Source organism: Rutidosis leptorrhynchoides, chromosome 10 (genome assembly GCF_046630445.1).
Source record: "Rutidosis leptorrhynchoides isolate AG116_Rl617_1_P2 chromosome 10, CSIRO_AGI_Rlap_v1, whole genome shotgun sequence".
NCBI classification, from domain to species: domain Eukaryota; kingdom Viridiplantae; phylum Streptophyta; class Magnoliopsida; order Asterales; family Asteraceae; genus Rutidosis; species Rutidosis leptorrhynchoides.
In genome coordinates this window covers 324,162,466-324,234,554 of record NC_092342.1, presented here as the reverse complement: position 1 = coordinate 324,234,554, position 72,089 = coordinate 324,162,466, and the positions used below count along the sequence as shown (strand labels likewise).

The 72,089-nt window shown below is 36.3% G+C and overlaps 1 protein-coding gene and 1 pseudogene across 1 annotated transcript; both read left to right on the top strand.

The window, feature by feature from the left end:
• The first annotated feature begins 35,579 nt into the window (after positions 1 to 35,579).
• Positions 35,580 to 38,359, top strand: LOC139871639 (pectinesterase-like). The gene is made up of 3 exons (XM_071859358.1): positions 35,580 to 36,154; positions 36,278 to 36,887; positions 37,635 to 38,359. Exons 1-3 carry the CDS (start codon positions 35,639 to 35,641, stop codon positions 38,324 to 38,326), a joined length of 1,818 nt encoding a protein of 605 aa, XP_071715459.1. The 5' UTR covers positions 35,580 to 35,638; the 3' UTR covers positions 38,327 to 38,359.
• Positions 38,360 to 39,714: 1,355 nt separating this feature from the next.
• Positions 39,715 to 59,783, top strand: LOC139872995 (pectinesterase-like; annotated as a pseudogene).
• Positions 59,784 to 72,089: the final 12,306 nt, after the last annotated feature.

The following is a 72,089-nucleotide window of genomic DNA, read 5'->3' as shown; positions in this document are numbered from 1 at the left end:
ACCGTTAACCACATCATTGAAACATCGACCATCATGGAAGCTATCATTGTTAGGATTTACCCTAGGGTTTGAGTTCACCGGTGTAGTGACCCGAACTTTTCCATGTTTATATATATTAAATGAAATTGATATTTACATGATTAAGTGTTTCCAACATGTTAAGCAATCAAACTTGTTAAGACTTGATGAAATAAAATAGGTTTCATATAGACAATTGACCACCCAAGTTGACCGGTGATTCACGAACGTTAAAACATGTAAAAACTATATGATGACATATATATGATTATATATATATAGTTAACATGATATTATGATAAGTAAGTATCTCATTAGGTATTTTAACAATGAGTTATATACATAAAATTTTGTTTATTGAATTAAGAAACTCGAAACGATATATATAACGATTATCGTTATAACAACGTCTTACTAATTACATATGAATTATATTAAGATATTGTTACACTATTTTTAATCATGATAAATGATAAGTAAATATATCATTAAGTGTATTAACAATGAACTACATATGTAAAAATATGACTACTAACTTAATGATTTCGAAACGAGACATATATGCAACGATTATCGTTGTAACGACATTTAACTGTATATATATCATACTAAGATATATTATATATCATAATATCATGATAATGTAACAATTTAACATCTCTTTAGATATAATAAACAATGGGTTAACAACATTTAACAAGATCGTTAACTTAAAGGTTTCAAATCAACATTTACATGTAACGACTAACGATGACTTAACGACTCAGTTAAAATGTATATACATGTAGTGTTTTAATATGTATTAATACACTTTTTAAAGACTTCAAGACACTTATCAAAATACTTCTACTTAACAAAAATGCTTACAATTACATCCTCGTTCAGTTTCATCAACAATTCTACTCGTATGCACCCGTATTCGTACTCGTACAATACACAGCTTTTAGATGTATGCACTATTGGTATATACACTCCAATGATCAGCTCTTAGCAGCCCCTGTGAGTCACCTAACATATGTTGGAACCATCATTTGGCAACTAGCATGAAATATCTCATAAAATTACAAAAATATTAGTAATCATTCATGACTTATTTACATGTAAACAAAATTACACATCCTTTATATCTAATCCATATACCAACGACCAAAAACACCTACAAACACTTTCATTATTCAATTTTATTCATCTAATTGATCTCTCTCAAGTTCTATCTTCAAGTTCTAAGTGTTCTTCATAAATTCTATAAGTTCTAGTTTCATAAAATCAAGAATACTTCCAAGTTTGCTAGCTTACTTTCAATCTTGTAAAGTGATCATCCAACCTCAAGAAATCTTTTTTATTTACAGTAAGATATCTTTCTAATACAAGGTAATACTCATATTCAAACTTTGATTCAATTTCTATAACTATAACAATCTTATTTCGAGTGGAAATCTTACTTGAACTTGTTTTCGTGTCATGATTCTGCTTCAAGAACTTTCAAGCCATCCAAGGATCCTTTGAAGCTAGATCTACTTTTCTCATTTCTAGTAGGTTTATCCACAAAACCTGAGGTAGTAATGATGTTCATAACATCATTCGATTCATATATATAAAACTACCTTATTCGAAGGTTTAAACTTGAAATCACTAGAACATAGTTTAGTTAATTCTAAACTTGTTCGCAAACAAAAGTTAATCCTTCTAACTTGACTTTTAAAATCAACTAAACACATGTTATATATCTATATGATATGCTAACTTAATGATTTAAAACCAGAAAACACGAAAAACACCGTAAAACCGGATATACGCCGTCGTAGTAACACCGCGGGCTGTTTTGGGTTAGTTAATTAAAAACTATGATAAACTTTGATTTAAAAGTTGTTCTTCTGGTAAAATTATTTTTCTTATGAACATGAAACTATATCCAAAAATCATGATTAAACTCAAAGTGGAAGTATGTTTTCCAAAATGGTCATCTAGACGTCGTTCTTTCGACTAAAATGACTACCTTTACAAAAATGACTTGTAACCTGTATTTCCGACTATAAACTTATACTTTTTCTGTTTAGATTCATAAACTTAAGTTCAATATGAAACCATAGCAACTTGAAACACTCAAAACGGATTTAAAACGAAGAAGTTATGGGTAAAACAAGATTGGATATTTTTGCTTGTTGTAGCTACGTGAAAATTGGTAACAAATTTATATTAATCATATCCTAGCTAACTTATATTGTATTATATATGTATTCTAATATATTATGTAATCTTGGGATACCATAGACACGTATGCAAATGTTTTGACATATCATATCGACCCATCTATATATATTATTTGGAACAACCATAGACACTCTATATGCAGTAATGTTGGAGTTAGCTATACAGGGTTGAGTCCAAAAATATATATACTTTGAGTTGTGATCTAGCCTGAGACATGTATACACCGTGTCGTGGATTGATTCAAGATAATATATATCGATTTATTTCTATACATCTAATTGTGGACAACTAGTTGTAGGTTACTAACGAGGACAGCTGACTTAATAAACTTAAAACATTAAAATGTATTAAAAATGTTGTAAATATATTTTGAACATACTTTGATATATATGTACATATTTGTTATAGGTTCGTGAATCGACCAGTGGCCAAGTCTTACTTCCCGACGAAGTAAAAATCTGTGAAAGTGAGTTATAGTCCCACTTTTAAAATCTAATATTTTGGGATGAGAATACATGCAGTTTTATAAATGTTTTACGAAATAGACACAAGTAAATGAAACTACATTATATGGGTGAATGATCGAAGTCGAATATGCCCCTTTTGCTTGGTAGCCTAAGAATTAGTAAATCGATCTACTAATTGACGCGAATCCTAAAGATAGATCTATTGGGCCTAACGAACCCCATCCAAAGTACCGGATGCATTAGTACTTCGAATTCATTTTTATCATGTCTGAAGGATTTCCCGGAATGATAGGGGATATTCTTATATGCATCTTGTTAATGTCGGTTACTAGGTGTTCACCATATGAATGAATTTTATCTCTATGTATGGGATGTATATTGAAATATGAAATATTGTGGTCTATTAATATGATTTGATAATATATAGGTTAAACCTATAACTCACAAACATTTTTTTGACGTTTTAAGCATGTTTATTCTCAGGTGATTATTAAGAGCTTCCGCTGTTGTATACTAAAATAAGGACAAGATTTGGAGTCCATGCTTGTATGATATTATGTAAAAACTGCATTCAAGAAACTTATTTTTGATGTAATATATTCTTATTGTAAACCATTATGTAATGGTCGTGTGTAAATGGTATATTTTAGATTATCATTATTTGATAATCTACGTAATGCTTTTTAAACCTTTATCGATAAAATAAAGGTTATGGTTGTTTTAAAAATGAATGCAGTCTTTGAAAAACGTCTCATATAGAGGTCAAAACCTCGCGACGGAATCAATTAATATGGAACGTTTATAATCAATATGAACGGGATATTTCAGTTGGTATCCGAGCGTTGGTCTTAGATAACCAGAAAATTGCATTAGTGTGTCTTACCGAGTTTGTTAGGATGCATTAATGAGTCTGGACTTCGACCGTGTTTTTCTTCAAAAATGATTGCTTAACATTTTTTTGTTGGAAACTATATATTATTAACATGTAAATATTATGTGATGTATTAATCTCTTAACGTGTTTGATATAGTGTGATAGATGTCTACCTCTAGTACAAATATCATTGATTCACCTAATAATAATGAAGAGTCGAATATATTTTGGGAAGATTCACAAATTCACGAAGAGGAACCGGAAGAGGAGGAACCGGAAGAGGAGGAACCGGAAGAAGAGGAACCAGAAGAGGAGGAATCGGAAGAGGAGGAACCAGAAGAAGAAGAGGTTCCGGAGGAAGAAATATTGATACCTTTAGTAAATCGATTAAATAAAAGAAAATCCTCAATCAACGGACCAAAGTTAATAATGGTCAATGGTGTTTCCGTCGAGGAAGCAAAATATTGGGAAGATTACCAATTTTCTGATGAATCGGATCCCGATGAGGATTCCGATGATGTTATAGAAATTACCTCGACCCAATTTAATAAAGCAAAAGAAAATAATAAGGGAAAAGGTATAAAAATAGAGAAACCCGATTCCAACTCCGATGAACTTTATATGTATCGACAACATTCGTACTTCCTAAAATGTAACAATGACCCGGGAACCTCTAAACCACCAGGTTTTTCTAAACCATTATGAAAAACGACGGCTCGTATTAGAGGAACACCATATATTCCTAGAAAATTAGGAAAACGAACCAAGTCCAAAGAAGAAGAAACCAGTGATTCAGATTAGAGGGTTGTAATCATGTTGTGTATTATATGTATTGTAGTGTGCTTGTACTTTTATGTTCTATGTAAAAATTGCTTGTATTGTTTGTTAATTATCTTTTACGAATCTAATCCTTGTCTATTTTACAGTATAAAAACAAAATGGACGTTAAGGGTAGACAACCGAATATTTTAGAAGACCTACCAGAGGATATGATTGAGGAAATCTTGTCTAGAGTCGGTCAGAATTCATCAGCACATTTAGTTATGGCGAAATTAACTTGTCAAACATTTGAAAGACTTTCCAGAAATGCCTTAGTTTATAAAAGGCTTTCCTTTGATAGGTGGGGTATATCACATTGGAGAGACCGTAAGTTACGCCGTGTTTTCTTTAAAGCATTAAATGCGGGGAACCCAAATGCAATTTTACGCTACGGGTTAAGAACCTATTTTGACTCAACATATCCCAACATAGGATTTCATGAATTAGAAAGAGCTTCTAACATGCGACATAAAGAAGCATGTTATGCTTACGGGTTAGTGATGTTCGCTTCTTACCAAAGTGAGAAAAAGAACATCAGATTGCAACTTTTAAATAAAACCTTCCCACAAGTGACGGATTCAGTAGTTGGAGTGAGAAACAAGGTTTTTAGATTATTACGGGGTTGTTGGACATTACGAAACCCTCGTCCTTTTGACGACATTACAACATGCTGCCTAGCCAATGGTCATAACGGTTATTTTCCACAAGACCAAGTATGGGAAGTCGTCTTAGTAAAACCAGAATGCATGACTTATTTCTGGACTTATGAATTACATGTCTTTATTTCCTTTGCTGAAAAACTTGCGTATTAACTAGGTTTATCTTCAAAAACTTATAAAACGTTAATATGAAGAAAAAGCTTTTATAAATGAGTTCATATTATGCTACGAAATACTATTGACTACTCTTAATATTCTGTATGATTAACTCGATTCAGTTGGTTATTTTGAAGGAAATGGCATCGACTACTCGACACACCATGAATATGAGCGAAGAGGAATTTCGTACCTTTCTTGCTGCAAACATAGCCGCAGTATAGGCTGCGCTACATACCAACAATAACTTTGAATCTAGCAATGCAGCTAACGGCACAAGAAATTGTGTAGGATGCTCCTACAAAGAATTCACTGCCTGCAAACCTTTGGAATTTGATGGAACCGAAGGACCAATTGGATTGAAACGGTGGATCGAGAAAGTCGAATCAGTGTTTGCCATAAGTAAGTGTATTGAAGAGGACAAAGTTAAGTATGCTACGCATACCTTCACAGGTACTGCGTTAACATGGTGGAACACCTATCTTGAACATGTAGGATAAAATGCTGCTTACGCACTACCGTGGTCGGCATTCAAGCAATTGATGAACGAGCAGTACCGTCCTAGAAATGAAGTAAATAAACTCAAGGCAGAACTTAGAGAGTTACGAACACAGGGGTTCGACGTTACCACATATGAACGACGATTCACAGAGTTGTGCCTATTGTGTCCGGGAGCATTCGAAGATGAAGAAGAGAAGATCAACGCATTTGTAAAAGGGCTACCAGTAAGGATTCAAGAAGATGTGAGTTCACACGAGCCCGCTTCTATACAGAAGGCAAGTCGAATGGCTCATAAACTCATAAATCAGATTGAGGGAAGAATTAAAGAGCAGGCGGCCGAAGAAGCCAACACGAAACAACTCAAGAGGAAGTGGGAGGAAAACGGTGACAAGAGTCACCAGTACAACAACAACAACAATTACAACCACAATCGCAACAACTATCCCAACAATCGCAACAACAATCGCAACAATAACCGCAATCCTAACAATAACTACAACAAACATCCCAACAACAACAACAACAACAACAACTACAACAACCGTTTCAACAACAATAACAATCCCAACAACAACCTCAATAACAACAATGGCACAAAAACCAAAAATAGCCATGTCATAGGTGTGAAGAAAATCATCAGGGGTTTTGCACGACATTTTGCAACAGGTGTAAAAGAAATGGTCATAGCGCGACAAAGTGTGAGGTCTACGGACCAAAGTTTAACAGAACTAAAGGAACAAATAATGTCGGAACAAGTAATGCCGAAACAAATAGTGTCGGAGCAAGTAATACCAACGCTGTTTGTTATAAATGTGGAAAACCGGGCCACATTATTAGAAATTGCCCGAATCAGGGGAATACTAATGGGCAGGGCCGTGGAAGAGTTTTCAATATTAATGCGGCAGAAGCACAGGAAGACCCGGAGCTTGTTACGGGTACGTTTCTTATTGACGATAAATCTGCTTATGTTTTATTTGATTCAGGTGCGGATAGAAGCTATATGAGTAGAGAATTTTGTGCTAAATTAAGTTGCCCATTGACACCTTTGGATAATAAATTTTTACTCGAATTAGCAAATGGCAAATTAATTTCAGCAGATAATATATGTCGGGATAGAGAAATTAAACTGGGTGATGAAATGTTTAAGATTGATTTAATACCAGTCGAGTTAGGGAGTTTTGATGTAATAATTGACATGGAACGGTTGAAGAAGGTAAGAGCAGAGGTCGTTTTTTTACCAAAATGCGATACGCATTATGCGTGAAAAAGGAAAACCTTTAATGGTGTACGGAGAAAAGAACAACGCGAAATTAAATCTTATTAGTAGTTTGAAGGTGCAAATACTAATAAGAAAAGGTTGTTACGTCATTCTAGCACACATCGAGGAAGTTAAACCTAAATAAAAGAACATCAGTGATGTTCCCGTCGCAAAAGAATTTCCCGATGTATTTCCGAAAGAATTACCGGGATTACCCCCACATCGATCCGATGAATTTCAAATAGACCTTGTACCAGGAGCTACACCAATAGCTCGTGCTCTATACAGACTCGAACCCAGCGAAATGAAAGAATTACAAAGTCAATTACAGGAACTTTTAGAGCGTGGTTTCATTCGACCAAGCACATCACCATGGGGAGCTCCTGTTTTGTTTGTCAAGAAGAAAGATGGTACATTCAGGTTGTGTATCGACTACCGAGAGTTGAACAAACTTACCATCAAGAACCGCTACCCACTACCGAGAATCGACGACTTATTTGATCAACTACAAGGCTCGTCTGTTTATTCGAAGATCGATTTACGTTCTGGATATCATCAAATGCGGGTGAAGGAGGATGATATTCTAAAGACTGCTTTTAGGATGCGTTACGGTCATTACGAGTTTATGGTTATACCGTTTGGATTGACTAACGCACCAGCTGTGTTCATAGACCTCATGAACCGAGTGTGTGGGCCATATCTTGACAAGTTTGTCATTGTTTTCATCGATGACATACTTATTTACTCGAAGAATGATCAAGAGCACGAAGAATATTTGAGAAAAGTGCTAGAGTTGCTGAGAAAAGAAAAATTGTACGCTAAGTTTTCAAAGTGTGCATTTTGGTTGGAAGAAGTTCAATTCCTCGGTCACATAGTGAACAAAGAAGGTATTCAGGTGGATCCAGCAAAGATTGAAACCGTTGAAAAGTGGGAAACCCCGAAAACTCCGAAACACATACGCCAGTTTTTAGGACTTGCTGGTTACTACAGAAGGTTCATCCAAGACTTTTCCAGAATAGCAAAACTCTTGACTGCATTAACGCATAAAGGGAAGAAATTTGAATGGAATGATGAACAAGAGAAAGCGTTTCAATTGTTAAAGAAAAAGTTAACTACGGCACCTATATTATCATTACCTGAAGGGAATGATGATTTTGTGATATATTGTGACGCCTCAAAGCAAGGTCTCAGTTGTGTATTAATGCAACGAACGAAAGAAATTGCTTTTGCGTCTAGACAATTGAAGATTCACGAACAGAATTATACTACGCATGATTTGGAATTAGGCGCGGTTGTTTTTGCATTAAAGACTTGGAGGCACTACTTATATGGGGTCAAAAGTATTATATATACCGACCACAAAAGTCTTCAACACATATTTAATCAGAAACAACTGAATATGAGGCAGCATAGGTGGATTGAATTGTTGAATGATTATGACTTTGAGATTCGTTACCACCCAGGGAAGGCAAATGTGGTAGCTGACGCCTTGAGCAGAAAGGACAGAGAACCCATTCGAGTAAAAGCTATGAATATAATGATTCACACTAACTTTACTACTCAAATAATGGAGGCGCAACAAGGAGTTTTAAAAGAGAGAAATTTAAAGGATGAAATACCCAAAGGATCTGAGAAGTATCTTAATATTCGGGAAGACAGAACCCGGTATAGGGCTGAAAGAATTTGGGTAATAAAATTTGGAGATATGAGAGAAATGGTACTTAGAGAAGCTTATAAAACCAGATACTCAATACATCCTGGAACGGGGAAGATGTACAAGGATCTCAAGAAACATTTTTGGTGGCCAGGTATGAAAGCCGATGTTGCTAAATACGTAGGGGAATGTTTGACGTGCTCTAAGGTCAAAGCGGAGCATCGGAAACCATCAGGTCTACTTCAACAACCCGGAATGGAAATGGGAAAACATTACCATGGATTTCATCACTAAATTGCCAAGGACTGCAAGTGGTTTTGATACTATTTGGGTAATAGTTGATCGTCTCACCAAATCAGCACACTTCCTGCCAATAAGAGAAGATGACAAGATGGAGAAGTTAGCACGACTGTATTTGAAGGAAGTCGTCTCCAGACATGGAATACCAATCTCTATTATCTCTGATAGGGATGACAGATTTATTTCAAGATTCTGGCAGACATTACAGCAAGCATTAGGAACTCGTCTAGACATGAGTACTGCCTATCATCCACAAACCGATGGGCAGAGCGAAAGGACGATACAAACACTTGAAGACATGCTACGAGCATGTGTTATTGATTTCGGAAACAGTTGGGATCGACATCTACCGTTAGCAGAATTTTCCTATAACAACAGCTACCATTCAAGCATTGAGATGGCGCCGTTTGAAGCACTTTATGGTAGAAAGTGCAGGTCTCCGATTTGTTGGAGTGAAGTGGGGGATAGACAGATTACGGGTCCGGAGATAATACAACAAACTACCGAGAAGATCATCCAAATTCAACAACGGTTGAAAACCGCCCAAAGTCGACAAAAGAGCTACGCCGACATTAAAAGAAAAGATATAGAATTTGATATTGGAGAGATGGTCATGCTTAAGGTTGTACCTTAGAAAGGCGTTGTTCGATTTGGTAAATGAGGGAAATTAAATCCAAGGTATATTGGACCATTCAAGATTATTGATCGTGTCGAACCAGTAGCTTACCGACTTGAGTTACCTCAACAACTCACGGCTGTACATAACACTTTCCACGTCTCGAATTTGAAGAAATGTTTTGCTAAAGAAGATCTCACTATTCCGTTAGACGAAATCCAAATCAACGAAAAACTTCAATTTATCGAAGAACCCGTCGAAATAATGGATCGTGAGGTTAAAAGACTTAAACAAAACAAGATACCAATTGTTAATGTAACACCCCGTACAAAACCATCGTGTACGGATCATCAATCAACAGGATCATTACATGTTCAAACACTATATGCTGTTTGAAAACCGATTTGCATTCATAAAAGATAACGTTTTTACAAAAGATAGCGTGCATCCTATGAATAGGAGCATAAACATAATTATTTGACCCTAAGGTCGTTACAAAGCCATTGTTTGAAATTAACATAAACTACGAGTGCAACAGAAAAGTTCCATGAATGAGACATCTCTAGTAATGCAGCGGATAACTAATACAGCAGGTCCTTAACAGCAATTCAATAACAGCATGACATCAAGTCTAACAGCGGAAGCAATAAACCTCTAGGCACCTGAGAAATACACGCTTAAAAAGTCAACACGAATGTTGGTGAGCTATATTTTAAGTTGTAATAGTAACGTAAGATAGGCCACGAGATTTCAGTGCTGCAAACAGCGTATCAAACAGTATGAAAAGTATATGTATAACCGTGGGCACCCGGTAACTAGACTTAACGTTTATAACCCCCTGAAAGTACACCTGGCGAGTGCGTATGTTCACGAAGTATTAAACACCCGTTAAATACTAGCGCGACTAGCCCGAGTGGGGATGTCAAACCCTATGGATCCATATCTAAGATTCGCGTTCACCGGTTCAAAAACCAATGACTAAACGTTACCGTGCTAAGGGGAATGTTTATGCCGTTGTATAACCCACACACATATAAAGTTTAAGTACTCGTGCCTAACATGTAAAACGTAAAAAGCGCATGTATTGTCAGTCCCAAAATTGTTAAAGTAAAAAGGGATGCTATAACTCACAGTGATAAAAGCGGTAAAGTCGGTAATGAAAGTACGCAAGTAGTAAGTCGGTCCAAAAGGTCGTCAACCTAAATCAAAAGTTACTAGGTTAGTAGGTTGTCTTTATAAATTCTAATAGTGCATAAAATAATTTTAAGTGTCATCATCATCATCGTTCATCATCATAAAAGCTACGTAAGTTTGACAAGAATAGAGATCGAAACAATAGGCTGACTTCGGTCAGCTGCTACGACCTCTACGTAAATCGAAAAGATTCATAGTCAGTGGCTATGGCTCCGTATATGAGTCCCCTAACCACCAAACAATTTCCAGAACCTAACTCGTCTTCCTTTGACCGTGGCGACAGTTTAAGTGCGAGTAGGTCAGAAATTTCAGCACAACGTTAATAGGGTGTAGTGACTATCGGAGGGCCATAAATCCTAAACCGTAACTCGGATTAAGACAAGACCTAAACAGAAAATCATATACTCGAACCGAACTAGCTGAAAATCAGCTTTCCAGTAGCCCAAGTGGTCTGATCAGATACAAAAATCAGTGGACAAGTGCTCCGGTGGGGTTCTTGGTGCTTGATGCTCATCACGGTTCTCTTCCTTGATGCTTGTAGCTTCAAGTGTACAACTCGTTGATGGTTTAGCATCACTTTTGACCAAGATTCACCATAAATACACAATATGTTAAGACCAAGTAAGAACACAACTCATTCATGAGTCTTAGATGGATGATGAACCAAGGTTACATCATATCCTTAGTCTTAACACAATTTCAATTCACAATAACAACTAAAGCTACAAACTTTACATCAATTCAACAAGTATAAGCACAATCCAAGTAAAAAGAGGTGATGGAACCCTAAGCTAGAGAGCTTGGATCCATTTCACACAAGTTACAAGGTAGCAAAGCTAGAAAGCTTGAACCTTTAAGTGTTCTTGAAGATCTTGAAGCATAAAGCTTGGATCTTGAAGAAACATGAAGATTACAAACAAAAGTTTGAATCTTTTTCACAAAACAACATGATCAAAGCAAAAAGAACTTAGATCTAACAAAAAGATATGAAGATTCAAGCTAGAAAGCTTGCATCTTAATTGTTCTTGAAGATCTTGAAGCATAAAGCTTGGATCTTTAAGATATATGAAGATTACAAACAAAAGTTTGAATCTTTATCACAAAATAACAAGATTAAAGTGAAAGAAAGATGAATCTACAAAGTTGGTGAAGATTCAAAGCTAGAAAGCTTGAATCTTCAATGTTCTTGAAGGATTCATGCTTGAATCAACAAGATGTAACCAAGATCAAAGCTAAATGGAACTTTGATCTCCATAAAAAGATGATGATGATCACGAATTTGAAAAGAAAAAGGAAGAAGAAAGAAAACTTACAAGTATTACTAGAAAGGAAAGAAAGAAAGAACAAGTGTGTGTGAAAATCAAATGAACAAGTGAGAGGTAAATGGCTAGTATTTATAAGCAAGAATTTCACTTGGATTGATGAGGTGGCTATGGCCTTGTGGCCGTGATTTTGAGGGAGGGGAGGGGGAGACAAAACTTTGCTTTATGGATAATGGTTGTCTAAAGTGTGTACTAATGCTAGAATCCCATGTGACAAATAGATAATTCTTATCCATTATGCTAGTATGACTCATTAATTAATTAATTAATTTATTTATTTATTATTATGGGTCACTAGTAATAATACTTGGGCTAATTAATTGGGTCACTAGCTTGAGTAGGGTAGGCTTGAGCCCAACAAGGTAGAAAGTCCAACAAGACTAACTATTAGGCTTTAGCAAATAAATAAATAAAATTAAGCATCCAAAAGCCCAGGTAATTATTATTATAAAATAATAATCAATATTTCGCAGTCATAATATTCCGGTTACGACAAAAGTCAAACGTGCGCGCAGTCGCGGTTTATTCGAAACGTTAAATAACACTAACGGTTATAAAAGCATCCGGTGAACAAGTTAAGTATCCTACGTACTCTAAGGCACGTTTTAACATATAATTGGAAGTAAACCACGTATATCAAGTTTCCAGAGTATAAAGTAACACAGTATGCACAAATATGCAGTGACGCTAAAATACAAGGCACAAAAGCAAGTCGAAAAAGTCGGGTCGTTACATTACCCACCTGTTATTGGAAATTTCGTCCTGAAATTTAAGCTGAGGTAGGTGTTGGAGTCGGGAAAAAGTGAGGATACTTCTGCATCATTTGATCCTCTCGTTCCCAGGTAAACTCAGGTCCACGCTTGGCATTCCATCGAACTCGGACGATCGGAATCCTATTGTGTTTCAAAACTTTGACCTCACGGTCCATAATTTCGACAGGTTCTTCCACGAAGTGGAGTTTGTCATCAATCGTAAGTTCTTCCAATGGTATGATAAGTTCCGGTGGAGCAAGGCACTTTTTCAAATTTGATACATGGAAGGTAGGATGAACAGCACTCAACTGAGCCGGAAGATCCAAACAGTAAGTAACCGGTCCGACACATTCCACAATTTTAAAGGGTCTGATGTATCACGGGTTTAACTTTTCGCATTTTCCAAAGCGAATTACACCTTTCCAAGGTGTGACCTTCAACATGACACGGTCACCCACATTGAATTCAAAGTCTTTACGTTTTCAGTCAGCATAACTCTTTTGGCGATCACGAGCAGTCTTAAGTCTCGCTTGAATCAGGGCAATCTTCTCTGAGGTTTCATGGACTATCTCGGGTCCGGTGATTTGTACTTCACCTAACTCAGCCCAACAAATAGGAGAACGGCACTTGCGGCCATACAACGCTTCAAAAGGCGCGGCTTTAATACTCGAATGATAACTGTTATTGTAAGAGAATTCAGCTAACGGCAGATGCCTTTCCCAAGACTTTCTGAAGCTAATAACACAGGCACGCAACATGCCCTCCAAAGTCTGAATCGTTCGTTCGCTCTGACCGTCGGTCTGGGGGTGATACGTGGTGCTCATATCGAGACGGGTTTCCAAGGCTTCTTGCAAGGAACGCCAGAATCTGGAAGCAAAACGGGGATTGCGATCTGAGATGATTGATAAGGGCACACCATGTCGAGATACAATCTCTTTGATGTACAGTTGAGCAAGTCTCTCCATTGTATCTGTTTCTTTCATCGCTAGAAAATGAGCAGATTTGGTAAGACGATCAACGATAACCCAGATTGTATCGTATCCGCCCACCGTCTTTGGTAGCTTCGTGACGAAATCCATTATAATTGCTTCCCATTTCTATTGCGGGATTTCTGGTTGTTGAAGTAATCCAGATGGCCTCTGATGTTCAGCCCTAACCTTCGAACAAGTCAAACACCTTCCAACATAAGTTGCAACATCCTTCTTAAGATTTGGCCACCAATACTGTTCCTTAAGATCGTGGTACATTTTTCTGGCTCCTAGATGAATCGAATATCTCGACTTGTGGGCTTCATCAAGTATAAGGTTCCGTAGATCTCCATAATGAGGTACCCAAATTCTTCCGGCATAGCATCGGAGTCCAGATTCCCTAACCTCGAATTTAGAGAAGAGAATGTTCAAGTATTCATAAAGTAAGTTCTTCTCGATGAGAGCCTCTTCTTGGGCCACTCGGATCTGGCTGTGAAGATTCGAATGGATGGTGATGTTCAGAGCTCGAACGCGAAGAGGTACCGTCCTCTCCTTTCGACTTAATGCGTCAGCTACAACATTTGCCTTGTCCGGATGGTAGCGAAGTTCACAATCGTAGTCGTTTAGCGTCTCAATCCATCGACGCTGTCTCATGTTCAGTTGCTTCTGATCGAAGATGTGTTGGAGACTCTTGTGATCGGTAAAGATAGTACTTTTAGTTCCATACAAATAATGTCTCCATAATTTGAGTGCAAAGACAACGACTCCAACTTCGAGATCGTGAGTAGTGTAGTTTCGCTCGTGGACCTTCAGTTGACGGGATGCATAAGCAATAACCTTCGTTCTTTGCATCAACACACAACCGAAACCATTCCTCGAAGCATCGCAGTACACAACAAAGTCGTCACTGCCTTCGGGAAGAGATAAGATAGGTGCGGTGGTTAACTTCTGCTTCAGGGTTTGAAATGCTGCTTCTTGTTCTTTTTCCCAAACAAACTTCTTCCCTTTATGAGTTAACGCCGTCAAAGGACGCGAAATCAAAGAGAAACCTTCAATGAACCTTCGGTAATAACCGGCAAGACCTAGAAACTGGCGGATGTGAGTCAGAGTAGTGGGGGTTTCCCACATGCTGATAGCCTTGATCTTGGCGGGATCAACTTTTATACCTTGATTACTCACAATATGACCCAGAAATTGGACTTCCTTCAGCCAAAATTCACACTTGGAGAATTTGGCATAAATCTGCTCTTGTCTCAAGAGTTCGAGCACTAACCGAAGATGTTGTTCATGTTCTTCTTCACTTCAGGAATAGATGAGGATATCATCTATGAAAATGATAACGAACTTATCCATGTATGGCTTGCAGACACGATTCATGAGGTCCATGAACACGGTTGGTGTGTTGGTTAATCCAAACGGCATCACGAGAAACTCATAATGACCATAGCGGGTTCTAAATGCAGTCTTCATCACATTACTCTCCTTCACCCTCAACTGGTGATAACCGGATCGCAAATCGATCTTAGAGTAAACACTTGATCCTTGCAGCTGATCAAAAAGATCGTCAATTCGGGGAAGAGGATATCGATTCTTGATCGTCAATTTATTGAGTTCGCGGTAGTCGATACACATGCGGAAAGATCCGTCCTTCTTCTTCACGAATAAAACAGGTGTGCCCCAAGGCGATGAGCTCGGTTGGATAAACCCTCGGTCGAGCAATTCCTGTAGTTGACTCTGCAATTCTTGTAGTTCTGAAGGTGCCAGAAGATAAGGCGCACGAGCTACGGGTGCAGCTCCCGGCACTAGATCGATCTGGAACTCCACGGCTCTCGGTGGTGGTAATCCAGGCAGTTCTTCCGGAAAGACGTCGGGGAATTCATTCACGATTCGCACATCATTCACACTCTTCTCTTCTGTTTCTAAAACCTTCACGTGTGCTAAAACAGCAAGACGTCCTTTTTTCATGATCTTCTGCGCTTTCATACAACTAATGAGGTTCAGTTTCGAACTACATCTCTCTCCGTATATAACCAGTGGCTCACCATCTCCTTGTGGTATACGAAGATCTTTATCTCCACAGATAACATCGGCCCTTACTTTAGTCAACCAGTCCATGCCGACAATCACGTCAAAGCTTCCCAATTTGATGGGTATCAAGTCAATTTCGAAATCCACGCCAGCTATGTTAATAATAACTCCTCGGCCAATTTGGTCAACTTTCTCAAGTTTTCCATTGGCTACCTCAACTAGCATACTTTCTTTTAAAGGAACTAATGACCAATTTATCTTATCGCAAAAGTGTCTACATACATAACTTCTATCGGCACCAGTATCAAATAGGACAGAAGCTAAAAGGTTGTTGATAGTGAATATACCTGTCACCAAGTCGGGGTTCTCGCATGCATCCCTTGCATTAACATTAAAAGCTCTACCTCGCGATGGTCCGCCATCTTTTCACTTGTCGGGACACTCATTCCTGAAGTGGCCCGTCTTTCTGCGTCCGTAGCACTTCTTCGACCCGGTGGGGTTTTCCCTTGCATTCAAAGTAGTGACCTTGCAATCCTTACCTATATGCCCATACCATTGGCACTTCTCACAAACAACATTACAATACCCAGTGTGGTGTTTGTAACACCTCTTGCATTGCGGTAGGGTACCTTTGTAGTTCGGGTTGGAGCTTGTGCCGGGGTTGGGGTTTCCACCGTTGTTGTGTCTCTTAGTGGGGGTTTGGTCATAGGTCCTCCCCTTACTGTTATCCCACTTTCGCTTGTCACTACTACCCGCTTCAGACTTGGACTTCTCCGGTTCATCGATGAGAATCTGATTCATGAGTGTATGCGCCATGCGCATTGCTTCGGGAACATTCGGTGGCTTGGACAAGGTGATGTTACCCTTGATGGACTTAGGGAGTCCCCAAAAGTATCTCTCCATACGCTTGAATTCTGGGGTGACCATGGTAGGATACATAAGAGCTAACTCAAGAAACCTCCGATTGTAACCATCGAGATCGTTGCCAACAGCCTTCAATTGCATAAACTCCATTTCCATCTTTTGTATCTCGGTTCTCGGACAATACTCATCAATCATAGCCGCTTTGAACTCCTCCCATGGCTTAGCATACGCCTCATCAATACCTTGTGCCTGTGCCATGGTGTTCCACCACGTGAGGGCGCCATCAGATAGCGTGCAGGAAGCAAATTTGGTTTTGTTGGACTCAGAACAGTTGCTGACTCGGAATACTGATTCAAGCTTTTCAAACCATCTTGTGAGACCAACAGGCCCCTCAGTTCCGCTGAAGTTATGTGGTTTACAGCTCTGAAATTCCTTGTAGGTGCACCCGTTTCGAACGGGTTGGATAACCGGCGGTGGTTCAGCTTGAGGGTTCATTTCCGCCAAGGCTGCGGTGACTCATTCATTAATCATCTCTTCGATTTGAGCTGTTTTGGGTGTTGTTCGTGTGTTTGGCATTGCCCTTGAAACAAAAGTTTTGACTTAAGTCAAAATCCAGCATACAACATACAATAATACAGTATATAGTAAACAGGGAAACAACACAACGCATGCCAATATAGTAACGCAACTAGGTACAAATACAACAAAACCAACATACAGTAACGTAAATAGAACACTATGCAAGGATTAAACAATGCAAAGTTCCACTAATTAATAAAGAGTTGCATACATTCGCATAAGTTCGCACATTACATAAGGAAAACATGGAACTACAAATGAGATTACAAAATGAAACCTACTACAAAGCTCTATGGTGACGGTGGGTAAAGGATGTCCAGCACATGGGACATCTGCTCCTCGAGCTCAGTTACCTGAGTACGGAGGATCTCCACCTCCCTCGTCAGTTCCTCGACAGAGGGAGGGGCTGGCAGAGCAGGCGGAGCTGCTGGTGCAGGTGGTGCTGGTGGTCCGGTTCCAGAGGTAGATGCTGCACGGCGGTAAGGCTTACGCACGAACGGATCAGCCGGGTAAGGCACGAGCCGCTTACGGGCGGTAACCCTACAATGCTGGCCATGTGCGTCAGTGAATGCTCGTCCTCCGTTGATCCCCGAAATGACGGTGCCATCGAAACGGTACCACTTCTTCGGTGAGGTGGAGGGTGGCTGCACAGGTGCATCATCAAGGTCCTCCTCGTCGGAGTTATCGTCACTAGCGTCGTCTGTGGATGAGCCGTCGGATGATGAATCAGCTGGGAGTGGCTGAACGGGTGGCTGTACTGGCTGTCCTCGGGCGGCCATCATCTGTCGGTATCTGCCGGGCGGAATCGGCACAAGACGTCCATCAGGAGTGCGTCGGCACCACATGTCTAAATGACTACGGAATGGACCTTCCCCGAATTCTGCGGGAATCACAACACCACCGGGGCGGGGCTGTGGCTCCTGAGGTACCGGGGCAACTGGAGCTGGAATCTCCGGAGGGTCCTGGGCTCCGACTGCGGTAACCACTGGTACAGGTGTATGGCTGCTGGTTCCGGAGGATGAAGTGCCAAGGTCACTGGAGGGTGTCGTCGATGGAATCGGAGGGTCAGCAACAGTGGCAGGTGAAGTGTCTGAAGAGTCTGAATCGCTGCCCAAAATGATGGCAGGTGGAATATCCGACATCTGAACAAGGAAAATAACTTTTCCATATCAGTAAGCTATAAGCAAGCATGTATTAGGCACTATAGCAACCTAGCATGGCAATAACAATAGTGCTAAATAGAAATAACATGCGGAAGCAGATTGTAATCATGCAATAGCGGAAATAAGCATACAGCAAGTTCGCACGGCAGTAAAGATAAGCAATAGCATGCAGTAAGATCATACAGCTGAGAAAGTAGACAAAAGCATGCAGTAAGTTTTGCAGAAACAAGTAAACTAGCAAGTTGTAGATTAGTCCTATTAGTGAATCCTACTCGGGTCGGTCTAGACTCACTAATGCAACCTAATTCCCTACAACCAATGCTCTGATACCAAATGTGACGCCCCGTACAAAACCATCGTGTACGGATCATCAATCAACAGGATCATTACATGGTCAAACACTATATGCTGTTTGAAAACTGATTTGCATTCATAAAAGATAACGTTTTTACAAAAGATAGCATGCATCCTATGAATAGGAGCATAAACATAATTATTTGACCCTAAGGTCGTTACAAAGCCATTGTTTGAAATTAACATAAACTACGAGTGCAACAGAAAAGTTCCATGAATGAGACATCTCTAGTAATGCAGCGGATAACTAATACAGCAGGTCCTTAACAGCAATTCAATAACAGCATGACATCAAGTCTAACAGCGGAAGCAATAAACCTCTAGGCACCTGAGAAATACACGCTTAAAAAGTCAACACGAATGTTGGTGAGCTATAGTTTAAGTTGTAATAGTAACGTAAGATAGGCCACGAGATTTCAGTGCTGCAAACAGCGTATCAAACAGTATGAAAAGTATATGTATAACCATGGGCACCCGGTAACTAGACTTAACGTTTATAACCCCCTGAAAGTACACCTGGCGAGTGTGTATATTCACGAAGTATTAAACACCCGTTAAATGCTAGCGCGACTAGCCCGAGTGGGGATGTCAAACCCTATGGATCCATATCTAAGATTCGCGTTCACTGGTTCAAAAACCAATGACTAAACGTTACCGTGCTAAGGGGAATGTTTATCCCTTTGTATAACCCACACACATATAAAGTTTAAGTACTCGTGCCTAACATGTAAAACGTAAAAATCACATGTATTCTCAGTCCCAAAATAGTTAAAGTAAAAAGGGATGCTATAACTCACAGTGATAAAAGCGGTAAAGTTGGTAATGAAAGTACGCAAGTAGTAAGTCGGTCCGAAAGGTCGTCAACCTAAATCAAAAGTTACTAGGTCAGTAGGTTGTCTTTATAAATTCTAATAGTGCATAGTCAGTGGCTATGGCTCCGTATATGAGTCCCCTAACCACCGACCAATTTACAGAACCTAACTCGTCTTCGTTTGACCGTGGCGACGGTTTAAGTGTGAGTAGGTCAGAAATTTCAGCACAACGTTAATAGGGTGTAGTGACTATCGGAGGGCCATAAATCCTAAACCGTAACTCGGATTAAGACAAGGCCTAAACGGAAAATCATATACTCGAACCGAACTAACTGAAAATCAGCTTTCCAGTAGCCCAAGTGGTTTGATCAGATACGAAAATCAGTGGACAAGTGCTCCGGTGGGGTTCTTGGTGCTTGATGCTCATCACGGTTCTCTTCCTTGATGCTTGTAGCTTCAAGTGTACAACTCGTTGATGGTTTAGCATCATTTTTGACCAAGATTCACCATAAATACACAATATGTTAAGACCAAGTAAGAACACAACTCATTCATGAGTCTTAGATGGATGATGAACCAAGGTTACATCATATCCTTAGTCTTAACACAATTTCAATTCACAATAACAACTAAAGCTACAAACTTTACATCAATTCAACAAGTATAAGCACAATCCAAGTCAAAAGAGGTGATGGAACCCTAAGCTAGAGAGCTTGGATCTATTTCACACAAGTTACAAGGTTGCAAAGCTAGAAAGCTTGAACCTTTAAGTGTTCTTGAAGATCTTGAAGCATAAAGCTTGGATCTTGAAGATACATGAAGATTACAAACAAAAGTTTGAATCTTTTTCATAAAACAACATGATCAAAGCAAAAAGAACTTAGATCTAACAAAAAGATATGAAGATTCAAGCTAGAAAGCTTGCATCTTAATTGTTCTTGAAGATCTTGAAGCATAAAGCTTGGATCTTTAAGATATATGAAGATTACAAACAAAAGTTTGAATCTTTATCACAAAATAACAAGATTAAAGTGAAAGAAAGATGAATCTACAAAGTTGGTGAAGATTCAAAGCTAGAAAGCTTGAATCTTCAATGTTCTTGAAGGATTCATGCTTGAATCAACAAGATGTAACCAAGATCAAAGCTAAATGGAACTTTGATCTCCATAAAAAGATGATGATGATCACGAATTTGAAAAGAAAAAGGAAGAAGAAAGAAAACTTACAAGTATTACTAGAAAGGAAAGAAAGAAAGAACAAGTGTGTGTGAAAATCAAATGAACAAGTGAGAGGTAAATGGCTAGTATTTATAAGCAAGAATTTCACTTGGATTGATGAGGTGGCTATGGCCTTGTGGCCATGATTTTGAGGGAGGGGAGGGGGAGACAAAACTTTGCTTTATGGATAATGGTTGTCTAAAGTGTGTACTAATGCTAGAATCCCATGTGACAAATAGATAATACTTATCCATTATACTAGTATGACTCATTAATTAATTAATTAATTAATTTATTTATTATTATGGGTCACTAGTAATAATACTTGGGCTAATTAATTGGGTCACTAGCTAGAGTAGGGTGGGCTTGAGCCCAACAAGGTAGAAAGTTCAACAAGACTAACTATTGGGCTTTAGCAATTAAATAAATAAAATTAAGCATCCAAAAGCCCAGGTAATTATTATTATAAAATAATAATCAATATTTCGCAGTCATAATATTCCGGTTACGACAAAAGTCAAACGTGCGCGCAGTTCGCGGTTTATTCGAAACGTTAAATAACACTAACGGTTATAAAAGCATCCGATGAACAAGTTAAGTATCCTACGTACTCTAAGGCACGTTTTAACATATAATTGGAAGTAAACCATGTATATCAAGTTTCCAGAGTATAAAGTAACACAGTACGCACAAATACGCAGTTACGCTAAAATACAAGGCACAAAAGCAAGTCGAAAAAGTCGGGTCGTTACAGTTAAGGTTCGATGGAATGCTCGTAGAGGACCCGAGTTCACCTGGGAACGAGAAGATCAGATTTAGAAGAAATACCCGCACTTATTTCCAGAAGATACGTCAACACCTCCAACTGCTTAAAATTTCGGGACGAAATTTATTTAACGGGTAGGTACTGTAGTGACCCGAACTTTTCCATGTTTATATATATTAAATAAAATTGATATTTACATGATTAAGTGTTTCCAACATGTTAAGCAATCAAACTTGTTAAGACTTGATGAATTGAAATAGGTTTCATATAGACAATTGACCACCCAAGTTGACCGGTGATTCACGAACGTTAAAACATGTAAAAACTATATGATGACATATATATGATTATATATATATTTAACATGATATTATGATATGTAAGTATCTCATTAGGTATTTTAACAATGAGTTATATACATAAAATTTTGTTTATTGAATAAAGAAACTCGAAACGATATATATAACGATTATCGTTATAACAACGTCTTACTAATTACATATGAATCATATTAAGATATTGTTACACTATGTTTAATCATGATAAATGATAATTAAATATATCATTAAGTGTATTAACAATGAACTACATATGTAAAAATAAGACTACTAACCTAATGATTTCGAAACGAGACATATATGCAACGATTATCGTTGTAACAAAATTTAACTGTATATATATCATACTAAGATATATTATATATCATAATATCATGATAATGTAACAATTTAACATCTCTTTAGATATAATAAACAATGGGTTAACAACATTTAACAAGATTGTTAACTTAAAGGTTTCAAATCAACATTTACATGTAACGACTAACGATGACTTAACGACTCAGTTAAAATGTATATACATGTAGTGTTTTAATATGTATTCATACACTTTTGAAAGACTTCAAGACACTTATCAAAATACTTCTACTTAACAAAAATGCTTACAATTACATCCTCGTTCAGTTTCATCAACAATTCTACTCGTATGCACCCGTATTCGTACTCGTACAATACACAGCTTTTAGATGTATGTACTATTGGTATATACACTCCAATGATCAACTCTTAGCAGCCCATGTGAGTCACCTAACACATGTGGGAACCATCATTTGGCAACTAGCATGAAATATCTCATAAAATTACAAAAATATTAGTAATCATTCATGACTTATTTACATGTAAGCAAAATTACACATCCTTTATATCTAATCCATATACCAACGACCAAAAACACCTACAAACACATTCATTCTTCAATTTTCTTCATCTAATTGATCTCTCTCAAGTTCTATCTTCAAGTTCTAAGTGTTCTTCATAAATTCTATAAGTTCTAGTTTCATAAAATCAAGAATACTTCCAAGTTTGCTAGCTTACTTCCAATCTTGTAAAGTGATCATCTGAAAGGATCCGAAACTAATCATCCGGACGATGTCCATATTGATTACAAACGAATTACAACAGTTGATAACATCGCGAGGTACTTGACCTCTATATGATACATTTTACAAACGTTGCATTTATTCTTAAAAGGCAATCTATCTTTACATAAAAAAATTAATAAACTCGTCAAACATTTCTCGATATCCAAATGACCTAAACTGTCATTTACTTAATAAATGTCTTTAATGATCTTCAATGACTCGAATGCAACGTTCTTGTATCATGGCTTAAATGGTCCCAACTAGTATCCTTAATATGAGCTAACGCACAGCGGAAGTCTTAATTCATACCTGAGAATAACATGCTTTAAAACGTCAACATAAAGTTGGTGAGATATATAGGTTTGATGCTAGCAGCGTTATAACTATGGACCACAAGATTTCATATTTATAAACATAATACACTCGCAAGTGTATGAAAAGCATTCCAAGCAGTGGGCACCCGGTAACTAGCCTTAACAAGAGTGTGTACCCCTGAGTTATAATAATATGTGCACCGAATCAAGTGCGTTCCGTTAACCTCGAAGTACTAAACACCCGTTCTTCTAGTTTAGTAGTGACTAGAACAACATCTGGGTGGGGGTGTAAAACCCGATAGATCTATCTTTAGGATTCGCGCCTACCAGTTCAGAAACCAATAGTTAAAGTTACCAAGCTAGGGGATTTTTGATTCAAACCCATGTAGAACGTAATTTTAGTCACTTGTGTCCATAACGTAAATCATTTATAAAAATAGCGCATGTATTCTCAGCCCAAAATATTTAAAGTTTAAAAGGGGACTATATACTCACTTTCGTCTTGAAGATATATATATAATTTGACTTGGTCTCCGGTTGATATCACGAACCTATCCATATATAATATATCAATACCTTTTCTTTTTTAAACAAACGTCACATATATATACTTGTTATACTTTTAATACTTTGAATAATTCCTTAGTCCGTAGTTAGCAGTTCGTTGTTAGTAATTCAATTTTAATGGTTCATATTTAGATGTTTAATAAACCCCCAATGAAATAAATAAAACCCTCATCGTATATGTATTGGTCGAGATTAATCTTGACCCACGGTACCGGTGTTGTCAAATGACGTGTTGCGTACATAAAGTACCGGTGTTGTCAAATGACGTGTTGCGTACAATCATGGGATCTTATGATTAATCTTCTCGTATTGTTTACGGGTGATCCTGAACCATATAAAATTGAATTATGAGTACATATATATAAAATATCATGTTATTTTAGAAAGATGTGATTTTATTTAATTTTTCCCAATTAATCCCGAAGTTAAACAAGTCTTGGATAACCAATTTTGTTTCGGTCATAGTTTCTTCGTTACAAATCCGTTTTCGTTGATTCAACTTGCCATCTCCTTGGATCGAGTCCCTCTTTAAGACTATGAACTGAAAATACCTTGGTTTGTATTCAAAATCACACGGCATAGGTGAAACTTTAGTGAAACTTATGAAGTTAAACATTTTCCTTTATTTAAACAACCTTAAATGATTATTTTTCTAAAAATACTTATACTTTGAATTAAATCATGAAATTTTTATGTGTTATCATATTCATAGTAAAAATCATTTTTCCAGAACATAAACCTCCAACTCAAAGTTTAAGATAGTTTTTAATTATCCAACCCAAAACAGTCCCCGGTGGCACTCCGACGTCGTAAAAACAGTTTTTAAGATATTTTTTGAAAAACCAAATTATACCTTGTTAAATTAGCATATATTTAAGTTATATTACAGGTCTTGAAGTATTTTAAAAGGTAAGTTAGAAGGATCTATTTAGTTTGCAAACAAGTTTGAAAACATTCAAACTATGTTCTTGTTGTTAAACTTTTATACCACAAAATAAGATAGCTATATATATATGAATCGAATAAGGTTATGAACATAGATACTACCTCAAGTTCCTTGGACAAGGTTGCTGTAAAAGAGGAGTAAGAAGCTAGAATCAAAAGGGTGATGGAAGTGGATGAAAGATTGGAAGTAAGTTTGTGTTCTTGGAAGGATTTCTTGAAGTGTTTTTGTATGGTTTTCTTATGGTGTTTAAGTAAGGTTTTTGAAGCTAGATCTTCATGGAACTTTGCTGAATGTTTATGGAGTTTAATGTTCTTGAGAGTGTGGGTGTTTTTAGCTAGAGAATGGAAGTAAAAATGAAACAAAATGAGGATACATATATACTCCTAAAAAAATGTTTATGTAGTAGACATGGACAAATTTTTAGTTTGTATTTTTGTAATTAGTCTTACAATCATTCAAAAGTAATTACCTTATACATAAGGCATGAACAAGGGCTGGTTAGGTGGTGATTTGATGTGTATATACCAATAGTAAATACGTATAGAAGCTAGGTATGATACGAGTACAAATACTCTAGATATACGTATAGAAATTTTGTGAAAAATGGAATGAGGATTCAAATATAGCTATCTTTTGTGAATACACTTATATGATTTTATGTATTTAAGTCTTTAAAAGTGATTAAATACATTACTTATACGATATATGTATAAACATTATAAGTCTTAAGTATTTATGTCAAATAACGTTACGTATAGTTATCGTTTTGAAAACTTAAGTTAGTAGTTTCAAAATATACTTATAACTTATTGTTATTAATACAAAATGAGATATTAAAACATTCATTAATTATGTTAAATATGTATATATACATATATATACACAAATGTATAATTATCATATATTGAATAGTTCGTGATATCATCGGTCAAACTAGACGGTCAAACGTTGTGTAAAACTCTTTTCGGAAACATAAATCTCAACAATTTGGATTGCTTATCATGTTGGTAAGGTTTAATTTATGTAAATATTAATCTTATAAGTATAGAATGATCGAAAAAGTGCGGGTCAACTTTAGGGTTTTTGCTTATCGTGTCGGAACCATATAGAGATTAGAGTTTAAATTTGGTCAGAAATTTCCGGGTCATTACAGTACCCATCCGTTAAAGAAATTTCGTCCTCGAAATTTGGTAGAGGTTGTCATAAACAACAATAGGAATGTTTTCATGACGAATATGAGGTAATAATGAAATTTTATCATTATTGAAAGATTTAGATAAAACGATTTGGTTATGTGAGATGCACGAGCGAAGCTATCACAAAAGAGTGAAATGAGTAAATATAGAATTGTTGTAACCGATGACGTGATTATGATCGATTTTCGGGATTTAAGGGTTTTAAAGAAAATCTTATGTAATAAGATTTAGTTTTGCGGCGATCAGGATCTTCTTTGATTTAACGCGGCAATCTGTTTTGATTTCTTTGTCGAATATTTCACTATAAATTTACCTCCTTCCCTTTCTTTCTTCCCACATCTTCTATTCTTTCTCTTTAGTTCCTACTTTAAGACATTCGCTAATATGCTCCATCCCATTCTAACCCTTGTTATATTTCTAACTTTCATATCTTTCATTCTTCTTTTTCATCTATCACCAGAAGAATCTATTCTCTTTTATCCTTTCCTTGGAATTATAATGTTTTTAATTCTCCCGTGCCTTTACGTTGCAATACGTATTGATATGCACGGTTTGTAGTTTTGGGGTTGTTGTTAGGTTTTATACCTTCCCTTATATTTCGATGTTCCTACTCCCGTCCCTTAAAATCATTGTCATCCACAGTTAATGCTCTCTCTTATTTGCTGTGGTTTATGTTCCTATTTCTATTCTGAAGTTTTGTCCCTTCATTTCTTCTTCCCGTCCTCGAGCCAAGCGAACAATGGTCCGAAATTCGTAGGTAGGAAATTTGGAATGAACCTTGCTATTGGTTTTAGAATGAAATTGTAATGGCACGATCTTGATTCGTTAAATTACTCGAATATTTCGGAAAAAAAATAGAACTATCAAGGTGATACGTTCTAATATGTTTGAAGACTTGATAGAATGTAAGAGCCGTGTAACATGGCACATGATGACGGTACTGTGAATCATCACATTCCATTAGAAACTTAACATGACTTACTGTAATATAATGAAGTTGATCAAGTTTCATTATATTATACTAATTCATGTATCAGTTCCCAACACTACTTCAAAACATTCATATTTTTAAACTTAGAGATTTCAGAATTTAGAAACTAACACAGTTTCTTTTATATTGTAGCGCAGATGTTACGGAGAGTTAAATGATCGCAGATAGGAATAGTTGTAAAAATATCTCCAGAAATATGAAAAATATGTATAACGAATGAAGATATCTTATAATATCTAAGATAAAATGATGGTGAAGAATATCATCCTGAAAAGTTTAGAATAAGGAGCAGTGTTCTTACTAACGGTTTCAGCAGGCACTGGATCATTTGGATCCTTTGAAGGCATGTTCTGTTTTCATGATTTGTTCACGGCCTCCTTCATACTTTGCTCAATCCGTTTTCCAGTTCCAAACCTTCTCTTTTTCTCAGCTTTACCACCATACCATTCTTTATCATCAATCTTTTGATTGTTAAAGTCGTTTACAGTTTTTGCTGCTTCATCAGCATTTCAAGAGCTACTTCATAGTTCAGGGTGTTTTCAGAAATCATGAAAGGATTTGAATGCGAATTGTAATCGTCAAGTTACGAATGAGGTTTAAGATAAAATCAAGTGGCAAACTTGAAGAATTGTTTAGTTTCATATGTTACAATCAACATTTTAATTCATTTTAATTGTCCAATGTTTTCTTCTTTATGCCACTTGTTGGATTCTGGTAGGTCAAAATCCGAATATGAAATTTGATTGAAAATGGTTATTCTGGGGTGAGCGGATACGAATATCGGTGGTTGTAAGTAAGATAATAGATAACCGTTGAATCAGATTCAAGAATGTACAATATAACTTATTAATGTGAATTCTAAATATTCCTCGGGTACTACCCACCCGTTAAAATATTTTCATCATTAATAGTTTGTACGAAGGAATTTTTAATTACTATCTTTATGAAAATATACTTGCATATATATTTTCTTCAGAGATAATCATAGATTTAATGAGTCAATAAGATATTAAACTCATTTGATTTATCGTTAATTCTAGATTACATAATCTCTAAGACTTTAGAAATTACATAATCGTCATACGATACGTAAAGCGAAGATAATCGATGTAGAACGATATATAGAACGAAGATCATACTCGAAGTACACATATTGAGTCGTGTGATGTTGATATTCGAGATACAGATTGTGATGTTGAGATTGTGATTGGGGTGATAAAGGTACTGTCGGCGTTGACGATGGTAGTACGGATTATGCTGCTGGTGCTGCTGGTGCTGCTGTTGGTGTTTGTAACCTTCGCACCATATTCTCCAAAACCACTACCCGAGCACGGAGTTCGTTGACTTCTTCTATTATACCGGGATGATTGACGGTTGGAACGAGCGAATGAACAAGATTTGAAATATGGGATAGTATGTAATCATGACGAGATACTCTAGAAATGAGCGAGAAAATGGTGTTTCGAATGGGTTCGCCGGTAAGTGCTTCAGGTTCATCGTTAAGAGGGCAATTTGGTGGATGAAATGGATCACCTTCTTCTTGCCTCCAGAAATTTAGTATATTACGAACCCATCCCCAGTTCATCCAGAATAGATGATGGGAAATTGGTTGATCCATTCCGGTGACGCTGTTCTCGGAGCTCGAATGGAAATCCATGTCGGCGTAGCTATCGAAGTCGGAGGAATTCGAACTGGATGAAGAATTCATCTTGTATAGTTGGAGAAATGAATTTTTTTGGTTTGGAATAGATTATAGGAGTTGGGTTTGGTACTCTTCAATACATAATTTTCATATGTATATATAATACCGAAATCCCGTGAATTACGGAGAATCTTTGAAATTCGTCGGGCAATGTTTATAGTAATAGATACGCTAGGATATGAATTTTGTCTATACAGTATCGATGCACTAGATGCAGTAAGACGTGTCTAGACTAAAGAATGATAAGCAGGCAACTCCCTAAGGATGATAAGCAGATGGTTTCCGACTAGAAATGATAAGCAAAACTTTTTAGCAGGTAGATACGGTCAAAGTCCAGACTCACTAATGTATCCTAACAACTACCAGTTAGACACACTAATGCAAGGCCTGGTTCGCTAAGACCAACGCTCTGATACCAACTGAAAGGATCCGAAACTAATCATCCGGACGATGTCCATATTGATTACAAACGAATTACAACAGTTGATAACATCGCGAGGTACTTGACCTCTATATGATACATTTTACAAACGTTGCATTTATTCTTAAAAGGCAATCTATCTTTACATAAAAAAATTAATAAACTCGTCAAACATTTCTCGATATCCAAATGACCTAAACTGTCATTTACTTAATAAATGTCTTTAATGATCTTCAATGACTCGAATGCAACGTTCTTGTATCATGGCTTAAATGGTCCCAACTAGTATCCTTAATATGAGCTAACGCACAGCGGAAGTCTTAATTCATACCTGAGAATAACATGCTTTAAAACGTCAACATAAAGTTGGTGAGATATATAGGTTTGATGCTAGCAGCGTTATAACTATGGACCACAAGATTTCATATTTATAAACATAATACACTCGCAAGTGTATGAAAAGCATTCCAAGCAGTGGGCACCCGGTAACTAGCCTTAACAAGAGTGTGTACCCCTGAGTTATAATAATATGTGCACCGAATCAAGTGCGTTCCGTTAACCTCGAAGTACTAAACACCCGTTCTTCTAGTTTAGTAGTGACTAGAACAACATCTGGGTGGGGGTGTAAAACCCGATAGATCTATCTTTAGGATTCGCGCCTACCAGTTCAGAAACCAATAGTTAAAGTTACCAAGCTAGGGGATTTTTGATTCAAACCCATGTAGAACGTAATTTTAGTCACTTGTGTCCATAACGTAAATCATTTATAAAAATAGCGCATGTATTCTCAGCCCAAAATATTTAAAGTTTAAAAGGGGACTATATACTCACTTTCGTCTTGAAGATATATATATAATTTGACTTGGTCTCCGGTTGATATCACGAACCTATCCATATATAATATATCAATACCTTTTCTTTTTTAAACAAACGTCACATATATATACTTGTTATACTTTTAATACTTTGAATAATTCCTTAGTCCGTAGTTAGCAGTTCGTTGTTAGTAATTCAATTTTAATGGTTCATATTTAGATGTTTAATAAACCCCCAATGAAATAAATAAAACCCTCATCGTATATGTATTGGTCGAGATTAATCTTGACCCACGGTACCGGTGTTGTCAAATGACGTGTTGCGTACATAAAGTACCGGTGTTGTCAAATGACGTGTTGCGTACAATCATGGGATCTTATGATTAATCTTCTCGTATTGTTTACGGGTGATCCTGAACCATATAAAATTGAATTATGAGTACATATATATAAAATATCATGTTATTTTAGAAAGATGTGATTTTATTTAATTTTTCCCAATTAATCCCGAAGTTAAACAAGTCTTGGATAACCAATTTTGTTTCGGTCATAGTTTCTTCGTTACAAATCCGTTTTCGTTGATTCAACTTGCCATCTCCTTGGATCGAGTCCCTCTTTAAGACTATGAACTGAAAATACCTTGGTTTGTATTCAAAATCACACGGCATAGGTGAAACTTTAGTGAAACTTATGAAGTTAAACATTTTCCTTTATTTAAACAACCTTAAATGATTATTTTTCTAAAAATACTTATACTTTGAATTAAATCATGAAATTTTTATGTGTTATCATATTCATAGTAAAAATCATTTTTCCAGAACATAAACCTCCAACTCAAAGTTTAATATAGTTTTTAATTATCCAACCCAAAACAGTCCCCGGTGGCACTCCGACGTCGTAAAAACAGTTTTTAAGATATTTTTTGAAAAACCAAATTATACCTTGTTAAATTAGCATATATTTAAGTTATATTACAGGTCTTGAAGTATTTTAAAAGGTAAGTTAGAAGGATCTATTTAGTTTGCAAACAAGTTTGAAAACATTCAAACTATGTTCTTGTTGTTAAACTTTTATACCACAAAATAAGATAGCTATATATATATGAATCGAATAAGGTTATGAACATAGATACTACCTCAAGTTCCTTGGACAAGGTTGCTGTAAAAGAGGAGTAAGAAGCTAGAATCAAAAGGGTGATGGAAGTGGATGAAAGATTGGAAGTAAGTTTGTGTTCTTGGAAGGATTTCTTGAAGTGTTTTTGTATGGTTTTCTTATGGTGTTTAAGTAAGGTTTTTGAAGCTAGATCTTCATGGAACTTTGCTGAATGTTTATGGAGTTTAATGTTCTTGAGAGTGTGGGTGTTTTTAGCTAGAGAATGGAAGTAAAAATGAAACAAAATGAGGATACATATATACTCCTAAAAAAATGTTTATGTAGTAGACATGGACAAATTTTTAGTTTGTATTTTTGTAATTAGTCTTACAATCATTCAAAAGTAATTACCTTATACATAAGGCATGAACAAGGGCTGGTTAGGTGGTGATTTGATGTGTATATACCAATAGTAAATACGTATAGAAGCTAGGTATGATACGAGTACAAATACTCTAGATATACGTATAGAAATTTTGTGAAAAATGGAATGAGGATTCAAATATAGCTATCTTTTGTGAATACACTTATATGATTTTATGTATTTAAGTCTTTAAAAGTGATTAAATACATTACTTATACGATATATGTATAAACATTATAAGTCTTAAGTATTTATGTCAAATAACGTTACGTATAGTTATCGTTTTGAAAACTTAAGTTAGTAGTTTCAAAATATACTTATAACTTATTGTTATTAATACAAAATGAGATATTAAAACATTCATTAATTATGTTAAATATGTATATATACATATATATACACAAATGTATAATTATCATATATTGAATAGTTCGTGATATCATCGGTCAAACTAGACGGTCAAACGTTGTGTAAAACTCTTTTCGGAAACATAAATCTCAACAATTTGGATTGCTTATCATGTTGGTAAGGTTTAATTTATGTAAATATTAATCTTATAAGTATAGAATGATCGAAAAAGTGCGGGTCAACTTTAGGGTTTTTGCTTATCGTGTCGGAACCATATAGAGATTAGAGTTTAAATTTGGTCAGAAATTTCCGGGTCATTACATCATCCAACCTCAAGAAATCTTTCGTATTTACAGTAAGATATCTTTCTAATACAAGGTAATACTCATATTCAAACTTTGATTCAATTTCTATAACTATAACAATCTTATTTCGAGTGGAAATCTTACTTGAACTTGTTTTCGTGTCATGATTCTGCTTCAAGAACTTTCAAGCCATCCAAGGATCCTTTGAAGCTAGATCTACTTTTCTCATTTCTAGTAGGTTTATCCACAAAACCTGAGGTAGTAATGATGTTCATAACATCATTCGATTCATATATATATAAAACTACCTTATTCGAAGGTTTAAACTTGAAATCACTAGAACATAGTTTAGTTAATTCTAAACTTGTTCGCAAACAAAAGTTAATCCTTCTAACTTGACTTTTAAAATCAACTAAACATATGTTCTATATCTATATGATATGCTAACTTAATGATTTAAAATCGGAAAACACGAATAACACCGTAAAACCGGATATACGCCGTCGTAGTAACACCGCGGGCTGTTTTGGGTTAGTTAATTAAAAACTATGATAAACTTTGATTTAAAAGTTGTTCTTTTGGTAAAATTATTTTTCTTATGAACATGAAACTATATCCAAAAATCATGGTTAAACTCAAAGTGGAAGTATGTTTTCCAAAATGGTCATCTAGACGTCATTCTTTCGACTGAAATGACTACCTTTACAAAAACGACTTGTAACCTATATTTCTGACTATAAACTTATACTTTTTCTGTTTAGATTCATAAACTTAAGTTCAATATGAAACCATAGCAACTTGAAACACTCAAAACGGATTTAAAACGAAGAAGTTATGGGTAAAACAAGATTGGATATTTTTGCTTGTTGTAGCTACGTGAAAATTGGTAACAAATTTATATTAATCAAATCCTAGCTAACTTATATTGTATTATACATGTATTATAATATATTATGTAATCTTGGGATACCATAGACACGTATGCAAATGTTTTGACATATCATATCGACCCATCTATATATATTAATTGGAACAACCATAGACACTCTATATGCAGTAATGTTGGAGTTAGCTATACATGGTTGAGGTTGATTCCAAAAATATATATACTTTGAGTTGTGATCTAGCCTGAGACGTGTATACACTGGGTCGTGGATTGATTCAAGATAATATATATCGATTTATTTCTATACATCTAATTGTGGACAACTAGTTGTAGGTTACTAACGAGGACAGCTGACTTAATAAACTTAAAACATTAAAACGTATTAAAAATGTTGTAAATATATTTTGAACATACTTTGATATATATGTACATATTTGTTATAGGTTCGTGAATCGACCAGTGGCCAAGTCTTACTTCCCGACGAAGTAAAAATCTGTGAAAGTGAGTTATAGTCCCACTTTTAAAATCTAATATTTTGGGATGAGAATACATGCAGTTTTATAAATGTTTTACGAAATAGACACAAGTAAATGAAACTACATTATATGGGTGAATGATCGAAGCCGAATATGCCCCTTTTGCTTGGTAGCCTAAGAATTAGTAAACCGATCTACTAATTGACGCGAATCCTAAAGATAGATCTATTGGGCCTAACGAACCCCATCCAAAGTACCGGATGCTTTAGTACTTCGAATTCGTTTTTATCATGTCCGAAGGATTTTCCGGAATGATAGGGGATATTCTTATATGCATCTTGTTAATGTCGGTTACCAGGTGTTCACCATATGAATGAATTTTATCTCTATGTATGGGATGTATATTGAAATATGAAATCTTGTGGTCTATTATTATGATTTGATAATATATAGGTTAAACCTATAACTCACCAACATTTTTGTTGACGTTTTAAGCATGTTTATTCTCAGGTGATTATTAAGAGCTTTCGCTGTTGCATACTAAAATAAGGACAAGATTTGAAGTCCATGCTTGTATGATATTATGTAAAAACTGCATTCAAGAAACTTATTTTCGATGTAATATATTCTTATTGTAAACCATTATGTAATGATCGTGTGTAAATGGTATATTTTAGATTATCATTATTTGATAATCTACGTAATGCTTTTTAAACCTTTATCGATAAAATAAAGGTTATGGTTGTTTTAAAAATGAATGCAGTCTTTGAAAAACGTCTCATATAGAGGTTAAAACCTCGCGACGGAATCAATTAATATGGAACGTTTATAATCAATATGAACGGGACATTTCAACCGGAATACTGGGCCATGGGTCAACCCTAGGACCACGAGTGGTTGCTTTAAAAACCTTAATTGGTTCACCCGAAATCTTGATCGTTTTCAAATCATTCAGTAACCGATTAACATCTCTAACATCTACAAATTGAACAAATGCGAACCTCTGCCCGTTCCTTAGCCTCTTGGATGCTATGTAAACGTCACGTACAGCACCAGGTTTGAAAAGCTTCCAAAAGTCGATAACACCCCAATCATTCGGAAAATTGAAAAACATGTAAGAAGTCAGTTGATTGCCGCTTGTACCCTTGTTTCAATGCCCATAGTCGCCGTTGTACCCATTCCGTTGCCTGCCCGTGTCCGCCTTCACTCGCCTCTCTCTCTCTCTCTCTCTCTCTCTCTCTCTCTCTCTCTCTCTCTCTCTCTCTCTCTCTCTCTCTCTCGTTTTTATTTTATTTTTCTTTTTTATTTGAGTTGTTTTCTATTAGTTTTATTTTATTAATTAAAACAAGCTCACATTTTATAAAACTAAACACATAAAAACATAAAATATTACCATTACCAATTTAAAAATACAAGAATTTAAAAGTCTTAAAAACAATAATTTAAAATTTCTGAAAGCAGAAAACTGAAAAATATTAAAATATTAAAATATACTAAATTAACTACTCCTATTATAAAAGTGTGGTGGAATGCTTCAAATGTGTGGGTTGAGATAGCTTCACGTCACCCATCTATTGTAGCCTTTACTTTTTTAATTTTTTTTATCAGCTAATGAACCAATCCATTCGCGTCACGTCACCCAACACGCTTTTCTTCTACATGTAATGGAGCTCATTGCGCCGGGCTCAGTTCACTCCATCACGTCACGTTAGTGTTGCGATGGTGGCGCGGTGATGGTGAAAATTGACGATGGCGCTGCGTTAATGAAGTTAGTTTTTTACACAGACAAGTTTTTTACACACCATAAGTCTGGAAAATGAAGTGGCCTAATTGGGCTTATGGCCCAAAAACACCTTTCACTCAAAGTCAATTTTCAGAAGCAATATTTTCTCAGCAATATTTTCTCTACACACGTAACACACCCCAACTCGCCTACGAAATGGTCACATTGTTAGGTTGTCCTTTACAAAGACAACACACATCGTCATCAATATAAGACCATGACAATTTATACGTTTCAACTTTTGATATATTAAGGGAAAAAAGGTGGGTCCTATGATAGATCAGCAAGAAGATTATAATCGGATACTTTACAATAATTTCATATTTAGTAGGGCCAAGACTAACAAATTTTCAAAGAAAAAGCAAAAACATCCATAAATGCAAGAAACAATGTAGTTGCCCATGCTTGCTATTAGCAAAACATTCATACAAAAACTTCCCCTGTTCTATACATCCCTTCACTCTTCATCTCATCATCTTCACAACAAACACTTACTAGCCGAAATGGCGAATTTCGGAAAGAAGATAAACATCTTCTTAAAGAAATTCGCTTCAATGCTTCATATTTTGGTTGCTATGGCCATTGTAGTTGTTGGAGTTAACTCCGAAACACCAAAAACTTATTCTGATAACATAAAATCATCCACAGCTCACACTATGGTGAAATCGTCATGTAGTGTCACCCTTCACCCTGATCTATGCTACTCTACGCTTTCGAACATCCCTGAAATGACCCAAAAAGTCAAAAGTCAACACGACGTCATTAGACTAGCTATCAATAGCACTAAAGAGATCGTCGAACGAAACTACTTTTCCATCAAGAAACTTACATCGAGAACCGATCTCACGAAACGTGAAAAAATTGCTCTACATGATTGTTTGGTAATGGTGGCCGACACACTCCAAGACCTCAATCAGGTTTTTCTTTTAGAAAGACAAACTCACACACCACAACACAATGTTTTCCACAAATATATAAATATTGTTCATCTCTGAACTTGAACTCATAACCTCATCTGAACATTTTATATACGTTGCCAGGTCATCGGATATTTAGAGACGTATCCTGCGAAAAAAGGAAACCGCAAACATATGCACGACATGTTGACACTAATGAGCACAGCCCTAACTAACCAAGACACGTGTATCGACGGTTTCTCACACGGGAAACAAGATAAGAAACTTCGTGAATCCCTCGTAAACGGAGAGACGCACGCTGGAAAACTATGTAGCAATTCATTAGCCATGATTAAAAACATGACCGAAACCGACATGATCATGACCAACCAAGTCAAAAACAAAAACAACAAAAGGAAGTTAACAGAAGAAGACGAAAATGTAAATTGGCCCGAATGGTTATCAGCAGGGGATAGAAAATTATTGCAATCCGGGACCACAACACCTAATGTGACTGTGGCTGCAGATGGGAGTGGGGACTTTACGACGGTTTCTGCTGCCGTTGCAGCTGCTCCGAATAGAAGTTCGACAAGGTACGTGATTGGTATCAAGGCAGGGGTGTACAGGGAAAACGTAGATGTTTCGAGTAATAAGAGGAACATAATGTTTTTGGGAGCCGGAAGAATGACAACAATTATTACAGCAAACAGAAGTGTTGCTGGTGGTGATACTACCTTCAATTCTGCTACTGTTAGTAAGTATAGTTTCCTGTATCTATGTTGTTTTTATTCTTGGTCCTACATTTATGTTTTTTAGTCTTGTTGAAACTATGATTAAACAGCTTCATTTACAAATTAGTAACCACATATATGACTAAGCTACAAGGCTAAAATCAATTATTGCTGTCAACATATTTGATTTTCCCTCAAACAATAACCATCACAAATTAACACGGTGGTTGGGCAATTTATTCGCAAGAGGTCTCAGGTTCAAACGTGATTTGAAACATTATTGAGGTGGTCAGAGAAAAAGGTTGGAAACAGTCACTAGATATCTTGATCGTGTATATCTGAATAAAAAATACTTTCTATCACTAGCAACATTTCTTGAAATGGCAACAAAAAATGGTCGGAAAGAGTCACCGGATATCCCGATTAGACTGCGTAGATGACCATTCCTTATCCATATACCCATTTACCTCAAATAATTTAAAATCTCATTTTTTACTAAAAATTTATCAATTTTATGTTTCCTTCATTTATGCCTTCACAAAGTGTCCATGTCATGTATTTGCTATTTTACAGAAAAATAATAACTACGATTGGTGAAGCATCGTAATCTTGGGCCCAAATTCATTTCAAGCCGTGCAAATTCTGGATATTTTTATTTAGCATCTTACAAATGTTATTTTAGGTTATAGTGATGATCTGTTATGCATCCTAAAGATGTGATTAATTCGTAAATTTAATCCAAATTTTATATTTTATATTTATATATGTAGTTGCGGTGGGGCCTGGATTCCTAGCACGTGACATAACGTTTCAAAATTCAGCCGGGCCATCAGGGGATCAAGCGGTGGCAATTCGGGTCGGGTCAGATGAGTCGGCATTTTACCGATGTGGCATGATCGCTTACCAAGACACACTATACGTCCACTCTAATCGTCAATTTTACGTTAACTGTTACATAGCAGGCACGGTTGACTTTATTTTTGGCAATGCAGCAGCCGTGTTACAAGATTGTGACATAAACGCTCGTAGACCTAACCCTAACCAAAGGAATATGGTCACGGCTCAAGGAAGAACCGACCCTAACCAAAACACAGGGATCGTGATTCAAAAATCAAGAATTGGTGCCACGTCAGATCTTTTACCGGTTCAAGCAAATTTTGAAACATATTTAGGAAGACCGTGGAGGAATTTTTCTAGAACGGTTGTGATGCAATCTACGATAAGTGATGTAATAAATCCGGCTGGATGGTATCCTTGGAGCGGGGATTTTGCGCTTGCTACATTGTATTATGGTGAGTATCAGAACACGGGGGCAGGGGCTAATACGTCTAATAGAGTGACGTGGCCAGGGTATAGGGTGATTACACGTGCTACCGAAGCTCAACAGTTTACGGTTGGGGATTTTATCGATGGTGGTAGTTGGTTACCGGATACTGACTTTCCTTTCCTTCTTGGGCTATGATTTGTGACCTGTGATTGTTTGATTTAATGTTATGACTATAATTGAAATAAGTTGTTAGAATAGTAGTGTGATAAAATAAACAAATAAATGACGAAATTGCATCATGTTTCTTGTAAATTTGGCACTCATGTTTGGGCCTGATGGTTTGGGTATTAAATTTGGTACCCATGTTTCTTTCTTCGTTGACTTCCTACTCATGTTTCTTCTTCTATCACTCTGGTTGTAGACTTGTTGGGAGTATTATTATTATCTTCCTCAACCATACCACATTTCGCTTAAGCTCGTCTCAATGGCAGAGCCTTTGAGCCAATAGCAACCATATGGAAACCCTAGCTGAATAAATATCTTTGATTCTGTAAGAATTAAAGTGTATACAAACTATCCTTTTCTATCTCTTCTCTATCTCTATCTCTATCTCTATCTCTATTATTATTATAACAGAAACCTAATTCAACATGTCAAGCACTAATAGGTGAGTAGAATATATACGTATATATGTGTGTATATATAGACAGATACGTACATGTATTGTTGGCGTTAACAGGTGAGCTTGAGAAGAGCAAAGTTTAATTGCTGAAAGGGTGCGGCTACTTGAAGAGTTGAAGGCAACGAAGCCGACGAAAAGAGAATTGCGCCGTAAGCCCAATGGGCATTGGGCTTACGGCGCAATATACCAAGGCTTTGCACCAAAATCAAACTATTGGTGATTATACTTTTTTCCTTACTTTTTACACGTACATGTTTTAAAAATACGTTACATTTGAAAAGTGAAGTGGCCTATTGGGCTTATGGCCTAAAAACTTTCACTCGAGGTCAATTTTCACCTGTAAATAATTTTTTCTACTCTCACAGACATTCATGTGAAAATTGTCACATTGTTAAGTTGTCCTATACGAAGACAGCACACGTGGTCATCGATATAAGATGAGGATAATTTATACGTTTCACCTTTTAATGTATTAAGGAAAGTGAGTCCTATAATGAATCAACAAAAAGATTATAATCGGAAAACTTTGCAATAATTTAAAATTTTGTAGGGCCAAGACTAACAAAAATTCAAAGAAATAGCAAAAACATCCTTCAATGAGTATGTAGGTTTTTTTTTTTTTTTTTTTTTTTTAAATATGTAGCTATCCATGTCTATTAGCAAATACTTATAAAAACTTCCCTGTGTTCTATACACCCCTTTCACTCTTCATCCAATTCTCTTCCCAACAAACAAACATTAATTTGCCAAAATGGCGAATTTCGGCAAGATAAACATCTTCTTAACGAAATTCGCTTCAATGCTTCATATTTTGGTTGCTATGGCCATTGTGGTTGTTGAAGTTAACTCCGAAACACCCAAAACTAATTTCAGCTACAAAGAACCATCCACAGCTCACACTATGATGAAATCATCATGTAGTGTCACCCTCCACCCTGATCTATGCTATTCTACGCTTTCGGGCATCCCTGAATTGACCGAAAAAGTCAAAAGTCATCAAGACGTAATTCGACTAGCTATCAATAGCACCAAAGAGATCGTCGAACAGAACTACTTTACCTTCAAGAAACTTACCTTGAGAACTGATCTCACGAAACGTGAGAAAATTGCTCTACATGATTGTTTGGTATTGGTGGCCGACACACTCCAAGACCTCAATCAGGTTATATTTCGAAAGACAACTCACACACCTCAGCACAATGATTTCCATTTTTCCACTAATATATAAATACTAGATTTATGAGGCAGCTCTGAAAAATAGTATTCAATCAGGTTATATTTCGAAAGACAACTCACACACCTCAGCACAATGATTTCCACTTTTCCACTAATATATAAATACTAGATTTATGAGGCAGCTCTGAAAAATAGTATTCTGTATTCGAAAACGTTAGTATTGATACTGAAATGACATCATCTCTAAACTTGAACTCATTACCTCATCTGAAAAATTTATATACGTTGTCAGGTCATCGGACATTTAGAGACTTATCCTACGAAAAAAGGAAATCGCAAACATATGCACGACATGTTGACACTAATGAGCACGGCCCTAACAAACCAAGACACATGTATCGACGGTTTCTCACACAGTAAACGTGATAAGAAACTTCGTGTCTCCCTCATAGACGGAGAGACTCACGCTAGTAAACTATGTAGCAATTCATTAGCCATGATCAAAAACATGACCGAAACCGACATGATCATGACCAACCAACTCAAAAACAAAAACAACAAAAGGAAGTTAACAAAAGAAGAGGCCCCATTTACAAAAATCATGAGATTTAACATCCCAACCTCCCCCTTCACTCCAACATACAAACAACCTCCAGCAAGAAGAATCCCACAATACCGCCCGATCTACAAGAATGTCAACCCTAATATCTGTGATGAAATTGAAGAAGGTGAATGGATAAGTGTGGAACACAAACACAAAAAAGCCGATCAAATCAGAGACCTAATTAGAAAATACGGTAATCACAACTCCAGCTTTACCTCTCCCTCCCATCCTAAATCCCACAGTCGTATGCGACCACATGTCACCTCCCCAAACAACATCCCCCTTCGCCAACCAAACCAACAGCTAAATCCAAACACTGGAAACCAAGTTTCAATCATGTTCTTCAATCACCCAGGTACTTGGAACAATTTCGACCTACGTGCCTTTTTCAAAAGATATGGAAACGTAAAAGATGTCTACATCCCTGCACACAAGAAATTAAGAAACGGCAAGCCTTATGGATTCGTTCGATTCGAAAGTATATTTGATGTCGATTTCCTGTTACATAGGCTTAACACCATATATGTTAACGGTAACTGGTTACGTGCATATAAAGCTTTTGATAGGAAACCCCTAATCGAAACAAAAAACCATCATGCAACCAACTCCTCACACCAACAGAACCCCCATAAGTCTACATATGGCAATACCCAATGGGCAAAAGTCAATGTCAAACCTTCAGATAACACAAACTCAAACAAAGAGTCAAACGTGAAAAATCAAGATGCTTTACGTGATGAAAGACCTTTCAACGAGGTGGTTAATGATGTCATAACCCGTCCTTAACCATAAGAACGTGTTAGATAACGTATGATTTCATTGCGAGGTATTGACCTCTATATGCGACATTTTTTTAAAGAAAAACTGCATATATTATACATTACAAACCATGATCCTTATTTTTGATACAAGCTTTGGACAAAATAAAGATGATTATCGTTTAGCGATAATCTTCGACTTACAAACTTTACAAATGATAATAACAACCCGATTTCTAGCATATTTTACAACACAAGTTCTTGGATATGCAGTCTTATTTTTGACACAAATATGCGTACGCAAGATCCTGCTTAGATTCAACATGATGCAGCGGAAGCTTTAGTAATCACCTGAGAATAGACATGTTTTAAAAGGTCAACATAAAGTTGGTGAGATATAGGTTTAATGCCGGCAGCGATATAAATATAGACCACAAGATTTCATATATAAACATTTTAATAAAAATATTCTAAGTGGTTGAGCACTTGGTAACCATACTTAACATTTAATCACGTCGCATATTCCCTTTATTATGAAATCTTACTACACCGTACCAAGTGTAGTCACGAAACGAAGTACTGTGCAACCGTTGAATACTGGTCGTCCAGGCCGGTTGGGGTTGTCAGGCCCGATAGATCTATCAACAGGATTCGCGTTTACAATACCGCTGTAAATAACAGTTACCAAGCTACAGGGAAGTATGCCAGTGGTACAACTCAACGTAGAATATATTTTTCAGTTACTTGTGTCCATATCGTAAAACATAAAATACATGTATTCTCATCCCGAAATATTTAGAGTTTAAAAGTGAGACTATATACTCACTTTCGTCTTGAAGATATATATATAATTTGACTTGGTCTCCGGTTGATATCACGAACCTATCCATATATAATATATCAATACCTTTTCTTTTTAAACAAACGTCACATATATATACTTGTTATACTTTTAATACTTTGAATAATTCCTTAGTCCGTAGTTAGCATTTCATTGTTAGTAATTCAATTTTAATGGTTCATTTGTAGATGTTTAATATACCCGCAATGAAATAAATAAAACCCCCAACGAAATAAATAAAACCCCATCGTATATGTATTGGTCGAGATTAATCTTGACCCACGGTACCGGTGTTGTCAAATGACGTGTTGCGTACATAAAGTACCGGTGTTGTCAAATGACGTGTTGTGTACAAACATGGGATCTTATGATTAATCTTCTCGTATTGTTTACGGGTGATCCTGAACCATATAAAATTGAATTATAAGTACATATATATAAAATATCATGTTATCTTAGAAAGATGTGATTTTATTTAATTTTTCCCAATTAATCCTGAAGTTAAACAAGTCTTGGATAACCAATTTTGTTTCGGTCATAGTTTCTTCGTTACAAATCCGTTTTCGTTGATTCAACTTGCCATCTCCTTGGATCGAGTTCCTCTTTAAGACTATGAACTGAAAATACCTTGGTTTGTATTCAAAATCACACGGCATAGGTGAAACTTTAGTGAAACTTATGAAGTTAAACATTTTCCTTTATGTAAACAACCTTAAATGATTATTTTTCTAAAAATACTTATACTTTGAATTAAATCATGAAATTTTTATGTGTTATCATATTCATATTAAAAATCATTTTTCCAGAAGATAAACTTCCAATTCAAAGTTTAAGATGGTTTTTAATTATCCAACCCAAAACAGTCCCCGGTTGCACTCCGACGTCGTAAAAACAGTTTTTAAGGTGTTCTTTGAAAAACCAAGTTATACCTTGTTAAATTAGCATGTAATTAAGTTATATTACAGGTCTTGAAGTATTTTAAAAGTTAAGTTAGAAGGATCTATTTAGTTTGCAAACAAGTTTGAAAACTTTCAAACTATGTTCTTGTTGTTAAAATTTTATACCACAAAATAAGATAGCTATATATATATGAATCGAATAAGGTTATGAACATAGTTACTACCTCAAGTTCCTTGGACAAGGTTGCTGTAAAAGAGGAGTAAGAACCTAGAACTAAAAGGGTGATGGAATTGGATGAAAGATTGGAAGTAAGTTTGTGTTCTTGGAAGGATTCTTGAAGTGTTTTTGTAAGGGTTTTCTTATGGTGATTAAGTGATGTTTTTGAAGCTAAATGATGGGGAAAATGCTTGGAGATGATCAAGTATGAAGTTAAGAGTATTTTGAGAGAGAAATGGGAGTGTAAGTATGAGAAAATGGGGTGAAGAAATGGTGTGCATGCATAAAAACGTTTTTAGGTTATAAAGGAAAAAAAAGATACCTAACTTTATTTTCTTGCTAAATAATTCATGCTACTTGACAAATGGTTGGTTCCACATGTTTCTTAATCATTTGAGGCTGCTAAGGAGCAGATTTTTATTGGTATATACCAATAGTAAATACATCTAGAAGCTGCGTATGATACGGGTACATATACTCTAGGTATACGTATAGAAATCTTTGAGGAAACGGAACGAGGATTCAAATATAGCTATCTTTTGTAAATATACTTATATTGTTTTATGTATGTAAGCCCTTTAAAAGTGATAAAATACATATCTATACGATGCATGTATAAGTAATATAGGTTATAAGTATTTACGTCGAAAAACATTACGTATAGTTATCGTTTTGAAAACTTAAGTTAGTAGTTTTAAAATATACTTATAACTTATTGTTATTAATACAAAATGAGATATTAAAACATTCTTAGATCATGTTAAATATGTATATATACATATATATACACAAACGTATAATTATCATATGTTATATAGTTCGTGATATCATCAGTCAAACTAGACGGTCAAACGTTGTGTAAACTCTTTTCGGAAATATAAATCTCGATAATTTGGATTGCTTATCATGTTGGTAAGGTTTAATTTATGTAAATATTAATCTTATAAGTATAGAACGATCGAAAAAGTGCGGGTCGTTACATTACCTCCCCGTTAAATAAATTTCGTCCCGAAATTTTAAAATTGAACCTATTTTGCGTCATCGAGAAACAAGTGTGGATACTTTTGTTTCATCTGATCCTCTCGTTCCCAAGTAAACTCAGGACCTCTTCGAGCATTCCAACGAACCTTAACGATCGGTATGTTGCTCTGCTTGAGCTGTTTAACTTCACGGTCCATGATTTCGATTGGTTCTTCGATGAATTGTAGTTTCTCATCGACATGGATTTCTTCAAGAGGAATGGTGAGATCTTCCTTTGCAAGACACTTCTTAAGGTTCGAGACGTGAAAGGTATTATGTACTCCGGCGAGTTGTTGCGGTAACTCGAGTCGATAAGCTACCGGTCCAATGCGTTCAATAATCTTGAACGGGCCTACGTACCTTGGGTTCAGTTTACCCCTTTTGCCGAAACGTATTACACCTTTCCATGGTGACACTTTTAACATAACCATCTCACCGATCTGAAACTCTAATGGTTTCCTTCGAACATCGGCGTAGCTCTTTTGGCGACTACGGGCTGTTTTCAATCTCTCCTTGATTTGTACAATCTTCTCAGTCGTTTCGTGTATGATCTCGGGACCCGTTAATTGTCGATCTCCTACTTCATTCCAACAGATAGGAGATCTACACTTCCTTCCATACAATGCTTCGAATGGCGCAGCTCCAATGCTCGCATGATAACTATTATTATACGAGAATTCTGCTAACGGTAGATATTTATCCCATCCGTTTCCAAAATCGATCACACATGCCCTGAGCATGTCTTCAAGAGTCTGAATTGTTCTTTCACTCTGCCCGTCGGTTTGCGGATGATATGCGGTACTCATATCCAAACGAGTTCCTAGTGCCTCCTGTAGTGATTGCCAGAACTTTGAGGTAAATCTACTATCACAATCAGATATAATGGAAATAGGTATTCCATGCCTTGAAACTATTTCCTTTATATATAATCATAATAATTTCTCCATTCTATCCGTTTCCTTTATAGGCAAGAAATGTGCAGATTTGGTAAGACGATCAACAATTACCCAAATAGTGTCGTATCCCCAGGCAGTCTTTGGTAACTTCGTGATGAAATCCATGGTAATACCGTCCCATTTCCATTCTGGAATTTCTGGTTGTTGAAGTAACCCTGACGGCTTCTGGTGTTCTGCTTTGACTTTGGAACAAGTTAAACATTCCCCAACATATGTTGCAACGTCTGTCTTCAAATTAGGCCACCAATAATGCGTCTTAAGATCTTGGTACATCTTTCCAACTCCAGGATGTATCGAATATCTTGTCTTATGTGCCTCGTTCAATATCAACTTCCTTAATCCACCCAACTTCGGTACCCAAATACGATTTGCAAAATATCGAATTCCATCTTCCCGCATAACTAGTTGCTTCTCATACTTCTTCATTATTTCATTTCCTATATTTTCTTTAGTAAGTGCTTCTCGTTGAACTTCTTTGATTTGTGAGTTGAGATTCATGCGAATTTTTATGTTCATCGCTCGTACTCGAATTGGTTCTCGTTCCTTTCTGCTTAATGCGTCAGCCACTACATTCGCTTTCCCGGGATGATAGCGAATCTCACAATCGTAGTCGTTTATCAGCTCGACCCACCTACGTTGCCTCATGTTCAGCTGTTTCTGATCGAAAATATGTTGAAGACTTTTATGATCAGTAAACACAGTGCATCTAACCCCATATAAGTAGTGTCTCCATATCTTTAACGCAAACACGACTGCTCCCAGTTCTAGATCATGCGTCGTATAATTCCGCTCGTGAATCTTCAATTGTCGAGATGCGTATGCAATAAATTTCTTTCGTTGCATAAGAACACAACCAAAACCTTGTCGCGAAGCGTCACAATATATTTCAAAATCATCGTTCCCTTCAGGTAACGATAAAATAGGCGTCGTAGTTAACTTCTTCTTCAGTAATTGAAATGCGTTCTCCTGCTCCGAGGTCCATTCGTATTTCTTCCCTTTTTGCGTTAATGCTGTCAACGGCTTAGCTATTCGGGAAAAATCTTGAATAAACCTTCTATAATAACCGGCTAAACCCAAAAATTGGCGTATCTGCGTTGGTGTCTTAGGAGTCTCCCATTTTTCAATGGCTTCAATTTTTGCTGGATCAACCTGAATTCCTTTGCTACTAACAACGTGGCCAAGAAATTGCACTTCTTTCAACCAGAAAGCACATTTAGAAAATTTAGCATATAGCTGTTCTTTTCTTAACAACTCTAATATCAACCTTACATGCTGCTCATGCTCTTGCTCACTCTTGGAATAGATAAGAATATCATCAATGAAAACGATAACAAACTTATCTAAATATGGACTACAAACTCGATTCATGAGGTCCATGAATACAGCTGGCGCATTCGTCAATCGAAACGGCATAACCAAAAATTCGTAATGACCGTAGCGTGTCCGAAAAGCAGTTTTCGGTATATCTTCTTCTTTGACACGTAATTGATGATAGCCCGATCTTAGGTCAATTTTCGAGTACACACATGATCCTTGGAGTTGATCAAATAAGTCGACAATTCTCGGTAGTGGATACCGATTCTTGATAGTTAACTTATTTAATTCACGATAATCTATACACATTCGGAAAGATCCGTCTTTCTTCTTGACGAATAAAATTGGAGCTCCCCACGGTGAAGTACTTGGTCGTATGAATCCACGATCCAGTAATTCTTTTAACTGACTCTGAAGTTCTTTTAACTCGGATGGTGCAAGTCTATATGGAGCACGGGCAACCGGTGCAGCTCCTGGTACAAGATCTATTTGAAATTCTACAGATCTAAATGGAGGTAATCCCGGCAACTCTTCCGGAAATACTTCAGGAAAATCTCTTGCCACAGGCACGTCATTGATGCACTTCTCTTTTTCTTTCTTTTCGACTTTATTAACATGTGCTAAGATAGCATAGCACCCTTTCTTCAAGCACTTTTGAGCTTTCAAATAACTAATGAGTTTTAGCTTTGAGTTACCCTTCTCTCCATAAATCATTACTGGCGTTTTATTCTTACGAGGAATGCGAATTGCCTTCTTGGCGCACACAACTTCAGCTCCTATTTTGGACATCCAGTCCATGCCGACTATTACATCAAAACTTCCTAATTCTACGGGTATCAAATCAATCTTAAATGTTTCTCCGGCTAAATTTATTTTACAATCACGGAAAATTTTATCGGCTTTAATTAGTTTACCATTAGCTAACTCAATCATGTACTTAGCATCTAGAGGTAATGATGAACAATTCAATTTAGCGTGAAAGTCTCTACACACGTAACTTCTATCAGCACCAGTATCAAATATAATAGATGCAGATAAGTTATTAATGGTAAACGTACCCGTAACAAGCTCCGGGTCTTCACATGCCTCTCTAGCATTAATAACAAATGCTCTCCCACGTGCAGGTCCGATATTCTTCTCTGGATTCGGGCACTGGCTCTTATAGTGACCTTGTTTTCCACACCCAAAACAAGTAATGGTAGCCAAAGCAGTTCTATTTGCATTGGTGGCAAGAGTCTTGGTACCATTTGTATTTGTAACGAGAGCCCTACAATCTTCAGCAAGATGACCCTTTAGATTACATTTGTTGCATACCACATTACAGTAACCAGAGTGATGTTTGTGGCATCGGTTGCATAAAGGATTTTGTCCTTTATAACCAAAGCTTAAACCACTACCCGCACCTTGCGTGTTTTCTTGTTTCTTAAAAGATTGTTGTTGGTTACCTCGATCATAATTTCCATTCCACTTTCTTTTGTTACCTGATACCTTCACATCAGTATTGGATACTTTCTTATCCATGATGACCTGATCCATTAGCTCGTTTGCCATGGTTATAGCTTCATGAATTGTCTTAGGTTTCGATGCTGTAACATTTGCCTTGACCTTTTTGGGCAAACCATCTTTGTACATTTCAATCTTCCGTTCTTCGGTTGGAACCAATTCAGGACATAGCAAAACTAATTCCATGAATCGCTGATTGTAGTTGGTGATTTCAGTACCAATAACCTTCAGACTTCGTAACTCATCTTCCAACTTCCTAACCTCGTTCCTTGGACAATATTCGTTGATTAACATTGTTTTGAATTCTTCCCACGGAGTATCATAAGCTACATCTCCTCCTACAGCCTTCACATAATTTTTCCACCACGTGAGTGCACTATCTTGTAAAGTGCACGATGCATACTTGGTCATGTCCTTTTCAACACAACCACTGATTTTAAACACAGTCTCCATCTTTTCTATCCACCGGGTTAAACCGATTGGTCCTTCTGTTCCACTGAATGATGAGGGCTTGCAAGCTTGAAAAGTTTTGTAAGTGCACCCCACACGAGGATTTGGGTTAACTGCAGCACCTCTTGCAGCCTCGACCCATAACATTCTGTCGTTCACTCGCTGATTGATGAGTTCCTGGATTTCTTGTTCCGTCATTCGATTCAATCGCGCCATTTCCTAATGAAAGAAAATAATTATTCACATGGATTATTATAGATGTAGTGTGTATTTATAGTACATTATAGCTTGTTAATAATATGAACCAGGTATTATTATAAAAGCCTTTTCTTCTTATTAGCGTTTTATAATTATATCTAGGGTAGTACCTACCCGTTAATGTCCATACTTAATAGCTTAGTACAGAATCAATTACTACCATCTAAATAATACTTAACCATGGAAAATTATTGCATTTCACACTTCACTATTTTACATATGCTTATCTTACATCGAACATTAAGCAAACCACACTAATAATATTATACAAAACATTATATGATCCCATGGTTTAATACGGCAGCGCATCGTTTGGTCTATTTTCTAGGACGTTTAGGTTCAAAGAATCGCTTAACGCTTATCCTGGATGTCTGCCTATATTTTGGCTGTGGGACTGAAGAACTGGATGCCGGGATAGAACGAATAGGAATAGCGGGAATAGGGGTGGTAGTGTCTAGTGGAGTTGGTGCCACATCATCCTTACTAAACTCGGGATTTGAATTTTCTAATTCATTAGCCTTTCTTTTCTTTCCTAGTTCGAACTCGTCTTTTGTAATTTCCTGTATTTCTTCCTCGGGTTCACTTTCCTCCTCGGGTTCACTTTCCTCCTCGGGTTCAGTTTCCTCCTCGGGTTCACTTTCCTCCTCGGGTTCACTTTCCAGGTTCTCTATAGTCGGTTCATCCGGAATTTGTGAGTCTTCCCCAAAGATATTATTTTCGTCATCGGATAGGTTAATGACTGGAACACCATCTGAAGATTCTGGTTCGGAGTCGCTGAACGTGATGACAAGTTTTGAGCCCGACATCTATCACACAACAACTAACCCATTAGTACTACATAATATTTACATATAAATTTTAACCAACAATGATAAGCAATGGTTTTTAAATCAGACCCGGTCAAAGTCCAGACTTACTAATGTATCCTAACGACTTATCAGTTAGACACACTAATGCAAACCTGGTTGGCTAAGACCACCGCTCTGATACCACATGTCATAACCCGTCCTTAACCATAAGAACGTGTTAGATAACGTATGATTTCATTGCGAGGTATTGACCTCTATATGCGACATATTTTTAAAGAAAAACTGCATATATTATACATTACAAACCATGATCCTTATTTTTGATACAAGCTTTGGACAAAATAAAGATGATTATCGTTTAGCGATAATCTTCGACTTACAAACTTTACAAATGATAATAACAACCCGATTTCTAGCATATTTTACAACACAAGTTCTTGGATATGCAGTCTTATTTTTGACACAAATATGCGTACGCAAGATCCTGCTTAGATTCAACATGATGCAGCGGAAGCTTTAGTAATCACCTAAGAATAGACATGTTTTAAAAGGTCAACATAAAGTTGGTGAGATATAGGTTTAATGCCGGCAGCGATATAAATATAGACCACAAGATTTCATATATAAACATTTTAATAAAAATATTCTAAGTGGTTGAGCACTTGGTAACCATACTTAACATTTAATCACGTCGCATATTCCCTTTATTATGAAATCTTACTACACCGTACCAAGTGTAGTCACGAAACGAAGTACTGTGCAACCGTTGAATACTGGTCGTCCAGTCCGGTTGGGGTTGTCAGGCCCGATAGATCTATCAACAGGATTCGCGTTTACAATACCGCTGTAAATAACAGTTACCAAGCTACAGGGAAGTATGCCAGTGGTACAACTCAACGTAGAATATATTTTTCAGTTACTTGTGTCCATATCGTAAAACATAAAATACATGTATTCTCATCCCGAAATATTTAGAGTTTAAAAGTGGGACTATATACTCACTTTCGTCTTGAAGATATATATATAATTTGACTTGGTCTCCGGTTGATATCACGAACCTATCCATATATAATATATCAATACCTTTTCTTTTTAAACAAACGTCACATATATATACTTGTTATACTTTTAATACTTTGAATAATTCCTTAGTCCGTAGTTAGCATTTCGTTGTTAGTAATTCAATTTTAATGGTTCATTTGTAGATGTTTAATATACCCGCAATGAAATAAATAAAACCCCAACGAAATAAATAAAACCCCATCGTATATGTATTGGTCGAGATTAATCTTGACCCACGGTACCGGTGTTGTCAAATGACGTGTTGCGTACATAAAGTACCGGTGTTGTCAAATGACGTGTTGTGTACAAACATGGGATCTTATGATTAATCTTCTCGTATTGTTTACGGGTGATCCTGAACCATATAAAATTGAATTATAAGTACATATATATAAAATATCATGTTATCTTAGAAAGATGTGATTTTATTTAATTTTTCCCAATTAATCCCGAAGTTAAACAAGTCTTGGATAACCAATTTTGTTTCGGTCATAGTTTCTTCGTTACAAATCCGTTTTCGTTGATTCAACTTGCCATCTCCTTGGATCGAGTTCCTCTTTAAGACTATGAACTGAAAATACCTTGGTTTGTATTCAAAATCACACGGCATAGGTGAAACTTTAGTGAAACTTATGAAGTTAAACATTTTCCTTTATGTAAACAACCTTAAATGATTATTTTTCTAAAAATACTTATACTTTGAATTAAATCATGAAATTTTTATGTGTTATCATATTCATATTAAAAATCATTTTTCCAGAAGATAAACTTCCAATTCAAAGTTTAAGATGGTTTTTAATTATCCAACCCAAAACAGTCCCCGGTTGCACTCCGACGTCGTAAAAACAGTTTTTAAGGTGTTCTTTGAAAAACCAAGTTATACCTTGTTAAATTAGCATGTAATTAAGTTATATTACAGGTCTTGAAGTATTTTAAAAGTTAAGTTAGAAGGATCTATTTAGTTTGCAAACAAGTTTGAAAACTTTCAAACTATGTTCTTGTTGTTAAAATTTTATACCACAAAATAAGATAGCTATATATATATGAATCGAATAAGGTTATGAACATAGTTACTACCTCAAGTTCCTTGGACAAGGTTGCTGTAAAAGAGGAGTAAGAACCTAGAACTAAAAGGGTGATGGAATTGGATGAAAGATTGGAAGTAAGTTTGTGTTCTTGGAAGGATTCTTGAAGTGTTTTTGTAAGGGTTTTCTTATGGTGATTAAGTGATGTTTTTGAAGCTAAATGATGGGGAAAATGCTTGGAGATGATCAAGTATGAAGTTAAGAGTATTTTGAGAGAGAAATGGGAGTGTAAGTATGAGAAAATGGGGTGAAGAAATGGTGTGCATGCATAAAAACGTTTTTAGGTTATAAAGGAAAAAAAAGATACCTAACTTTGTTTTCTTGCTAAATAATTCATGCTACTTGACAAATGGTTGGTTCCACATGTTTCTTAATCATTTAAGGCTGCTAAGGAGCAGATTTTTATTGTTATATACCTATAGTAAATACATCTAGAAGCTGCGTATGATACGGGTACATATACTCTAGGTATACGTATAGAAATCTTTGAGGAAACGGAACGAGGATTCAAATATAGCTATCTTTTGTAAATATACTTATATTGTTTTATGTATGTAAGCCCTTTAAAAGTGATAAAATACATATCTATACGATGCATGTATAAGTAATATAGGTTATAAGTATTTACGTCGAAAAACATTACGTATAGTTATCGTTTTGAAAACTTAAGTTAGTAGTTTTAAAATATACTTATAACTTATTGTTATTAATACAAAATGAGATATTAAAACATTCTTAGATCATGTTAAATATGTATATATACATATATATACACAAACGTATAATTATCATATGTTATATAGTTCGTGATATCATCGGTCAAACTAGACGGTCAAACGTTGTGTAAACTCTTTTCGGAAATATAAATCTCGATAATTTGGATTGCTTATCATGTTGGTAAGGTTTAATTTATGTAAATATTAATCTTATAAGTATAGAACGATCGAAAAAGTGCGGGTCGTTACAAATGACAAGGTAAAAAACGATTTCATTGACAAGATAAAGGACGCCACCAAGCCAAGGATCATTGAACTAGACGAAATTGAGCCAAATAAAGCGTCACTTAAGTACGCAATAATGGGTGAAATATCTGATGTCGATCTAATAGAAGATTTTCCAACCTTATGTGCTGCTGAAGGTCTTTCACAATTTAATATTAAGTATCTTGGAGGCCTCGATATATGTCTAACGTTCGAAAACGAGGAAACAATCAACAATATTATTAAGCAAGAAGATCATATCATCAAACAATGGTTAAAAAATGTCCGAAAGTGTGATGATAACTGCCTAAAACCATCCAGATTAACTTGGATCACCATCAAAGGAATGCCAATTAAATGTTGGTCTAAGGAAAACTTTAAAAAGATTGCATCATGGTATGGTCCAGTTTATGATTTCCACAATTGTGATTTTGAAGGCAATCAAAGCTTGGTGGTTGCTAAAGTCCTAATTAAGATGTTAGGAAATGAACTCCTAAATACTACCGTTCAAATCAAAACCGCCAGTGGCATCTCATATGTAAAAGTTATGGAAGATATCAAAGGAATAGTGGAGATAGATATGGAAGAGAATGAGGAGTCTGAAGAAAATAACTCAAATCACCCTGAAGAGGAATTCAAATCCGACCACTTTTTTGAAAACGTCGATGATGAAGATGGCGAGATTAACACACCGCCGGCAACACAGGGCCCCATGTTCACCGGAAGTAACTCAAAGGCCAGGGTCTTCACCACGTCAGATTCATTTAATAATAATAATGATTGTCTTGAAAAAGAAAAAAACAATATTAATGAATCGAAAAAATCAGATGATTATTCTTCAAACGTGGGGGACAATTCTAACGTGGGGGACAACTCTAACGTGGGGGACAACGTGTTTTTGGGTTCCAATGAAAATATTAATGATGAAAGCAGCATTAATGATGTTACAACGTTAAAAAACCCTACTCTCTCCAACCCCTATGTTGAAACGGATGCTCAAACCCATCCTATTGAGCCCACCCCTGTTCCTCAATCTCTTCCGATCGAGCCCAATCTGAATGGCCCAATAGACCTTACAAGCCCTGTCTCAAAAGAACCTGCTCATGACATTAACCAACCCAATATCCAAAAGCCCAATAGTTATATGCCCAGGAAAAATAAACAAAACAAACACAAGAAAGGGGTAAAAGTCCATAACACCAAGCTCACCCAGCCCAACCCAAATCATGAACAAACTCAAGATGAATCACCCTTGGGCCTAGCAAATGCTTGTTTTAATCTTTCTGATCCAATCCCGTCGAATTCTGCTGCTGATACTCCTTTCGTATTCTTATCCAAAGGATCCTCTATATCTCGATCATCTGCACAGACACAAGCAAATAAGAAAAGGAAAAAAACATATGACTCCACGCCTTCTTCTTTACCTTCAGAAAACACATGGACAAATGTAAGAAGATGGAGTGGATCATCAAAGATACTAAACTTAAAGTCTCAAGCACGATTGCACCCCTGGAGAAAATTCTTAAGATGTAAGAAATCAAAACCTGTCCCAAGTGGATGTAACTCTAAATGTAGTGATCCGATCTCAGAGAGTTCGATTAACTTGGAAGAAATTGGGTCGATTTTGGGCCTGACCAAGAGATCAGATGGCAACGTTTAATCAGGTTCTTCCTTTTTTCGAGTCCTTTTCTAATAATTAATAATGAAGATAATCTCTTTAAATATTAGAGGATTAGGGTTAGAAGATAAAGATAAGCTAAAATTGAATTGGTTTATGAGACTATGTAACAGAGAAAAATCAAATTTCATAGCATTACAAGAAACTAAGTGTCAAAACTTTCCAGAATTCTGGATCGAAAAATTCTGGGGTAGTTCCGAGTATAAATATTGCAGCAAACAAGCAAATGGTAATTCGAGTGGGTTAATTTTGATATGGGATCCTAACCTTTTTGTTACTAACCATATTGTTGAGCGTGAAACCTTTATTGCGATAAAAGGTAAGTGGAAAAATGCAGGTGATGAGTTGATCCTTATAAACGTATATGGACCTCACAATGACGAGGGAAAAAAACAAATGTGGAAGGATCTCAAAGAGGTTATGGAATATGATAGTGCTATGTGGTGTATTTTTGGTGACTTTAATGAAGTGAGATTCGCATCAGAAAGGAAAAACTCATTGTTCATAGAAAATCGAGCTAAATGGTTTAATGAATTCATAAAAGATTGCAATTTACTTGATGTTCCCCTCGGTGGTCGTATGTATACCCGGATTAGCGATAACGGCCATAAATTCAGTAAACTAGATAGGTTCCTCATTTAGGAAAATATGCTTGAACAATGGCCTAATTTAAATGCGATGGTTCTTGATAAAAAACATACAGATCATTGCCCGATTGTTCTAAGTGAAGGTAACATTGATTTTGGCCCAAAACCGATCAAAGTCTTTGATGAATGGTTAAAACAAAAAGAGGCACCGGAGATTGTCAAAAGAGCTTGGAACATAGAGGTCAAGGGATGGAAACCGGATGTTATCTTTAGAGAAAAATTGAAAAATACGAAAATGGAACTTAAAAAGTGGTTTTCAACCTCTCATTGTAAATTAAAAGGTGAAATTGAAGAACTTACAAAGATGGTAAATGATTGGGAAATCAAGGCGGAATCGTTAGATTTAAGTGAAGAAGAATTAGCCAAGTGGAACGACGATCGAGATAAGTTACTACAAAAGGAAAGAAATCAAAGTGAAATGTTAAAACAAAAAGCAAGGTATAAATGGGCTTTAGAGGGGGATGAGAATAGTAAGTTTTTCCACTCATGTATTCGAAAAAGACAACACAAAAACAACATACATGGAGTTAATGTTAATGGAATTTGGACTTCGGATCCTGAAAAAATCAAAACCGAAGCTCACAATTTCTTCTCAAATCTTTTTGCAAATAATCAAAACGAGAAATTTGAACTCGACTATTGGGGTGGCTCAAAAATCGACTCTACCGCGGCAGCCATGTTAGAAGAGGAAATTTCCGAGAGTGAAACTCTAGAAGCGATCAAAAGTTGTGGAAAAAATAAAGCGCCGGGTCCCGATGGTTTCAATCTTTCCTTCTTCATCAAATTTTGGGACATTATAAAAAATGATCTTATGAAGGCAATAGTCTGGTTTTGGCAAAGTGAGTCGATCTCAAACGGGTGCAATGCCTCTTTCATCACGCTTATTCCTAAGGTAAAAGACCTCCTCAACTTTTCTAATTTTCGTCCTATAAGCCTAATAAATAGTTATTATAAAATTATATCGAAAATAATGGCTAATAGAATTAGAAAAGTAATCCCAAATTTAATAGGTGACGAACAAAGTGCTTTTATTAGTAATAGAAATATTCTAGATGGCATCTTAGTGGCTTTGGAAACGGTTGATGATTTAAAAGCAAAAAAACAAAAAAGCTTCATTTTCAAAGTGGATTTCGAGAAAGCATTTGATTGTGTTAATTGGGATTTCTTGTCAAAAATCATGAACTTTATGGGATTTGGTAAAAAATGGATAAAGTTGATCAACGCTTGCCTAAACTCAACGTCTATCTCGGTTTTAATTAACGGTTCTCCAACCGATCAATTTTTTCCGAAGAGAGGCGTTAGACAAGGGGACCCCCTTTCCCCCTTTCTTTTTATTATTGCTAGTGAGGGCCTCAATTATCTTCTAAACAAAGCCTTACGGGAAAATTTGGTAAATGGGGTAAAAGTGGAAAACAACAATGTCACGGTGTCGCACTTGCAATATGCGGACGATACCATCATCTTCGGTAATTGGAATAAAAGAGAAGTTCGTAACACCCTTAAGATTTTAAAATGTTTTGAGAACTTATCCGGCTTAAAAATTAATTTAAACAAAAATTGCGTCTATGGCATTAACACAACAAATATTGAGCAAAAAAACCTTGCATCTTGGTTCGGTTGCCTAGAAGGTAGCTTCCCGTTTACCTATCTAGGTCTACCTATCGGGGCAAATCTCAAGCTTTATAAAAATTGGTCGCCCATTTTCGATAAATTTAAAAATCGTCTTGCGGATTGGAAAAGTAAAACCATTTCCTTCGGGGGTAGACTCACTTTAATTAAAGCGGTCCTCACTAGTCTACCCCTATATTTTTTCTCTCTTTTCAAAGCCCAGGAAGGGGTGCTAAATGATCTCGAGGGAATTAGAAGGGATTTTTTTTGGGGTGGGTCATGTGAGCAAAGAAAGATGGCATGGGTTAGTTGGAACCAAATCCTATTGTCTTATGAGCTAGGTGGTTTAAATGTCGGTTCCTTAAAACACAAAAATTTGTCCTTACTTGCTAAATGGTGGTGGAAATTCCTAACCAACAAATGATCACTTTGGGTAAATGTGATAAAAAACATATATGGATGTAATGGCGGGCTTGATTACATATCTTCTAATGTGCCTAATCTTAAAAAATTCACGGGAAGAACGTGGTTTAATATTATTAATATCAAACACACCCTAACCAAGTTAGGGTGTGACATCTCTAACCAATTTGTTAAGTGTGTAGGTTCAGGTTTGGAAACAAAATTTTGGACAGAAAAATGGATTGGAGAAGCTGAATTGATGTCGAGTTTCCCAAGACTCTACCGGCTTGAAGCTCAAAAGTCTGCTTCAATCGCAAATAGAGTGGAATGGAGAGATGGACAAACGCATTTCATGTGGGACTGGACTGCCGTGCCGAGATGGCGAGTTGCTGCTGAATTGCAACAGTTAGAATCGCTGGTCGCTGCTTACAACCATTCGAACAGTAATGATGATAAATGGAAATGGGTACCGAATTCCAATGGATTTTTTTCTACTCGTTTGATGTTGCTGCACCTGGAAAACCATCTCAATTCACCTTCAGGTTTCGATCCAACTATTAGAAATAAACTAATCCCGCAAAAAATAGAGATCCTAATTTGGAGAGCAATTCAAAATAAACTCCCGGTGAGAACCGAACTTGATCGTCGGGGCATTGACTTGCATTCAACTAGATGTCCGGTATGCGATGATGCAATTGAATCCCTTAACCATACGCTTATCCTTTGCAAATCCTCATTCTCCATTTGGGAAAGAATCTTTAAGTGGTGGAACCTTGATATGGTAATTTTCAGCGATACCCGTGAGTTAGCAAGTGGAAGTAATGCGAAGATAAAAACTAGCACCGGCTACCAAATTTGGCAAGCGGTTGTCTGGACTACAACCTACTTCATTTGGAAAAATAGAAACGATCACGTTTTTAATAAGTCAAGATCCTGCATTGCGAAAATTGTTTCCGAGATACAATCCAAATCTTTCGAATGGATCTCCTCGAGATTATCTAATGGTAATTTAGATTGGTTAAATTGGTTAACAATCCCCTTGATATACGATGTGAACCTACCAAGGAAAGAAGGAATCGGTTAACTAACAGGGTTTTTTCATCCTCTCTCACAATTGAATCCTTTGGTAATTACCTAAATGAACCGGTTTTTCATTACTTTGTCGCTAAAATTGATTAGCACTGTATTGATAATTCGGTCCAGCTTGTTTTTCAAGTGAGGGAAAACCTAGGATGATTTTGTGAGTTGAGGGTTTTTCCCTGTTCATATCACTCGAGTTTTCTTCATAGATTGGTAGACTTTAGCAATATATGTAACTGTAATAGTTTCGTGTTATATGTTTTTTCTCGAGTTTTTGGCCGTCGGCCCAATTGTAACAATTTTAAGTTATAATAAAGTTTGATCTTTCAAAAAAAAAGTTAACAGAAGAAGACGAAAATGTAAAATGGCCCGAGTGGTTATCAGCAGGAGATAGAAGATTATTGCAATCAGGGACCACAACACCTAATGTGACTGTGGCTGCGGATGGCACTGGAGACTTTACGACTGTTTCCGCTGCCGTTGCAGCTGCTCCGAATAGAAGTTCGACGAGGTACGTGATTGGTATTGCGGCAGGGGTGTACAAGGAAAACGTTAACGTCCCTAGTAATAAGTGGAACATAATGTTTTTGGGTGCCGGAAGAAAAACAACAATTATTACAGCAGACAGAAATGTTTCTAGTCATGAATATAGTACCTTCGATTCAGCTACTGTTGGTCTGTATAGTATCTATAAATGTTATTTTATTCTTGATCCTACATCTATGTTTTTTAGTCTTGTAAAAACTATGCTCAAACATCTTTATTTACAGATTAGTACGCAGATATATGACTAGTTGAACAAGTTATGTGTTTTTTATTAGTTAAATGTTTTTTTAGTTATATATTTTTTTTGATATATTGGTAATAATCTGTTATCCATCTAGAACATGAAATCAATTTGTAAATTTAATCTAAGTTTTGTATGTAGCGGCGGTGGGGGCTGGATTCCTAGCACGTGACATAACGTTTCAAAATTCAGCCGGGCCAGATGGGGATCAAGCAGTGGCGATTCGGGTCGGGTCAGATTTGTCAGCATTCTACCGATGTGGCATGATAGCTTACCAAGACACACTTTATGCCCACTCCAATCGTCAATTTTACGTTAACAGTTACATAGCAGGCACGGTTGACTTTATTTTTGGCAACGCGGCAGCTGTGTTACAAGATTGTGACATAAACGCTCGTAGACCTAACCCTAACCAAAAGAATATGGTCACGGCTCAAGGAAGAACCGACCCGAACCAAAATACAGGGATCGTGATTCAAAATTCAAGAATTGGTGCCACGTCAGATCTTTTACTGGTTCAAGCAAATTTTGAAACGTATTTAGGAAGACCGTGGAAGGAATTTTCAAGAACGGTTGTGATGTAATCTACGATAAGTAATGTGATAAATCCAGCTGGATGGCATCCTTGGAACGAGAGTAATTTTGCATTTGATACATTGTATTATGGTGAGTATCAGAACACGGGGACAGGGGCTGATACGTCTAATAGAGTGACGTGGCCAGGGTATAGAGTGATTACGGATGTCACCGAAGCTCAACAGTTTACGGTTGGGAACTTTATCGATAGTAGTAGTTGGTTATCGGACAGTGACTTTCCTTTCTCTCTTGGGCTATGATTTGTGAAGTTTGATTGATTGATTATATGTTAGAGATTGTGTGTGGAATAAACTGTTAGAATAAATGATGAAATTGCATTATGTTTTAGTGTATCTTGAAATATGGTTTCACTCGCTAATCTAAGGCATGAGTCCAGAGAAACACATTGGCATTTGGCATATGAGTTAACTGAGACATATAATTGTGAGTGGATTTATCATCTCTTATATTATATTCTTGTTAGTGGGATTTGAAGAATACGGAGCACCTTTTATTCTTAAATTTTTTTTTTTTTTTTTTTTTTTTTTGTGTTAAAAAACAAATACTCATTTTGAAGATGTAATTCGGACCTTAGATCATACGTTGTATCTAGATTAATGGCGGAAACACTAATTAGAATGAGTCGAATACGTATTAGACTAACGGGATCGAATTAACCAATGAATAATTGATAGAATTGATGCCTAAGACTGTGTATTCGGTTGGTAAGGGTTTTGGGACGATTAGCAGCAAGTAATACGACGGCCTAAGGGTTTATGGTGTGTAACCTAACACAAAACCACGAAACCCGTATTTATACTAAATACAGTGACCATCGGCCGGTGGTCGGGGACCTTCGGCCGATGGTGACAGTCCCTCGACCGATGGTCCCTACCATCGGTCGATGGTCTTGAGCAGCCAACCGACTGCTTGACCTATTCACGACATTATACTAAGCATCATAAACACAAAGTATAAATGTCCACGTACATATATGACTGAAATATCAAGTACATAACAAATAGAACAATAAACGTAATAGAACTCGGGATTTATGCACCAACAAACTCCCCCTAAGACCTAGTTCTATTCCATAAGTCTTCAGTCATCATACGGATCGATCACCATGTTGTTCAAGTAGCACAGCTTAGCCACTTTAACATACTGTTCAGCCTGTACCCTGTTTTCACGACGATAAAGCATACGGTTATAGTACAAAGTAAAAATATCAGCTTCGGTACAGTTCCTTAACCAGATCGGATCCAACACACGAATACAATCGATATCATCTTCCTTCAACTTATCTAAAACAATCACAGCTTCCTCAGAACGATCATCATAAAACCACCAACGAAATCTCTGACTCCAATTCTGCGGCAATTTTCTTAACGGAACCTTCTTCATAGTCTTTGCCGGCTTATACTTCAAAATTTGTCGAGATACTCCACTAATAGGATCAACCCTGTACTTAATCCTCGGATACTGTGGTCTAAAATCCTTCCAGTTATTCGAATTGTACGCGATTCGAATTTTCTTAACCAACAATGATGAGCGATCGTTCATTCCACAATACAACATCTTTAACCTGGCAATCTGCATAAGCTCAAAATACGGCAGTGACTTGAACTCATGACCATGTTTGATGTAGTCAACTCCAAACTCTCGTTTAATTGCAAACATGTTGAATTCTTCAATGTATGCCCAGGCCAAGATCCTTCCTTTCGCACCTTTCCTCAAATTTATCATCTTCAAATACTTTGGCTCAAGCTTCGGTTTTTCACAATACTTTCGAATCCTCAAGATATCACGCCAGTCAGCTTCTAACTTCACAGCAACCTCATCATTATACTTGACTGGCAAGAACCCTTCAGGCAAAACCTCAGTTCTCTCTTTCTCTTTACACCTTCGATTCAAAACTTCGTCATCTGTTCTAAACAACTCCTCAAAACCAGGAAGATCTTCATTCCTATCATTCATATACGTAGGATATTCTTCAAAAGTAACATCTTCCATTAAACCATCAACTTCCCCATCATCGATATCCTTAGAAATCTCAGGGCCAAAAGAATCATCCTCTGATGGAGGATCATCGGACTGTGCGTCAGCAGCTTTAGCTTCTTCTTGCTCTAGACGCACCAGCTCGTCCAGCTCAGCTCTGGTGAAGTTGTGAGGGATCTCCCCCTCCTCTAAATCATCATAAACAACAGAATGCTTGAGCTCATCCTGTTTAGACAAGAATTCACTAAAACTATAATCAATTTGTAAAGGAATTACTGACAGTGCTGTTTCTTTTGAAGTACCAGGAGCCACCACCATTTGAACATCAGTTTCTCCCTCTGGCAATTCAACCAGATCAAACTTCTCTTCCCAAGCAGTAATCCTAGCCAAAGCCCACTCTGCCACCTCTCTAGCTTCAGAAGCTTCTTTCTTTGCAGCAGTTAACAACAATGATTGATCACCAACTTTCTTCTGTAACAAATCAACCTGAGTTCTTAACCTAGTAACATCCTCAGTTTTCACACGATTCTCTTCTCTCAACTCCTCCACTTTCGCATCCATATCCTTCTTCATTCTCAGATTATCAGCCATAGCTTGAACATACAAATCATTCAGATTCTGAAGCGCAGATGAACTAACTCCTCCTTCTGCTCCTGTATGTGGTGCCTCCGGAGTTGGAGTAGACACAGTCTCTTGAGACAATTGTTGAACAATTGGCGGTGATTGATGTTGCGGTTGAGTTTGTTGCCGTGGCTGACTTTGTTGCTGTTGTTGACTTTGTGCTTGAGTAGGTGCAGTTCTTTGTGTAGCACCTGTAGCAGAACCACCTGGATTCTTCAAAACCAACTTAAACCTCTTGCTCGGTCTCATCTTTGTAGAAACCTGAGAACCTTCATCTTCTACCAGACGTCTCCTCTCACCTCTAGGAGCTTCTTCACCAGTACCAGTATTAACATCAACGGGCTCATCACCCAAACCTCCAGTACCAGAACCACCTGTACCCTGAGTATTCATCGGCTGATCAACCTCTTCATCACTGTTTGCTAGCTCAAAATCAGGCTCATGACCAGATAGACTGTTCTCATTCCTCCACTTCTTGCCTGGTGGACATTGATAATCTTCCCTCGCAAGATGACACACCAGCTTTCCATCACTAGCACTCTTCTTCTGATTTAATCGATTAAACGTAAGATCCGTCATATGTTTCAGCTTGATGACGTCCTTCTTTGATCTCGGCAGATCCATAGTTTGAGCATTAATCATTATCTGCAGGAACCTCAGATAAATCAAGTATTGTAGGCTCGTAACATTCTCCATCAACAGATCAAAGATAACACCCGAGAAATTGAAATCAGCTTTCAGAATCAAGGCAGCAAACATTCCCTGATAAATCTCACTCAGCTCATCAAATCCGCCTTGTAACGTACTCAAACACTTAACAATCACTAAAGACAGATATCTGTACGGTGGAGTGAATCCGCTTCTTTTGATCGTAGCACGTGTAATATCACCAGCATACTTACATCTCAGCACACATCCAGTAATCTTAGTCTTCGACAGTCTCTTGGGCATTTTCTCATCATCCTCAAACAAAAACGTGTTCCGAATAGTATACTCAGATATCTTAACCTCTTGATCACATACTCGACTTACTATCACAGGCTTATTATTAAAAGTTTCCACTCTAGCGTTAGCCCAGAATTCTCTCTGATGAGAATAGTAAGCAGTACATGGCATTGACACCGCAGCAAATATCCTTGAACGCTTCAAAAATTCAATCACAGTCTTGTACTTGCTAGCATTTGGACCTTTGTCATTTAGACACGCCATCAGATTAGAGTTAGGGCTCACCTTCAACCCTGGAAGACTAGCAGATGTGGGTCCTCCTGATGATTCAGTCTCAGAACTGTGGACAGCTTGTTCTTGATCCATTTGTGCACCTGACATGATTAACAAAAACTGCAAACACAATTCTTAATCAGCGTTAAATTCATGAGTAATTAAGTATCACTGATTTATCATCACAGTACATATCACATTAATACGATCACGGTTACATAATCACATGTTCAAAGTTAGATCATTACAGACATAAGATACCGTATCAATGCTAACAGGCTAGCATTATCAAATTACACAATAATCTGAAAATAATCAAACATAAACATAACATCAGAATCAATCATCCCATTATGGAATCCTCTGGCACTAACTTTTCTTCATGTTGAATCACACCAAGTTTCTCAAACAAGTTATACAGTAAAGCTGCATATGGGAATGGTTCTTCTGATTCAAGAAAATCTTTCATCACATGAATGAGAAAGTGTCCCACATTCACTTGAATACCCTCTAGTAGGCAATATAGAAACAAGACTTCAGTACCAGACAGCAAATGATCTCCTTCTCTCCTAAAAGTCACATTTCTTTTGATGATTCTCAAATGTATCTCATATTGTGGCAAGATAACTTCATCACTAACCTCAACTCTACCAGTATACACTACCTTCTCTGGGTTGCATATCCTAACAATAACATCAGACAATCTGAATCTACTGGGAATCTTTCTGATATCTTTGCTAGGGTACAGTATCTTAACCCCAGTATGAGGAACGTTTAACAGGTTTGAGAATTCCTCTAAAGTCCACCTATACTGTTGATTAAATAGACCCGAGTGTACAAACTTCTTCTTACCATCCTCTAAAGCAACATTGGCGTAAAATTCTCTAAGTAGAGCAGGACAGTAATAATCCCCAATATCTATGAAAGCCTGACACCCAATCTGTTCCCAAGGACTATAAGTCTGTCGAGTCGCAATGACCTTTTGTTCTACTAAGATTGGTCGATATCTAGCTAGGATTCTCCTACGGTCGATGTTGAACATCCATTGACCAACAAATGAGCCACCTGACATTCTAATACAAACTACAAACACTAGCATTAGATGGGCATCACAGAAATTATCAGAGACCAATCATTCAATGAAAATTAATCAAAATAATCTACCATCGGTCCAACAGAATGACCATCGGTCGATGGTGGAGACCATCGGTCCGATGGTCTAGACCTACGGCAGATGGTCTAACCACATACACACACTGGTCAAATAACGACCTTCGGCCGAGTGACAAGATGTCCGGCCGATCGATGGACACCATTGGTCGATGGTCAGAGACCCTCGGCCGGAGGTAGTTCATCAGATCTGTGACTCGAAATTGATCAAATCGTCCGATTTGACATTTCTAGTTCAAATTCCTGTTATAACAGATGCTAAAGGGGCCGTTTATCATACATCAAACATCAATTTCAACAGATCTCAAATAAAACTCATCCGATTTAAAGTTTATACTTCGAACACTAAATCATCGATTACAAACAAATGATTAAGAGTTATGTTACCTTGTTTACGGCGCTAAGATCACAAAGAAAAGATGAATAATAAAAACTGGATCAAAACCTTTCTCCTTAACTTCAGAAAATTAGGGTAAAATCACACAATTTTGGCCAGAGTAACTGACCCGTTCGTCGCTGGGTCCTTTTATACCCTGTCAGTGACCATCGGCCGATGGTCAAGTCCGTCGGCCCGATGGTCTTGACACTCGGGTGAGGGTCTGAGTCCATCGGCCGGATGTAAGGACTGTCGGCCGGTGGTCTGACATTTGAAAACTTTTAAAACTTAACACTTTTCAATATCAGACTTTTACCCATTTACACTAACTTCCCTGGGACTGATCTCCACAATAAAAAAAAACATCACGCTTTGTTCCTTTAAGCTCAAAACAACTTATATTCAAAACAATAAGAAACCTAAGGTTCCTTTCACAGTAAACCTTACTCAGAACTGAGTTGTGGACTTAAAAGATGAATTATAAATGCACATGCAACTAACACATGAATGAAAACTAATTCAGAAATGCATGCTCATGCAAATACACAAAGCAAATAACTGTACAAGATCAAGTGTATCATGATCAGCAATATAATAACAGATATAATCAGTAACATTTAACCTTTTAGATCTGTGGATAATAAACCTTTAACATCAGTTTCATAAAGCATTAACATTAACAAATTCATGATGTTATCAGCATAGGAACAAATAATACTGCTTATCATCAGTCACACTTCCAGAAGAATAACATATCTTTTGTGAGTTGGCATATAAAATTGATTGAATCCTTTTGATTCGGGGATCAGAACTGAACTATATTGACATGTTATTCCATAGTTCATTCACGAACTTATTCATTAAAGCATATACAGAACAACCTTCAAATATATCAATAAACATTCATCAACTTTCACCCTAGACTTCGATGATCACGTTAGATTAATTACTTTAACATTTTTCAATGTCAGATTTACATCACAAAGTCAGTCCTCGTTTGAGATCGCACGATTTCTCGGGTAGAACAATTGAGCACAAACCTGTTGACGTTGTCCTCTTATCACATAAATGTACTTTCGATTCTATTGAACAGAACCATCTCACGATGTTTCTAGCAACCCTGTCAGCCTTTGGCTTCTACCTTAAACTTATACCTTTCGTTTCAGATAACATTGTTAATCTCAAATTTATTGCATACTCTGTTAAGGACGCATACCGGCCGCTATAAACCCCATACTTAAACGGAAATAGTATGATGTATGGTGTTGGATGGATGGAAGTGATATAAATATTTGAGTGATGGAACGCTAAGATACCTTCCAGAAGATATTCCCTCTATCCAGGTCAATAGGCACAATCCCATATCACAGACAAAAGATGTAAAGTTCACTAATTGAGATGTGAACTAAATGATTTAAGTTCTCTATATCTGATGATCTGATAAATTCTCCCCCTCGGATGTAGATAACGAAATCGTTCAAATAAGTCTCCGATTGGAATGTATGTTGTCTCAAACATTGATAACCGAGAAATCTCTGAAACTCTGTTCAATTCTTGATCCATGATTCTCTTGCAGCTATGTAGTGCATCATGTTATTTACAAATTGAAATAAATACATAAATAAACATAAGCAATCCATAACTAGCATTTTTTTTTTTTTTTTTTTTTTGGATTTTCTGATGTTGCATTTTCTCCTGACAATACATAAACAAAATAAATAAATAAATGATTACAACTAAACATGATGATGACGCACCACTGTCTTTGACATTTGTTATAACTGCACGGAAACCAATCTTCGTATGTGGAAATCTAGAACCCGATGATGTTGCCTTTTAAAAATCATTCTGTGTCTGTGATACAAAACTGCACTTCTCAACCCTTTTAGAGAAAAACACCTCCCTTTGGGTACCCGATATGTATGTTGTTGGATTTCGGTCCAAGTAATAAAGGAAAATAGAAACAAGTATGCATCCTAGACAAAATATGCTCACCTTGGGGACTCACAAAATTATCCTTTTGCTACCGAGTATAAATCGTAGTAGGGGAGACCTCAACCGTCTGTCGAGTTTCTGTTCAATCATTTCTCGGTACATATTCAGTGATAAGTAGGTGACTACCCTCAACCGCTGTAAACCTTTCCACGATTTCCTCATCATGATATTTACGCGTTATTAGTGTGATCATCTCTATCTAGAATTAGATCAATAAAGTTTACCAACATATTATCAATCATCCTGTATTACTTGTTTTTCACAACTTACATGTCAGTTCAGTATTGCAATCACTTCCCCACAAACATAACAAGCAACTCATTTTCTGATTTTTTCACTTTTTATGGATTTTCTATTTTTCTAATTTTTATTTATTTTTCTGGTTTTTCAATTTTTATGGCTTTTTGATTTTCTCTGTACAAAAGCATAAAACTATCTAAAAACATAAGCAAACATGCAAATTTCAGTAAAAACTAATCTATCATGCAAACGAAAAATGCAAATGATCTAGAAGCTATCATGCAAAACTATTCAAACTCTACAAGCAGTTTCTAACCATTCACAACTCAGTCTCAGGCTTAGATTCCTCTGTGTCAGGTACCTCAGTTTCAGGAATTTCAGTTTCACGAACTACATCTTGAAGCAACTTAACACCTATCTCATTTAATAGAAATTCAAAACGTGGTTTATCAAAAGCTTTTGTGAAGAGATCAGCCCTTTGGGCTGTAGTGTCAATTTGCACTACATCAATTAACTTTTTCTCATAGCAATCTCTAATGAAATGGTATTTAATCCCTATATGTTTCGTTTTAGAGTGATTTACGGGATTCTTAGTGACAGCTATGGCAGCAGTATTATCAACATAAATAGGAGTGTTAGAGATTTTCAAACCATAGTCACGTAGTTGCTGTTGTATCCAGATAACCTGTGATGTACAGCTGGCCGCGGCAATATATTCTGCTTCACAAGTGGACTGAGCCACTGCTGTCTGCTTCTTACACTGCCAGGTTACTAGTTTGCTACCAAGAAATTGACACCCTCCTGATGTTGACTTGAAATCTTTCTTGCAACCTCCATAGTCTGAATCACTGTACGCTGTGAGATCAAAACCATCCTCACACGGATACCATAACCCTAAGCTGGGAGTATCTTTTAGATACCTCAGAATCTTCTTGACCACTAACATATGATGAACATTAGGGTTTGCCTGATAACGAGCACACAGGCACACCGCAAACATTATATCTGGTCTAGAAGCAGTTAGGTACATTAAAGAACCTATGATAGCCCTGTACAAAGTAGGGTCCACTGGAGCACCCTCCTTATCTGGTGAAATCCCATGATTAACCGACAACGGAGTCTTAGCTGGTCTCTCTGTATCTACCTGAAAGCGCTTAAGGATATCATCAACATACTTCGTCTGATATAAGAAGATACCTTTATCCGTTTGAGCTACCTGCAAACCTAAGAAAAACTTAATAGTTCCCATGAAACTCATCTTAAACTTCCGTTGCATAACCTTCTCGAACTCATCAACCATACTCTGATCTGTAGACCCGAAAATAATATCATCAACATAGACCTGCACTAACATAAGATGTTGTCCTTTCTTCTTGATGAAAAGTGTCTGATCAATGACACCTCTCCGAAAACCATTCTCAAGCATGTAGTTGGACAACGTTGCATACCAAGCTCTAGGAGCTTGGTGTAGACCATATAGCGCCTTTTCTAGTCGATACACCTTTTCTGGGAAATGCGGATCCTCAAAACCAGGCGGTTGTTCAACAAACACTTTCTCGTTTATCTCACCATACAAAAACGCACTCTTCACATCCATTTGATAAACTTTGAAACCCATATAGGACGCGAAGGACAAGAAAATCCTGATAGCCTCCAGTCTCGCAACTGGAGCAAAAACCTCATCATAGTCAATTTCCGGGATTTGCTGATATCCCTTAACCACCAATCTAGCTTTATTACGAATCACTATACCCTGCTCATCTTTCTTATTCTTCAAAAACCAACGAAGACCATAGGGTACACAACCATGTGGTGGATTGACTAACCTCCAAACCTTAAGATGTTTAAATTGCAACAGCTCTTCCTGCATAGCACTTACCCACTCATTGTACTTTAAAGCTTCGTATACATCTTCCGGCTCGATTTGACACACATAACACGAGTGGGCATGAACAAACACTCTCCCTATCTTGTTCAATGATGAATAAAAAGCTGTCACCAAATTCGCACTTTCACTTTGAACATCTTCAACTGCAGTCATATTTTCAGTAATCGCGGGAACCTCGGATGTAGAGATAACTCCTGACGTGGATGCCCCAGATGTAGTAGTTTGAGGAGGATTGACACTAGGCAGTCCTCTTGTATCCACATAATAGTCTGCCAGACGCTTTGGTGGCAGAATAACACGATTCGATCTCCGTACACCTCCTGCATCTGCTATCTGTTCTGGATCAGTCACAGTAGATGGTTGGTTATATAGAGGATTCAGATGACTCTATGTCAATACTGTACGTTCCACATCATCATCTAACTCACTATCTTCATCTGTATCAACTACCCCGTCCTCATTAGACTCAAGATTACCTTGAACACTTTGTGGACTTGGTTGCACGCTAGAAACCGGATTCTGAACCTGCGTAGGAATAGTGATAACATTTTCTGAAGAATTCCGAGAATTAAACAATATCTGAGTCAGAAGTTCTTCCTCTGTAGCACCTGGTGGAAGATTGAATGAATCAAAAAGCTTATCATACTCAAACTGCCATGCATAACCTTTACTGACACGAGGCGGTTAATAAGGCTAAAAAGGAACATATATTTCATAGCATTATCCCCCAAGAAAGACAAGATTTTAGTTGCAATTGTTCCATTTTCAAGTGATATTCGTTTATATTAAATAAGTGCGAAGACAAAAGGCAGATTCGACAAATTGAAGACAAAAAGGTCCAAAAAGCTCAAAAGTACAAGATACAATTAAAAAGGTTCAAATTATTGATGAAGAACGTCTAAAAATGACAAGAGTACAAGTTACAAAACGCAAAGTACACGATATAAAATAGTACGCAAGGACGTTCGAAAATCCGGAACCGGGACATGAGTCAACTCTCAACGCTCGACGCAACGGTGTAAAAATTACGAGTCAACTATGCACAAGAATAAAATATAATATTTAAATAATTCATAATAAGAATAATATTAAATAATAAAAAGTTGTTAATTTAGCATAGTTCAGGGGTCGTAAATGAAAATTCAATTTCATATTTTGCCTATAAAAGGCGATGATTATCGATCAATTTAAGATCATCCCTTTTTCTATCCTAAAAATCTATTATCAATATCAATATCTAAAAATCTCTATCATAATGTTAATGTAATAAGATATAACAATAATCTTAATTTTAATTTTAAATTATGATAATAATAAGATTTATGATAGAGATCGTTTGAGTGTGTAAGTCGAAATTCTGTCCGTGTAACGCTACGCTATTTTTAATCATTGTAAGTTATGTTCAACCTTTTTATATTAATGTCTCGTAGCTAAGTTATTATTATGCTTATTTAAAATGAAGTAATCATGATGTTGGGCTAATTACTAAAATTGGGTAATTGGGCTTTGTACCATAATTAAGGTTTGGGCAAAAGACCGACACTTGTGGAAATTGGACTATTGACTATTAATAGATGGGGGGTATTGTCTAATTGAGTGACAACTCATTGGAGTCTGTCGAACCTATCTTCAAATTAATTATCCTAATAATTAATAATGATTATGGTTGTCCTATTTAGTGACGTTCATATGGAATCTATTATAATCATTTAATTAATTATTCGGGTTGGGTAATTGATTATTCAAACTGATCAAGTGGGTAAATTAATATTCATATATAATCAAAATAGGGGTAGATTACATACAGTGATAACTGGTGTAATTGTTGACAGAAGTGATAACTGCGTCACAGTTTAAATCCTTAATTAGTTGGAATATTTGACTTCGGGTATAAGGGTAATTTGACGAGGACACTCGCACTTTATATTTATGACCGATGGACTATTATGGATAAAAACCAGATAGGTATCAAATAAACCATGACAAAGGACAATTAACCCGAGTAACAATTAATTAAAATCAAAACGTCAAACATCATGATTACGGAAGTTTAAATAAGCATAATCCTTTTATTTCATATTCTATCGCAATTTTATTTATTGTTATTTTATTTATCGTCATTTATTTATTTTACGCACTTTAATTATTGTCATTTATCTTTACGCTTAAAAATATAAAATCGACAAACCGGTCATTAAACGGTAAAACCCCCCCTTTTATAATAATATTACTACTTATATATATATATATATATTTACATAAATATAGTTTTATAAAAATATAGTACGTAATCACTAGCTCCCTGTGGAACGAACCGGACTTACTAAAAACTACACTACTCTACGATTAGGTACACTGCCTATAGTGTTGTAGCAAGGTTTAGGTATATCCCACTCTATAAATAAATAAATAACTTGTGTAATTTGTAACGTATTTTGTATTAAAAATAATAGTATATTTCGTACCCCCACGCTACCACATCAAGTTTTTGGCGCCGCTGCCGGGGAGCGCTAAAACGCTATATTTTTAATTATAATAATATTGAAATAAAATATAATAATATAATAATATTGAAATAGAATATAATAATATAATAATATTGAAATAGAATATAATAATATAATAATATTTTAGAATGTAAAGTTTTAAAAAGTCGTATTTATTAAATATTTCAGGGGTATATTATGTAACTTGCAATTAATAATTTCTATCATGTCTTTCATGTGAATAGTAAATTAATTAATTTCTTTTCATTTACTATTCATGAATAGTAAATGAGTTAAAAAAAAAGTTTTGAAAAAATAATAATAATAATAAAAAAAAATTATTAATTCCTTTAAAAAAAATTGGGTAAAAAAAATCGTTTTTTTTAAGAAAAAAAATTTTCGTTTTAAAAAAAAAAAAAAAAAAAAAAAAAAAATTGTGTAAAAAAAAATCGTTTTTTTTAAAGAAAAAAAATTCGTTTTAAAAAAAAAATTGTAAAAAAAAAATCGTTTTTTTTTTAAAAAAAAAAGTTTTAAAAAAAAATTATATAAAAAAAAAATTTAAAAAAAAAAAAAT

What these genes read in the sequence shown, in the direction of transcription:
- LOC139871639 (XM_071859358.1), top strand. Translation starts at nt 35,639, where the DNA reads ATGCTTGCTATTAGCAAAACATTCATACAAAAACTTCCCCTGTTCTAT. An exon ending in CACTCCAAGACCTCAATCAG is followed by an intron (nt 36,155 to 36,277) that starts GTTTTTCTTTTA and finishes ATACGTTGCCAG; the next exon opens with GTCATCGGATATTTAGAGAC. An exon ending in CTTCAATTCTGCTACTGTTA is followed by an intron (nt 36,888 to 37,634) that starts GTAAGTATAGTT and finishes TTATATATGTAG; the next exon opens with TTGCGGTGGGGCCTGGATTC.